The 72089-nt window shown below is 43.3% G+C and overlaps 1 protein-coding gene across 1 annotated transcript; it reads left to right on the forward strand.

Annotated features, from left to right (window-relative positions):
* The first annotated feature begins 6033 nt into the window (after positions 1 to 6033).
* On the forward strand, positions 6034 to 57815 carry LOC144791572 (uncharacterized). The gene is made up of 3 exons (XM_078666291.1): positions 6034 to 6352; positions 50387 to 50554; positions 57220 to 57815. The coding sequence occupies exons 1-3, from the start codon at positions 6235 to 6237 to the stop codon at positions 57237 to 57239; spliced, it is 306 nt and encodes a 101-aa protein (XP_078522417.1). The 5' UTR covers positions 6034 to 6234; the 3' UTR covers positions 57240 to 57815.
* Positions 57816 to 72089: the final 14274 nt, after the last annotated feature.

Below are 72089 nucleotides of genomic sequence, written 5' to 3' on the forward strand. Positions count from 1 at the left end.
GACTATGTTGAGCATCACAGAAATACATTAACTGTCTTTTTCTTGCACATTGTGTTGTCATGTGCCCATTATACAATGGAATAGCCCTTCTGACAATATCAAGCCTATTTTAGTCTTACATAATCCTGATTCAAGGGACCTAACCATGCAACAACAACTATTGTTGCATATGCTACCTGTTACACATACTTAGGTCTTCATTGTCACAAAACCTAAAAGTCACGACACTGGCTGCAATACGTGACCATGCATGGTATTGTACAAAGTTCATCAAGGCACATACTCACCCTCTCCTTGCTTCAGTCTGGCTCCCAACTGCCCATCGAAGTTGGGATAGGCCACTGCCAGGATGCAACGCATTAGGGGGGTCAGTGAGTGGCGCATGCCCTTCCAGCCTTGGGGTGCTAAGGCCAGCTGGACTTCAGCGATCTTCTTGTGCCAGCTTCTCAGGTCCTGCCACTGTTTCCGGCAATGATCACTGTGTCGACCTGTGACTCCTAGGGCACACACCTTCCGGGAGATGGCCCTCCGCAGGAAAGCCTTCTGAAGGGTGTCTACCTGTAAGGATGACATGGTATTGGACACTAAGTGCATATGGAAGATGCACATATCCAGGTACTTCGCCACATAGGTAAGGAATAGCTAGCTTAAAAAATAACCAAGTTAGCAGACTACAATTCTCAACACTTAACCTATTAAATGACACATTTTCATTTCCAGGTGACACCACACTCTAACCTGACCATGCCCCAAGTGACCATGCACTGTGAATGGGAGTACAGCACAGGTGGTATGAAATCTCATCACTGCTAACCTCAGCAATCCTATGTCTTCTGCGGAAGTGATAAGTAGCATTTTGGCCCTGGACATACTCAAAACTAGTATGGTAATTTACCAATGATTACACTGTGTCAATAACACATTGTTAAACCTGATCTACACATGGCCTGAATGGACATTATAACCATACACCTGCTCGCCTTCCTACATCTGACATGACCATTGTTCAGCACTATGATTTGCCATGTGAGGCCTTGTGACATGACTGACGTAAAACTGGTATTGCGTCATGTGTGTGAAGTTATTGTTGTGACTGTATACAGTAACGACCTAACAACATATTCAAATAAAATTTGACAATCACCACTAGAATTTGATTAGCTATGACTTCACAAGCAAATGTATTGTGAAATGTAACAGAAAACAAGGCATCATCATGTCAAACTGATGTGAACATGCCTAACTATTACACAATATGAAGTTTGTGGTTGATGATGAGATATTCACATGAGGACAGTGATATGAAGTCCAGAGCAGTACTGACACACATACAGCAGTGAACTTGTCCATCACATTTCCAAACACACTTTTAAACAATTGGCTACAGATTCAGATGTGGGTCTCATTGCAAGAATCTGCACTCTGTGCATAGTTAGCTGGCATTTAAAATATGTTTCCTGTCTCAATTGTTCTCAGCTGCTCCTTTGGTGTGCCATACATCTGCTTGTACAGGGGAAGGACAGTCTCTACCAGCTCCTGCAGCTCCTCCGGTGTGAAATCTGGGGCCCCTGCTCTCTGTGCTGCAAGACATTATAGTTCCCAAAGGATGTGAACAGCAGTAGAGAGATGGGGAGGTCAGTAGAAGTGCAGGTTCTGAAGGCAAGTGATATGTATAGTAAAATTCAAGACCTATTACTAGAAGGCATAGGCAGTCTTTTGTGCAGGTTGTCAAAGGGATAGGTCCACGTCGGTCACATTTTCCAAACTCGTCCAATGGATTAATTTGCTGACTGACACTTCGCCTACAGCGTGGTTCAAAATAGCAGGCGGTCCGTGACTTAGATTGGTACATTAGCAATGCAAGTTCGCAGCATCGGTTATCAATGTAGGTGGACAAAATCAGTGAGCCGCAACTGTCACCATAACAAGTTTCAGCCTACGGCTGTGTCTGCCTTGGTTCTGAACCGCCTACCCCGACTTTTGAATGAAGGTTCAATTGGTGACAGAAATCTTGAAAATTTTCTTGTTTTGTATTACACCATGCCTGGCTAAATTAAATTGTGTGTTGAAGTAGCATACAGATCAAATTCCCGCATCCACATGATGAACTCACCTTGAGAGGACCCTGAAACACTTATTGGCAGGCTAAACTAACATGAAAGTACACAGTATAGTTTCTGATGTACAATTTCCTCTCAAGCAGTAGGCGGCCACTGTTTATTAACGGGTGTAAAAACACCAAATAATAGTGTTGAAAGCTGCTGTCAAACACTGTGTGATCTGTGTGATGTCCAGGTGGAAAGGTGGTGTGTGTCTGATGTACAGTTTCCTACCTCCGCAGAGGGCCTATACACTCCAAACTCAAGCACCCTACTGAAGCATTGAAAGATAAAATGAGACTTTTTAAGTGGTCTTTGTGTACTATGCTTGAGTGCACAGCTGCATATTGAGAAATATGTATATTGTCAATGGGTTCTGTATTTCATTGTATGTGCAATGCAGACATGTTAGCATGACAGTGTCCATTGTGTAGAGATATCAATATAGGACTAGCTATGTTGTGTTAGAGGAGACTCAGAAGGTATATCTGTAGGCAAACCCTTAGGTTTGGACATGAAGCCCTCACACACCAACCTAGTTGGTGTCATGCTTCATCATCGGGCCCACCACAGTGACACCGAATGTGTCCCGGGTGTGCTGCGACTCCAGATTACTGAGGAGCAGGTATTCTTACTGAGTGTGCAGTGCTGGTGAGAATGGAGGTGAAAGGTTTAAAAGCTATCCAGGTGGTCCCAGTTCCCGAGGGTAAAGGTAAATTTAATACCTGGGCCCCTGTTAGCAAGATAAAAAGGCTGTGGACGTTGTGGAGTATATTAGGGGCTCCTACGTCCTTGTGGTCTACATGTTTCAGCCAGGCCTTTTGATTAAAACTGGCTTTCCTCAGGACCAAATGAGTATGTGTGAGTGAAAATAAACTATATTAAGTGAAAGTGTATGGTAAAAAAGTGTTGCACTCGCTAAGGTGCCGTACGTGTAAGAGGGGGATTCCCTCTGCTTTACTGTACATAAAACACAAAACAGTACAGACATACAAAGAGAGTCATTGAGAATGGTATTAACCAAAACACAACAATTGCCGACTTCTGGTGTGCGTGAGCGACCTAGAGCGGCAAAGAACTTAGCCATGAGTGTGCCATGGCTATAGTGAACTATGGCGGTAAATTATTAAACGCAGTGGCAGTGGTGGGCTACACAGCGAAAACAGGCATAGCGTGAGGTACAGGTAAGTGTAGTACATAATTCCTCACACTTGCTACTTGCTGTTAAAGCCTCATGGGTCACTTGGCAGGGAGGGAAAGGAGACCCTAAACATTTGTAGAGGATTACAGTTAGGATATCACCTGTGGAGAGAAATTGCTTACCCAGAGCGTTGTGCAGAGATCAAGCTTACTCACGGTATTTCCGATCAGCGGTTCCTGCGACCTATCGTCCTGCTCCAGTGTCCCGAGTGAGCTTTGCCAGAGTCAGGTAAGGGCTTAAATAGCCGGTTTGATTGTTATCACCTGGAGAGGGGAGAGGGCGCGGTCGCGTTTTCTGTTTAGGGCGCAGGCGCTGGGAGCTAGCGGTTTTCACCTAGCGCATGCGCAATGTGAGGTTTCCAGCGCATGCGCGGTAGAGGTGAATGCGAGCGCTATGCAGTCGCGCATGCGCCATGGTACTGGGTTGGCAATGGTAGTGGCAAGTGCGCGCGGGTCCGTGCGCAACTGAAGGAAAAAGAAAGGAATGAAGTAAAAGGCCCAAGTGGGTCCCTTATTATTTAAAAAGCAACAACAGGGATTACAAGATATATATAGGTCAAGGAGGCAATTACAGAATAGTGCTGCAAGACATTATAGTTCCCAAAGGATGTGAACAGCAGTAGAGAGATGGGGAGGTCAGTAGAAGTGCAGGTTCTGAAGGCAAGTGATATGTATAGTAAAATTCAAGACCTATTACTAGAAGGCATAGGCAGTCTTTTGTGCAGGTTGTCAAAGGGATAGGTCCACGTCGGTCACATTTTCCAAACTCGTCCAATGGATTAATTTGCTGACTGACACTTCGCCTACAGCGTGGTTCAAAATAGCAGGCGGTCCGTGACTTAGATTGGTACATTAGCAATGCAAGTTCGCAGCATCGGTTATCAATGTAGGTGGACAAAATCAGTGAGCCGCAACTGTCACCATAACAAGTTTCAGCCTACGGCTGTGTCTGCCTTGGTTCTGAACCGCCTACCCCGACTTTTGAATGAAGGTTCAATTGGTGACAGAAATCTTGAAAATTTTCTTGTTTTGTATTACACCATGCCTGGCTAAATTAAATTGTGTGTTGAAGTAGCATACAGATCAAATTCCCGCATCCACATGATGAACTCACCTTGAGAGGACCCTGAAACACTTATTGGCAGGCTAAACTAACATGAAAGTACACAGTATAGTTTCTGATGTACAATTTCCTCTCAAGCAGTAGGCGGCCACTGTTTATTAACGGGTGTAAAAACACCAAATAATAGTGTTGAAAGCTGCTGTCAAACACTGTGTGATCTGTGTGATGTCCAGGTGGAAAGGTGGTGTGTGTCTGATGTACAGTTTCCTACCTCCGCAGAGGGCCTATACACTCCAAACTCAAGCACCCTACTGAAGCATTGAAAGATAAAATGAGACTTTTTAAGTGGTCTTTGTGTACTATGCTTGAGTGCACAGCTGCATATTGAGAAATATGTATATTGTCAATGGGTTCTGTATTTCATTGTATGTGCAATGCAGACATGTTAGCATGACAGTGTCCATTGTGTAACATTTGTCTGCATGAAGTGCTGAGTGCAACTCAAGATGTATGTGGTGTACTTGATACGATACATAACATGATCCTACTGTGTTTACGACAAAACTCGCTCAGTCAGTAGAAATGCCTGAGTCATATGTTATTTGCTTGTGAGATTTGGTCAATGTCCTGCTTGATTTTGCATCAAAAAATCTCTCACTAGTGATGAGTCTAGTGTACTTCCTTCCTGTGTAACTATATGTTTGATATATAATCAGAAATGCCATGTCTGCTGTGGTATGTTTACAATCCTTTTTTGTTCTGTGAAATCTGGTTTGAACTGCCATGGACTGTCACGTGTGGTTACTTGGTCTTTGATATTTGTCTAAGTGCATGTTGCTGGGCACAGTGTTATCTAACACCTAATGTGTTAACACTCCACACACATGTATCACTGAGGAGCAGTAATGCAGCCTCCCATCTACAGGCCCTTTCCTGACCTCCAAGCCATGTAAGAGAGAGACGTGATCAGAAAATACTGTCTCAATAAGGTGACAATAAATGATTTGTGCCAGCAGTTGGCACCTTCATTGCGTGCACATAACTACTATCGTACATCACTGATGACCAAAGTTAAGGTGATGGCAGTACTGCATTTCTTGGCCACAGGATCATTCCAGTACACAGTCGCAACATCTGTCAGAATGTCCCAGGCTATGTTTAGCAATGTACTTTGGGATGTAATCGTAGGCATTGACCAAACACATGGACAGCTACATCAAGTGCACCAAACCAGGGGAATTGACCAATGTCAAAGCAAAAATGTTATAGGTTGGGCTGAACCCCACATGTCATTGGAGCAATCGATGGGACACATATTGCCTTTATACCACCATAGGCCAATGAGCAAGTGCATTGGAATCTGAAACACTTCCACTCAATCAGCATGCAGGTGGTCTGTTTGCCAGATATGTGTATTTCCCACGTTTGTGCCCAATTTCCCAGAAAACCCCATGAGTAGTACATTCTATGCAACAGCATCATACTCTGTTTGATGATTCAAATACTTCCAGAGCCGGCCTGGTTTGTTGGTAATGATGTTTGTTGTCTAATGATGTTTGTGTGTCTATTTAGTAAACTTTTGCTTAAACATTGTACTCATTTCTGTCTTCTGTTTAGGAGAAGCAGGATACCCCAAACAGCCATGGTTACAAACGCCATTGTGGAATCCAATCAGTCCAGGAGAAGTCCACTTCAATGAGGCCCATGAGAGGACCAGGCATATAATGGAGTGGACTTTTGGCCTACTGAAGGCAATATTCCGCTGTCTTGACGATCCTGGATGACCCCTAGATTATTCTTCTGTCCCGGATTACCATTGCCAGTGCATGCTCCACAACATGGCAATTAGGAAAAACATCCCTCTCATTGAAGATGAAGAAGACTAGCAGATGCGAACAACTGAGGATCCGGGACTGGACAATGAAGGAAGTGGTGAGGAGGACGGAGTTGACTTGCGACAAAGGCTTATCAACAACTTCTTTTCATGACTGTAAGAATGCACTGAGATGTATTTCTAATTCTAAGTGTATGTTGTTGTGAACTGTGTGGGCTATGTGTATGTACACATCAGAGTGTTAGATAAGTGCTTGTGCAGGGCAGGTTTTGGATCTGGTTATAGTTGCATGCACACTGTGGCATTCATGCCTAACTAGTGTTACCTTTCAGTTCACTTTGCAATGTCATCAATTGAGGAAAGTTTCTGAGTTGTGCCATCACCAGACATATAATGCTGTGTCTGAGTACAACTTGGAGATGGAATGATCCTGGGAATGTCTGGCACAGACTTTAATCAGTACAAAAGGGGGTGATGATGGACGGAGCATCTGAACCAATCAAACACTCACACCCAGTCAACAGATCTTGGTTTAATCCATCACCGTTCTTTAGCCCACTCTGCCACCCCAGTTCAGACATGGCCATATGCAAATCAGTCTGACCCTGTGCCTCATGGGAACAGTCCAGCCCGAACTACCAAGCCATGCCTTCCCTGGCTATGTCTGAACTGGGGTGGCGGAGTGAGCTAAAGAACGGTGATGGATTAAACCCAGATCAGTTGACTGGGGGTGAGTGTTTGTATTGTCAACGCTCCGTCCATCACCACCCTTGGTTTTTCTTTGTTCGCCCTAAGTTGGCAGGGTATACTCAGACGTGAGTCCCTTGCTCACTTTGCCACTGGAGTCAAGCAAGCCCGGCTGAAGACAGCTGTAATGCCAGAAACCGGTCCTGGGAAGCTTGATTCCGGTCCAGGGAAGACATGGCTTGGCAGTTAGGGCTGGACTGTTCCCATGAGGCACAGGGTCAGACTGATTTGCATATGGCCATGTCTGAACTGGGGTGGCGGAGTGAGCTAAAGAACGGTGATGGATTAAACCCAGATCAGTTGACTGGGGGTGAGTGTTTGTATTGTCAACGCTCCGTCCTTCACCACCTTTGGTTTTTCTTTGTTCGCCCTAAGTTGGAAGGGTATGCTCAGACGTGAGTCCCTTGCTCACTTTGCCACTGGAGTCAAGCAAGCCCGGCTGAAGACGGCTGTAATGCCAGAAACCGGTCCTGGGAAGCTTGATTCCGGTCCAGGGAAGACATGGCTTGGCAGTTCGGGCTGGATTGTTCCTATGAGGCACAGGGTCAGACTGATTTGCATGTGACCATGTCTGAACTGGGGTGGCGGAGTGAGCTAAAGAACGGTGAAGAATTAAACCCAGATCAGTAGACTGGGGGTGAGTGTTTGTATTGTCAACGCTCTGTCCATTACCACCTTTGGTTTTTCTACAGACTTTAATCAGACATATCTGTTGCAACACCTTCTTGCACTTTTAGGAGTGGAAGTTCCTACGATGCCAATGGACTTTCTTCCATCGTGTGTTCTTTAGTTTGCAATAAGTGTACCATCATGTGCTCAAAAACAATGTGGTTGTGGGGATAGACCATGGTAGATCCCATTCATATCACCTAGATGATTGATGAGTTAAAAACTTGATGTAGCTGTAGATGTGTATCCCTACAGTATGTCACAGTGCAAGTGCCACACCACTAGCTTGTAACCTACCTAAAGATGCAGCACAACTTGTTGTAATGGGACTTGTTTGAACTGGTCTGTAGTACAGTCCTGTTTACTTTTCTTTTGTCTATTGATTGTGTATGACAATTATGTTGTTTGTGATCTGCAGCCGGGTATTCACACAAATGTAAATTTGTGTTTCGCATTCAAGTTTGCATTGTCTGATGTAGCTCCTCCTAAAATGTTGTTTTGTTGATTGAACATGATGAAATATCTTTTTGGTCTAGATTGTTGAGTGGGATGTGAACTTGTGATGATTGTTCATACAATTGATGATCTGTGAATAGGTACTGTGGACTAAAATGTGTATAATACACTGAAACTGTTTAACTGTCTTGTGGTACGACATTTGATAGACTTTGTGGCACCTAAGTTTCGATTTACATGTACTTGTTGACCTGGCTTCCTTACTCTTTCATCAGAGTGATATAATTATACTTACAACAATTTGAGATAGATGTCACAGGAACAACATGATCTGGTATTGATACTCAAAGTGTTTTTATTTAACAAACATGGTGAATAGGTGATGACACACAATATGGATCAGTGAAAAGAAGAAAAAAAAGTAGAGAAGTTGACAGTATTGTTGGTTGAAATCCAAAAAGTCATAGACTCAGTTATCAGAATCTAAGGACCAACAGCATGCTTCCATCTGATGTGGAACATTTGCTATGGATAGTTAACAAAGTGAATGGCTAGATCACAAAGAAGGATGTCAGGTGCGCTATTTTTTACTGGCTGGGGGCATTGCCACCCGACTCTCCATTATCTTTCTTAGGATGACCCACGCCATGTTTAGGGGGGGGACAACAACTGCAGGCTCCTGTGGTATTGAGGATTCTCCACCAGGTGCAGTGTCCCTCCCTGTGGCATGTGTAGATATTGAGGGTACATAAATTGACATGGCACAGGGAGGGGTATTTGTGTGTGAAAATGCCTGGCAGAGTGGGATCTGCCTCAGAACCCTTATGACCTCATCCATTTGGTTGTTCAATCACTCAAGTCTTTGGTCTTGGGAAGCCTGAAGGCGTTCAATGTTCCAGTGGTGTTCAGAAACCAGGCCCAATGCTCCCTTGTACCCCTCATAGGCACCAGGTAGCCAGGAGAGGTTGGTCTGGGCATCGGTGACACCAGCTGTTTGCCGATGTGGATCCACACATCCCCTCCCACCACCCCTACCCCCACGGGTTGGCATGGTTGGTACCTGCATATTCAAAGCAGATCCTCCTTCCTCATTGACTGGGTTTGTGTCCGTCAATTCCAGAGTGGACTGTGTTGCAGTGTTGGTACCCATGTTTGATGCTATATCTGTTGTGGTAGGGGACAGCTTTGTGTTGGTAGCTGAGGTGGGAGATGTTGCAGGATCCTGCTGGACGTGCCAGTACTGTCTGCTGGGCCAAATCTGATGGGCCAGGTTTCTCGTCCAAGGGTACAGAAGAACCTTCTTCGACGGGGAGCTCATTCAGGGTTGGAGTCTGAGCCGGGCTGGTTTCTTCAGTCTGCATAGAGGTGTTCCCATGTTACCCTGTTGGTACAGGTATGACACAGTCAATTATGTGAATATACATTGTACCTCAACTGGTACACATTAAGTAAATGCCTGAATGCCAAAACTGTATTGAATGGATGATTTGACATCTATCCCCATGATGTTAGCCTTTTATTGGTATAAACAATGCAACATTATGATGATGTGGATTATGGTCTTGCTCCACATCTGTGCTGATATGCTCATGTTCTCAAATTGGATTTAAACACGTCTTCTGACATTGAGTTGTATCTGACACTCTGTAGATGACATTTAGGATTAGTGAGATCCACATCTAAATAATTGACAAGACATACATACTTATCTATTATTAATGTTATTTATTATTTGTGTGTGCTGTGTATGGTCTATTTATCACCAGACACATTGAAGTAGCAACCTGAGTCAAAACAGTTTGTGTATTTTCCCATATAATGGAGTCATCATGTGAGTGATGAACTCATCCTTTTCTACTCAAGAGACAGTGGTACCTCAGCCTGAGGTGCACAATATTGTGTATACACAGCTCAGTGAATTTACCTTTACACTCCATAGTGAGATGAGTTGGTTTTGGAGGTACATTACAGGTGACTGTCTCTGTGAGCTACACATCCCTGCTGGGATGTGTAGTTGGTGCAATGATTACTACAGTTAATACCAACAAGAGAGAGAGGGCATGAGTAGACACTCCTGTACCCCAGACAAGGTCACAAATAACAACAAAGGAGTGACTCAGTGAAAAAGAAATAGAAAAAAGGTGCTGCCTTAAACAAAGAAGTGAAGCTTGTTTGTTCACTCTGTACTGTGAATGCGGTCGTTATTCCCACAAACACACGTACATGGTGTTCAATCTCTGTCCCCCTGTGAATACCCAACGAGGTACCTTACCAGGACACAACCCATCGGGTGCAAAACTCACCCAAGAATAATGTAAGGGAGAGAAACTTCTTTTCTTTTTGAAGGACCCTCACTCACCACTAGTTGGTGACATGCTTCATTATTGGGTCCCCGCTGGGGTGACCGAATGTCCCCCCAGCGTGCTACGACGCCTGATTACAGCGGAGCGGGATGTGGTGAGTGTAACAGGGCCCAAATTAGGAGTGACTATAAGTGAGTGTGCCAGTGTGTTAAAAAATGCGAAGGTTGTAGCCTTTACAAAAATCTTTAATAATGGCCAACCTGCAATAGATTAAAAACAAAGTGAACGGACTACACAGGGTTCTAAGTTAGGGAACCGGAGTCCTAATAAGTGTACAAAATGGTCAACATGTTTCTGCTGTATTCAGTTGCAATTTGCTCAGCATTCGTCAGGTACCTAGCAAAAAGTCTTCCGGTGGTATGCGCGCGCTAAGGCGCACCCTCCCGTGAGGCTCTATATGTGAAAAATTCTTATTTATGTGTGAAGATTCACACGACAGTCTCCATCATTATCCACTGCAATTTGCAGGAATAACCTAGAAACCTGTTAGGAGAAAAAAGACAGACAGTAACACATAAACGGACCTCTAGGTTAAGTCCTTTGATTACAAGCAACAATTATCAGTGATGGTCTTTTACATTTCTAAAATGGAAGGAATGTATACCTAACGTATATTTTACGATGGTGGACCATCTAACTAATCAGGGGTGAGTGCCCTAGTTCTAGGGTATCATCCAAAACGTCAGTCCAACTAAACCGACCATTATAGAAAAAAATCAAGTGTCTGCACTGCTGCTTAGCGCGCGCATACCACCGGAGGACTTTTTGCTAGGTCCTGACGAATGCTGAGCAAATTGCAACTGAATACAGCAGAAACATGTTGACCATTTTGTACACTTAATAGGACTCCGGTTCCCTAACTCAGAACCCTGTGTAGTCCATTCACTTTGTTTTTAATCTAATGCAGGTTGGCCATTATTAAAGATTTTTGTAAAGGCTACAACCTTCGCATTTTTTAACACACTGGCACACTCACTTATAGTCACTCCTAATTTGGGCACTGTTACACTCACCACATCCCGCTCCGCTGTAATCAGGCGTTGTAGCACGCTGGGGGGACATTCGGTCACCCCAGCGGGGACCCAATGATGAAGCATGTCACCAACTAGTGGTGAGTGAGGGTCCTTCAAAAAGAAAAGAAGTTCCTCTCCCTTACATTATTCTTGGGTGAGTTTTGCACCCGATGGGTTGTGTCCTGGTAAGGTACCTCTTTGGGTATTCACAGGGGGACAGAGATTGGACACCATGTACGTGTGTTTGTGGGAATAACGACCACATTCACAGTACAGAGTGAGCAATGATTACTACTCCCACCCAGCCCAGCCAGCCCATCTTAGCCTATTGTTTCTTGCCAGTGAGAGGGAGTGTAGTAGCAAGATGGCTGACAAAGGTGCTTGTTGTTTGGAGTGGAAGGCCTGCTGGGATTTGTGGTGTTTTATGACAGCCCTCCCCTCCCTTCACTTGAACAATGTCATCCTGTCAGTGAGGATGAGTGTAGTAACACTATGGTTGACAGAGGGGGATTGAGTTTGGAGTGGAAGGCTTGCTGGTATGTGTGGTCAGTTCAGTTAGTACTCCTGCCACCCAGTTCAGCCGGCCCACCTGGGCCTATTGCTCCTACCAGTGAGGGGAAGTTGCATGGAGAGATGGCTTACACAGGAGGCTGTTGTTCTTAGGTGGAGTGTGTGTGGCTGATGGTAGGTGTGGATGTATGACGGTACGACGCGGGCTATTACCACGCGTACCGTTACAACGCGTGTTTTACAACGCAAGTCATTACCACGACTTGCGCTGTAGGGTGCGGACTTAGGAATAGTTTCATTTACTATTCCAACACCAGTTCCTGTGGATAGTAGGGAAGGTGTTGGAATAGTAAATTAACTATTCCTTGTCCTTGAGCGCCCTCCAGCGCAAGTCGTGGTTACGACTTGCGTTGTAAGAGACGCGTCGTAATGGTAGCGCGGGGTAACATCTGCGTCGTAAAGGATGTTCCCCGGTAGGTGTAGCCCTTTCCTTTTGGGAGTTTTAATTACTTGATGAAGTTGTTTGCATTACATACCTGGTAACTACTTACTCCAGTTAAGGGTGATTTATTTTTAATCTTGACAGATGTTGTTGTTACTTCCATGATGGGTTAAATTGATGTACACTGACAGCCTACATGTAGACATTTTTTAAAATCTGATTGTGTAATGTTGGATGTTCAGTGTGGGTATGCTTGTTGTCAGCATTAGTTACACATCTACAATACTTTGGTTACTGCTTCATTTCCAAAAAGTCATCATTATAAAACTTGGATCATAGCAGTTATATGTGGTACGGTGTCATGACTCAATTGTGGCTAATGTTTGGTGGTCACTTACCAGGCTCCATTATTTCTGGTATTCCAAAAAAGCTCTCCGGTGGCAGGATGGCATGTACCTTCTCCTCCCAGGCAGTAAAGGTTACGGGTGGCACAGGAGGGCCAACGCCTGTATGTTGTGCGACCCTGTGGTTTCTGTTGGCTATGACCTTGACCCTCCTCCTGACATCGGACCACCTCTTCCTTATATCCTCTATCTTATAAGGGGTGCTTGCTATCATGTTCACCTTGTTAACTATCTTGTTCCACATCTGGCTTTTCTGGGTGATGGAAGTTTATTGGACTTGGGTCCCAAATAACCGTGGCTCAACTCTGAGGATTTTAAAATCTGACTTCACCATAAGTATTGATTTTAAATTGTGATTCCAGAGACACCAAACTTGAGATGGCCATCTCTTCAATATTGGAAATTACACTTTCAAAATGTATTAAGGTAATCCCAATGTTATCCAATGGGCAAGAAAGCCTTGAAATAGTGAAAAATGAATTTGTTTTTCACTACCAGGACCTGTGAAGCATAAAGGTACATGTCCTACCTTTACAAAAGTAGGTGGCACATCTGTCCATCATTTGTTCCTGTTCCTTTTGCTCTTTTGTCGCCATAATTGAGATGGGTAGGCCCAGACATGGGTCCTGTGCTCACTTCGCCACTGGATTCAAGCAAGCCTGGCTGATGAGGAGTGAAGCCTCGAAACCGGTCCCAGGAGGCTTGTTTAGGGAGGACCTGACTTGGCAGTTCAGGCTGTACTGTTCCCTCGAGGAACAGGATCAAGACTGATTTGCATACGGCTAGGTCCAAACTGGGGTGGCGTGGTGAGCAAAAGAACAATGGATTAAACCCAAATCTTTGTGACTGGGGGTGAGTGTTTGCATTGTTCAGCATTCTGTCAATCATTTGTTCCTTTTGCTCTTTTGTTTCCCTGAGTAAGAAGGGTATACCGGATATGGATCTTGTGCTCATTGCGCCAATTAATTCAAGCTGGCCAGGCTGATATGGGGTGATGCCCTGAAATCTGTTCCAGGATGCTTGTTTCTGGTCTAGAGAGGACCTCGCTCGGCAGTTCGGACTGGACTATTCCTTTGATGAACAAGATCAAAACTGATTTGCATATTGCTGCGTCCAAACTGGGGTGGCGTGTTGAGCAAAAGAATGATGGATTAAACTCAGATCTTTGTGACTGGGGTGAATATATACATTGTTCAGCATTCTGTTCACCATTAGTTACTCTAGCTTTTTTGTTGCCCTAAGTGTGAAGGGTATGTCCAGACGTGGGTCCTGTGCTCACTGTGCCACTGGATTCAAGCTAGCCAGGCTGATGAGGGGTGATGCCTCAAAACTGGTCCCAAGATGCCTGTTTACAGTCCAGTGAGGACCTGGCTTGGCAGTTTGGGCTGGATTGTTCCCATGAGGAACAGATTCAAGTCTGATATGCATATGGCTGGGTCCAAACTGGGGAGGCGTGGTGAGTAAAGAAGGATGGATTAAACCCATATCTTTGTGACAGGGGGTGAAAGTTTTATTGTTCACCATTCTGTCCATCGTTTGTTCCTTTTACAGACCCACTAGTAGCATTTAATGTACAGGCCATAGGCATATGTAGTGCACTTTACTCGGGAATTATAAGTAAATTAAATATGACAACTGGGTATTAGCCAATGTTGCTATGTTTAGAGTAGAGAGCACAGGCACTTTATCATTGGTTAGCAGTGGTAAGGTGCTCAGAGTTCTAAGGCCAACAAAAACAAGGTCACAAAAAGTGGAGGAGGAAGGTAAAATGTTTGGCAGTGACCATGCAGAGAAGGCCATTTCCCAACAGGAGAGTTATGTCAATCAATCAATCATGGAATTGTAAGTGTGCTACTCACCTGTGAGGGTCTCAAGGCGCTGAGGGGGGTATGCAGATCCGTTCAGTCGAAGAACGAGATTTTGGGAGCCTTTCTGAAGCTGTCCAGGGAGGGAGCACGTCTGATGTTTGTCAGTAGTTTGTTCCAGGTCTTGGCTACTATGTGAGAGAACAATCTTCCACCAGCTCTGCGAATCAATGGGTTTCAGCTGGTGGGAGGTTGGCGGATCAGAGGTTTCTATTGGGTATGTGGAAGTTAATTCTGTTGTTGAAGTTTTTGGGGCCGTTGTTATGTAGGCATTTGTAGGTGTGAGTGAGGATCTTGAAAGTGACTCTATTTTCCACGGGGATCCAGTGGAGTCTCCCCAGTTGTTGGCTGATGTGTTTGTGCCGGGGAATGCCGGACGAGTCTGGCCGCGGTATTCTGTATTGTCTAGAGTTTACGGAGTAGGGACTTGTTGATTCCGGTGTAGAGAGCGTTTCCATAGTCCAGTCTGCTGGTGATGAGTGCATGGGTGACTGTCTTCCTTGACTCCGGGGGATCCACTTGAAGGTCTTTCGAAGGATGCAGGGGGTGTTGAAGCAGCTGGAGGTGACAGAGTTGACCAGTCGGTTCATGGCAAGTAATGAATCGAGTACAATGCTGAGGTTTTTGGCAGGGCCTGAGAGGGTGGGCGGGCTTCTGAGGTCAGTGGGCCACCAGGTGTTGTCCCAAGCTGAAGAGGTGGTTCCAATGACGAGGACTTCTCTCTTTTGGGCGTTGAGTTTTAGGCAGCTGTTGGTCATCCATACTGCGACATCCTGCATACCTCTCTGGAAGTTGAGTTTAGCGGTGGTGGAGTCTCGGTGAGGAAGAGGATGAGCTGGGTGTCATCAGCGTAGGATACGATGTTGAGGCCATGTTGTCTGAAGATGGCTGCGAGGGGGGCCATGTAGATGTTTAAGAGAGTTGGGCTCAGTGATGACCCCTGCGGGACTACGCAGGTGATTTCCATGGGGGCGGAGAGGAAGGGCGGTAGTCTGATCCTTTGGCTTCTTCCATTTGTTGAGGAAGCGTTAAAGGAAGCTGTGTATTATCAGCATAGAAATGTTAAGTGATGATAGATTGTTTCAGGAGATACAAGAGGTTTCAAATAGACACTAGACAAGGTGATAAAAACCTTGTTGTTTCCCAATTCTGAGTGATGCTTTGTGTTGTGTTCACTAGAGACTGTTTCCAGTTATGATGTTAACCAACTAAGGACTGCGTCATTTATTCTTATGTGTTCTTTTATGGTGTTAAGAAGAGTGCTGTAGTTCACTGTACCAAACAATGCTGGGAGTTACAGGACAATAAGAAGCAAACAATTGCCATTGTCCAGGTCGCAATGTTCAAATTAGAGTGGTAGCCATGTTACACATATCCATTGTGGTGGTCTGAGATGAGCCATATATCTTTTAGCTTAAGGGCAGAAAGTGCTGTATACTGTGTACACTATAAGTAAAGCACTGTGCAGTGCATCACACAAAGCACTGTGATGTTTGATAATGTGATATTAAGTGTATAACCTCTTTTTAAAGCACTGTGGGATATGAGAACAGATGACGATTTTGAGTGTAAAACCAGACTATAAACTGATGATATATATGAAGAAATAGAGTGATTTATAATCATATAATGTACAATCTTCCTATAAAGTGCTGTGAAGACTGTGGATAGAAGTGTGTGTAGAAATCTGATCGAAAGGTCTCTGTAAAGCACCATGAGGCCTACAAAGAAAGGGTCTTGTATTATGTAGAATCTGCCCTCAAAACACTGTCACATCTGGTAATCTTGAATCGTTTTATTTTTATTGAAGTGTAATGCTATATTGACATCTGTTTATATAATCTAACATCCTAAAGACAATATGGACTCTGCCTGTAAAACAGCGTGAAATCTCAGAACAAAAGTATACATTATAACTACAGGCAGTTCTATATCTTGTGCAACATGTCTGTAAGGAGCAGGATAATGTAAGGCAGAAAGATAAACCTCTATCAGGTCTGAGGATAAAAGATACTGTAAAACACGCCCCTGGTATTTAAAGCGCTATGGGTTCTGAGGATAGCAGGTACTACCCAATGTTAGCCCTGTCTGTTAAGCACTCTGCGGTCTGAGCCAAAAAGTTGCTGCAGAATGTTTAATATGTCTGCAAAGTGCTGGTTCCTCTTATTAAAGGAAGCACTATATAATTTGGAACCTCCATATAAAGTGCTGTAATGTCTAACGATGTAGAGTGCTGCATAAAATGTATGGTATGTGCAAAGCAGTGTGACACAAGGAGAACAGATTGTGACATATAATGTGCAACCTATCTGTCAATTAAAGAAATGCATGTGGGGGACATTGTGTCCATCACATGAATTCCATTCCTTTAACCTATTTGAAAAGCCATGTGAGATCCGAGGGTAGAAGCTGCTACATTATGTTACCTGCCCATAAAGTTTTGTGAGAACTGAAAGAAGGTGGGAAATAACGTTTAACATAGCTTTATATGTTTATATCACTCAATTGGCTAGCAGGAGATACTAGACATCAGTACCAACTAGTTAGTATTACGTACAAAGCTGTACACACAGCGGGGCAGATTTATGATACCTGGCGCATCCCCAGGGATGCGCCAGTTATTTTGCGCCGCTGCTCCGCCACCCATGGTGCGCCGCATTCACAATGCGGCGCACCATGGGGCAAAAACGGCACAGATGCGTGACGCATCTGTGCCTAAAGGTGGCGCATTGCTGGAGTTGCGTCGCAAGCGTGACGCAGCTCCAGCAAGGCTCGGGGGTGCCCCATCTTTACAATGCTGCATCAAGACCTACGCCTGCTTCAAGCAGGCGCAGGGTTTTGACGCAGCATTGGTCTGAAAGTGACTGAGTGAAATCTTATAGATTTCACTCTGCCACTTTTGCGAGGCGCACCTGCCCCGGAACGCCCACCCTGCGCCGGAACGCCCACAAGTGGCGCAGGGCTTTACAACGTGACGCATCTGCCTAGATGCGTCACGTTGTAAATGGGTCGTAGGGATGTGCCACGTTTACACCGCAGTTGCGTGACGCAAACGTGGCGCATTCCCAACATAAATCTGCCCCTAAGTACCCTGCCAAGAAACTGGACACCTTAGGTAGTCAAGTCTTCCTGAGTAATTCACACACTTTTGCTAGAAATCCTAGTTTTCAAGAAAGTAAAGTCTCAGAAAAAATCTTTTTCAGGAAATGGAGTCAGAATATAGAACCTCATTCCTGCTTCAAGCAGAACCCTGCCTTAATCCCATCTTACCAAGACAGCACTCAGAGAGATATTGGGCCATATTATCAAGAAAGGGCAATACATTATCGCCGCTTTTATCGGCAGGAAACTGCCGCTAAATCGGCTATAATGGGCTTAATAATATGCCCTTGTGAATTCCCATAGCAGCCCAGGTTAACACCAGAACCTGGGCTTCAATGGGAATTCACAGGGCCTATTATCAAGCCCATTATCGCTGCTTGTGCCGCAGTTTCCTGCCGTTAAAAGCAGCGATAATGTATCGCCCTTTCTTGATAATATGGCCCATTGTTCCTACACTATTTTTCACAGAATAACCCTCATTTGTCTTGCCGTGGGTCATCTCCTTCAGACAGACACAGGTCCCTGTGATCTGAGCTATATCCTACCCTCCCTCCCAATACACTCTTTCAATGTTATAGGAATTTTACCTTTAGATGGTCTCTTATGTATGTAATGTACTACATTTTTAACCATATACCATTGATTACTAACATTTTCTAAAGCCCTCTGTTACTTAATGTAGGTCTAGTTCATGCTATTTAAAACTATTAAGAAATCAAGAAATAATGTAAAAGGCAATGTGAACTGGGAGAAAAAACGTGTTCCATCGTGCCTAAACCAGGCTTCTCCAACAAGTAGCTTGTGACCTCCTGCTAGCTCTCCAGGTACCTCTAAGAAGCTCTCCTGTGATCCACCCAGCCTACTAAATAAGAAGCTTTTATTGGATTGAATTAATACATGTATACCAAAATTGAAAAGCCTTTATTTCTAGGCAAACATTGGTATATTTCCAGAACATATACGCTGATGTTTTGAGACAAATGGTTACATTTCAAATGAATTTTCAGTTGAATTGGGTAACATTGTTTCAGTACCAAGATTTCCTGAAGTATGAACTTGGGCTTTACAAATGCACATGTTATGTTATTTATTCAAGGCTTATATAATCAGGTGGTGGTGGGGAGACCTAATATTACTTTGGTACATTGCAGCTATGGTTCTTATCTATTACCCATATTCAGGCATTCCCAAATTTATAAAGTCCTTTTTACGATATTTCTGGCAACCCTTTCCAGATGTGCTGAGATGATCACTGCTGATGATCTTGGTGTGGTCACTAATGCAACTAATATTATTAGTAGCTTAGGATGACTATCATTTAACATACACAGCTGTAGTACAGGAAAGGTTATAGGGACCACTATAAACTATCTAGTAGGCACTGTGATTTTTAAGGGTAGAATGTGCTTCAGGGTGTATAATGTTCTATGATATCTCTTGATAGATGACAATGTATGATGTAGGATCTTCCTGCAAAGTAATGTCAGAGGGGAAATTGTGCTTTGTAATGGGCAAATAACATATCCGGCCCCATGAGTGAGACCTGTGTGTTACAGGCGCTGTATAATGAACAGCTTGTCTGTTAAGTGCTGCAGACTGCAACAGAAGGTTCTGTATAATGTGTAAACTACTCTTAAAGTGGCTTGCGGTCTGAAGGAAGATGCAGTACAGTGTGTCCATATCTATAAAGTGATGTGAAATCTATGGATAAAAAATGCTGTACACTAGGTACCTTGTCATTAAAGTTAATTGGTATTTGATGAAAGAAGGCATTGTCTAAGAAGCACTGTTAGGTTTCAGAATAGAAGGTGTTACATGATGTAATTTAGAATTTTAGAGTAATGCAGTCTGTGTACATGTAAAGTCTTTTATAATGAACAAGTTGGTTGTAACGTAATGTATTTGTCTTTTAAGCATAACAGGTTTAGGGATAGAAGGTGGCATATGATTATCTTATCTGTACAGAACTGTGAGGTCTTAGGACAGAGGGCACATCTTAAAGTGCTACCTACCTGGATGGCACTGTAAAGTCGTAGAATAGAAGGCATTATTTAATGGCCAGCCTACTTGTAAAGTGCTATGTGGCTTGAGACCTGAAAGTGATGTATAATGTGTAGTATGTGTGGAAAGCGCATTAAGGTTGGATGACAAAAGGTGTTCTACAATGTTAATCTCAAAATAATGTCATTGGTGCACAGAAGGTTTTCTACCTGTGATTCAGGCACATTTCTCACTTTTTCTGTGCAGGTCCCCTGCCAGGCATGGCGATCCAGGTAGGAAAAATCAAGAATGGAGGGACAGGAAACTAAACCAATTCCATGCCCACAGGGAGTAGCATTAGAGGGGAAGCATACAACGTTTTGCTGATTTCCCTGGCCATTAGAGAGGAAGCCTACAACTCTTTGCTCCTTTCCCTGGCCTCCTGAACCCCTCATTCACCACCTTTGACCTATTTCGCCACTCCCCCCTTCCAAAAATTAAGGCCTGGTGCACCTGCACACATTCAGAGCTTTAGGCCAAGGTTTTGACCAGGACAGACAGGGCTCCCACCTGCCCCAATACCTGCATGGTCCTCCTCCTAATTAGGGTAGAGACGCCCTATGACCACCAATGACCACCAACCACCTCGCCTTCACCCACCAGCTGAGATGCTGGGTGTGAATCTGCATCCAACATAATATGAAAGTGCGGGCCACTGGTAGAGCTGTAGTTGAGTGAACCTTACCTGTGGATACCACAATAAAGGGGAACAGACAACCATTCCCGCTAGACTCACCAGAACCGGTCCTGACTTCGGCAATTTGACCCTCAGAATCCCCTGACCCCCAGCTGCCAACACATTGACATTTTGTACCTGCTAAGTATAATGGGGAATCATGAAAAAAGACCTCAAATTTGTGGCAACATGTGGTTGTTCCCCCATTCCAGGGTAAATCTTGCCAGATTTTGATGCATGAATATCAACCAGAATCAGAGAAGCCCGCACCAAAATTCACCATACTCTATTGCGAGCCTGGAAGTAATTGTCCGGAGGGGACCATCGGTGTATACCAGGGTATAGATGTCATATTCATCCTTCCTTTGAACGATTAGATTACTTGTTTTAAATGATAAACACATTAAAAAATGTTTACTTTGAACAGTTAATGTCAAATGTTGGTCACCAACTCAGCAACAAGTCTGTATCTGATAAGCTCTCTTTAATTTCCTTCTTTTGTCTCTTGAAAATGACAGAACAGAACTTATTTTGTAGTTCCATATGGTACAGTTCTATTTACATTATTATTAATGTACAGTACATTTTAATGCAAGATACAGTAGACCAATATTTAGAGTAGAAAATAAATAGTTGCTCCTGTACTAGTACAAACTAAAATGTTTAAAGGACAATAGTGTAAATCTGGGAGTTTGCACTTCTGTCAACCGATTTCAACCATATATATATTCGCTTAACTCTACTCATCCCTGAACCCTGAAAACAATTATACACTTAAAATTTAAATCTTAGATTTAAACATGAAATTAATGTTTTTAGTTTAAAATGAATTAAGTCCTTCACCACAATACGTTCTTTGCCCTGTACATTCACAACATATTACGAATCCCAACACCATACCATTAAAACCTTCCTCCTTTTCACAATATCCTAACTTCAATATATTTTGAAACAAGCATTTTGGGAAATTTTCTTTTTAAGAAGTGTTTATTTTCAGAACTAGTAATTGGGAAGTGTTATCTTTAGAAAAGGTATTTTTAAAGTTTTGAAGCAATACCTATCTAGCATGTCCCAGAATAGAAAGCAATGCTTAATGTGTATCCTCACCTTAAAGTGTTGTGAATTCTGAGGCTAAAAGGCACTGCGTAATGGTCCGATTAATTACCGGTAAACTTTATTTCTACAAATCCCACTCCTTACTCTATGCAGGACTGGGACAAGGATAATGGACAGGAGGTAATGTGTAACTTGCCTGTAAGATTTCAGGGAAGATGGTGCTCTATAATTTGTACTATAGAGGTAAGGTGCTGTGATGACTGAGCACATAAGTTGCTGTATAATATATAACCCATCTGTAAATTACTGTACTGTCCTGTGCTAGAAACTGCTCTGTAATGTGTTGTGCATTCTGAAGATAGAATGTACCACATAATATGCAATCTGTCTGAATGGGGCTCTGAGGGCTGAAAGAAAGTGCAGAATAGTATATGATTACCTGTGTCCACATTAGTTCTGTGAATACAGGATGTTCTATAATGTGTTCCCTTTCCTTATAGTGCTGAAATTGTTAAAGTTCAGGAATCGCTATGTAGCATACATATTGTCAGTTAAGCACTGTGATATTTAAGCATAGAAGTACCTGCATAGAGTATATCACCTGTATAATCGCTGTGAAGTATGAACATAGGTGTTGTATAATTAAATATTCTGCATAATATGAAACCTACCTGTAAAGTGCCTTGAGGTCTGAAAGAAGGTGTAGTGTAATATGTGGGCAGAGTCAGCACAAGACGCGGAACCTGCTTCCTTCACTGCCTGGGACTATTTAGTCCGTTCCCTCTGAAGGAAAATACCAAGATCGCTTTCTAGGTTTACGGAGAATCCACCAATATAGACAGGTGGAAATAATTATGAACCACAGTGGGTAAGACTAAAACTTTAGAACCCGCTTCATACTACACAAATTGTGCAAGTATTTTTAACATTCTATGTTATATGTTTTGTCCTGACGAAGGCTCCATAGACCCTTTTGGGCCAAGTGAGCTGAAACATGTCGACGTATGTAACTAAAAAGTGATATGCTTGAGACTCAATAACTCGGTCCGTATAGCATACCCATCTTCTACATTTTTAAATTAGTTGTCCAACAACAAAATAAAGTACGGGTGTTGCTTGGAGACTATTTTTATTTAAGAAAAACCTGTTTGTGGGGTTACATTTGGAGATCTCTGGAGACTACCACGTTACACCAGAGACTGCCTCGGGTGAGGCTGGCATGGTGCACGTTGTCAAACCCTATGATAAATGCCACAACGCTAGTGTGGGGCGGAGAATCAAGATAAACCGCTTTTCAAATACACAGCGTTTATGAGGGTTTTTCAACAGATCTCCTGGCAACGTGGTTACAAGTGTCCTATCTACCTTTGATTAACTGTAGTGTAATATGTACCATATTGGAAAAGTACTGTAAAGTTTGAGTACAGTACGTGATGTATAAAGTAAAGTTGTCAGCAAAGCGCTGTTTTATGCTTAAAAAGTGTGCTTTATAACATGTTGCGTACCAAGAAAGCACTATGACGTCTCATAAAGAGTTGAAAACACTAAAGCACTATGGGTTTTCAAGATAGATGGTGGTGTAAAGTTCCATAATGCCTGATGATAGATGGTACTTACAATGTCTGATTGAACCTGTTCATTGTGTTAAACTGCGAACTTGTAGAAGAACTTTTTAAAGGAATTATTCATTGCATTGCCTATCTAACCTTAAACATTTTGAAAAGGAAAAGCGTTTGAACCCCTTGGCCCCAGACACCAACTTCTGTACTGGAGTCACTTCTTCATGCAACCTCACACCTGCCGCGCCTCACAGCTGCGCTGCACCCTAGGTTAACCAAGTACTAAATCTATGATATCACAGTTCTGAATGACCAATCTGAAACTGGGATTCTAAATTTAACATTTGGATGTACCAGATAACCCAATCAGAAGCTAGGCCAGGCCAGCTGCATACATGCTAAAAGAGAAGTGAAACCAGTTTCTGTGGTCAGAGCATTGTGAGCAATAAAGGAAAAAGAGACCGAGAAACAGCGAGAGGAAGCCCCGCCTGTCCCTGGAAACTGAAACGTATCACTCTGAGTACCCAAGTTACAGAGATCTCTGAGCTTCGTCAGGGGTTGGGCTAACGGGAAACACACCTGTGCCTTCATGAAAAAAAAGCCATTGCAAATTATCATTAGTATTTTTGTCCATTATTTTATATGAAATCTCAAAAAGAAAACAACGCAATACGTGCAATTCAAATTTAAAAAAAAGAGTTCTTTAAACTGTTTATGAAGTCTCACTGAAATGCACAATGTTTTCAATTTATGATAAAAAAAATGCCCATACAGTTCATACCTTTGCAATGTGGCACATCACTGTATCAAATGTCATCAACGTGTTACTCAATTTATACTGATTCCTCATAAACATATGTTTTATTAACATATATAATTTTCTGAATATTTATTCTGGGGTTCTGTGTATGTTGTGTACCCATAAATAGATAAAACGTTAAGTAAAATATCTACTTTAAACAAAGGTAATATTATATGTCCAAAATAAATATTATATCATGTTGCTTTAAATATGATGTATGTATATTGTTGTATATTTTGTCAACCATGGAAATTCAATATTTAATATGATAAATCCTAATTTGGAGTGGACAGAATGTCTTAAACGTGTTGACATTTACCTTAATTTAAGAAACCAAGAAGTACATAAATGATCATTTAGGATCAATTGACATAAACTGTATGTGAAAAACATTACTTTGGGTTGATATTATATACACTTTCTTATATCTCAAAAAGTGACATTTGAAATTAAAACATAGGATGGTTTAAAGGGCATGCTTTGAATTGGGATGTATGACGTTACAACGCATACTTTTACCACGCATACCTTTACAACGCGGTTTTTACCACGCATACCATTACAACGCATAGCGCTTAGAGGTGCTGGATAGTGGTAAGTATAATTTTCTATTCCAACTCCAGTCCCAGTGGACACTAGGGAAGGTGTTGGATAGAAAATTAAACTTATTACCTATCCTAGAGCGCCCCCCAGCGCAATGCGTTGTAATGGTATGCGTGGTAATGCCTGCGTTGTAATGGTAGTGCGTTGTAAAAATTTCGTTGTAAACGTTACATACCTTTGAATTGTCATAATATCTCTATCCTTCCTATTTTGTGTTGCTCTAAAATCCTTATTCCGAGGAGCTGAAGTCTATGATTACATTATTTTATGTTATTATGTTTGGGGAGTTTACTGTTTCACTCTGGATTCTAAAATGGTTAATTTACAAGATCAAGGGTTGTAAAATCTGTGTCTTCCTTTTAAAATAATTACATTTATATGTACATTACACTGACATACACAGCCCCAGTGTATATATGGTTAGGTCACAATTTCTATGGAAAAGGTATTTTTATTTTCTTAGTAACATTACTGCCATTTGATGAATCTGTTCAAAACTAAAAAGACACACAAAAAATGTTAATCTACTTTGGACTATTTCTGACACATTTTGTGCAGATCCGTCAATGGAGGCCAAGAAAACCGGTCATAGGGAAGTGTCATGTTCAATTTTAATCCGAATTATTCTTTTCTTTTTATGCAGAAAAAAAGTAGAAATGATTTACACAAAACTTGGCATGATATCAGAATATTACTCAGAAAGAATGCTTTGTAGTTTTGCTGTAAACCTATTGCATAATTTTTGTGAAATAAGCTTTAAAAAAAGTGTTTTTGAGCATGAAGACATTACATTTTAGAGATATCTGGGGCATATTTACAAGGGCATTATGCCACCGAAGCGTCACTTTTTACAACACAACAGTGGGCAATGCCCTGCTCTATAATTAAATGCATCGTAAATACTGTACCCTTTCACGCAGTTTTCTACATCAAAGGGGCATGCAATGGGTGCTGCTGAGGCAGTTCCACCGCAACACCCATTGCTTTTTCACGCTGTCCCAGATTTACAAGGATCTGTGAATCTGCAGCAGTGCCAAAAGCACTTTTCGTTTTTTGTTCTTTCTATGTGTTCTGCAGGAGCACCTTTACCGATTGTTTATGTGCAGGAAGGTGTCCCTTCTTGCACATAAACAATCATCCTTGCAAAGCAGGCAACCTTGCACCATGGAGCAAGGGGTCTGTGTTGGCGCTAGGCAGCATTATTAGCGCTGGTGCAGGGGAAAAGACAGGAGTGTGCCATATACTTGGGAATATGGAGTATCATTGCATTTTAGAAATGATGCAGCGTGGTGTTGCTAAATTGCTTGCAGCACTGTGCTGTGTCATTTCTTTATAAATATTCCCCCTAGTCTTTTAATTTATTTTCAGACCCTCCACAGATTTTTAAAGCTACATAGATTTTGTGAATCCCTTTTAAAAAAGCATCCTATCAGGCTGGGGAGGTTTTTCTCCAATTATCTATTTCAGATTCATGAAGCAGGCAGTGCATTCACAAATCCACAGGGTTCCGAATGGTTGCCCATCACAGAAACATTTGTGTTACAGCTGCCATTACCCAACACTATGCACTGGGCACCATGTTGGGAAACATAAAAAGAAAGTGGGGGCAAGGAGTACCTTCCATGATCCACAGCCCTATGTGGTGGGGTGAGCCCAAGGGACCTCCCCCAAGTAATAAAATACATATTTCACAACATTTATACTAATATTAAAAGCACCTAATAAATAAATGTAATTAACACATAATCAAATCAACTAATGATACAATCATAGTCTTTGTCAAAGTGGTAAGGGCAATGTCTTGTATAATCGCAACTTTAAGATGATTTCGAGCATTTGTAATTGCAACTGTTTCGTTAGGGGTGTGATAATAAACACTGAGGGGCAGATTTACAAGCCCCCTGCGCCACCAGTACATTAGTTTTTGTGACGTACTGGTGGAGCAGGGAGCTCCTCCATATTTACAAGGACAGGAAAATCCACCCTGCGTTACTTTTACTCTCCTTGTAAATACGGCCCCTTCACACGCAGCACTTTGTGTTGAAGGGGCGTTCCATGGGTGTTGCTGTGGCTGTTCTCACGCAACACCCATGGAACTAGACACATCTCCAGATGTACGGGAAATCGTAATTCGGGAGATACGTCTGATGGCTATGCCACCCTAGAGATGGCGTAGCGAGGTGCAACAGGGAGAAATGTTTTCATTTCTCCTCCTTTTTTCCTCTTTCAATGCGTGTTGCATTCTACAGCACGCATTAAAGAGGAAAATGCTTGTAGTGAGTGTTTTTGTGCAGGAAGGTTACCTCGGTACGGGCATCCTTGCACCATGGTGCAAGGGTGCCTGCGCCAGCACAGGGGGAAGCACAGAGATGCGACATATTCTTGTAAATATGTTGCATCTCTGTGCTTCGGAAGGGCCGCAGCTTGGCACAGCCAAAGGGCTTGCGGTGCCACGCTGCAGCACTTCTTTGTAGATCTGCCCCATAATTTGGTGTGCGATTTATGGGTTGCATGGCTGCCGTGCGAGTTACGAATTCTGCTCATAACTATAAAATGTAGATTTGAGTGGTTTTTCAGTTTTCATTCATACCCTTAATTGCACTTCAACTTTTTTAAGATGACTTCAGGGTTTTTTTTAAATATATTGATGTGTTGTAATCTAATATACCCCTAACTTTATTTTAATTTTTACAGTGAATAATATTAATGTCTAAATCCTGCAGGCTACCCTGAGTTTAAAATTGTTATTAATTAGCCTTTTGGGTGGTTTTTCTTTTCCTAATGTGTGTTTGTGCACTCCTTGTGTACGTCTCATTTTTCAAAATGCTTGTAGACTTGAGCTTAGATAAACCGAACGTTTCAGTGCTACACAAAAACATACAAATTTAATTTTCAAATGCTTAATTGTAAGCATAACAGAAAATCATCATTAATTCCAAATTTATGCAGCTTACTTCCTGCAAAGGCCCCAGTGTTTGTGCAAAAAAACAATGGTGACCTAAAAATGTGTTCTGTTCCTCCACTAGCGCCCTTGGAATGTGCTGAACAATGATGCAGATAGTAAGGATAATTCTAAAATGCCCCAAAAGACGTGTGCATAAAACAATGTATTATTGTCTAGCATTGCAAATATTTTTATTTATTAAGGCGCTGGAGCCTTACACCCAAAATTCTTCCAGCTGTACAAGTACTATTCTATCCCATCACATGGTAGAATTCTTTACTTCTCAAGAAAGCAAACATAATTTGAGCATTAGACCTCCATGAAGCTTGTAAAGAATTGATATGGAAAGACAGATGATGTCTATCTGTTCCAGCAATCATTAGATCTTTGTGTCTAGAGGTTGCAGGTTTAGTATTCAGGCTGTAAAAGCATGTTGACCAACCTGAAAGATATATCGAACACAAATTGTCAGCCTTACATTTTTCCAGGTGATATAAAATACAATAGAAAGAATGTAAAAAAAAATTGTGTAGTACACATTGTGCCATAGACCACACGGCCAACTTAGTAGCACCTTGAATACTCGAAAAGTTACTACTGCATAGCATATCCTAACATATGATAGTGTACAGTACTTTATAAAGTAAATAAATAGAAACCAAAATATACTATGTCAGATAACATCACATTGCATATGATGAAACTTTGTTGCATTTTACTTTTGATTCAGAAAAGGGGGTGGTGATGAACAGAGTGCCTGAATTAAGCAGACCACTCTTACCCAGTCCAAAGATCAGGGCTTGATCCATCACCGTTTTTTAGCTCACTGCACCATCCCATCTCAGAACTTGGCTATATGCAAATTAGTCTGTTCCTGTCCCAGTGCATGATGGGAACAGGGGAAAACCAAACTACCAAGCCAATTCTTATACTGGGAAGGAAACAAGCTTCCGGGGACCGGTTTCTGCCATTTCAGGCGCGTCGGCCCGGCTTGCTTGAATCCTGATGGTGCAATGAGCAAGGGACTCACATCTGAGTATACCCTTCCACGCTTATGGTGGACAAAATGATTCAGAAAAGGGGGTGGTGATGAACAGAGTGCCTGAATTAAGCAGACCACTCTTACCCAGTCCAAAGATCAGGGCTTGATCCATCACCGTTTTTTAGCTCACTGCACCATCCCAGCTCAGAACTTGGCTATATGCAAATTAGTCTGTTCCTGTCGCAGTGCATGATGGGAACAGGGCAAACCAAACTACCAAGCCAATTCTTATACTGGGAAGGAAACAAGCTTCCGGGGACCGGTTTCTGCCATTTCAGGCGTCGTCGGCCCGGCTTGCTTGAATCCTGATGGTGCAATGAGCAAGGGACTCACATCTGAGTATACCCTTCCACGCTTATGGTGGACAAAATGATTCAGAAAAGGGGGTGGTGATGAACAGAGTGCCTGAATTAAGCAGACCACTCTTACCCAGTCCAAAGATCAGGGCTTGATCCATCACCGTTTTTTAGCTCACTGCACCATCCCAGCTCAGAACTTGGCTATATGCAAATTAGTCTGTTACTGTCCCAGTGCATGATGGGAACAGGGCAAACCAAACTACCAAGCCAATTCTTATACTGGGAAGGAAACAAGCTTCCGGGGACCGGTTTCTGCCATTTCAGGCGTCGTCGGCCCGGCTTGCTTGAATCCTGATGGTGCAATGAGCAAGGGACTCACATCTGAGTATACCCTTCCATGCTTATGGTGGACAAAATGATTCAGAAAAGGGGGTGGTGATCAACAGAGTGCCTGAATTAAGCAGACCACTCTTACCCAGTCCAAAGATCAGGGCTTGATCCATCACCGTTTTTTAGCTCACTGCACCATCCCAGCTCAGAACTTGGCTATATGCAAATTAGTCTGTTCCTGTCCCAGTGCATGATGGGAACAGGGCAAACCAAACTACCAAGCCAATTCTTATACTGGGAAGGAAACAAGCTTCCGGGGACCGGTTTCTGCCATTTCAGGCGTCGTCGGCCCGGCTTGCTTGAATCCTGATGGTGCAATGAGCAAGGGACTCACATCTGAGTATACCCTTCCACGCTTATGGTGGACAAAATGATTCAGAAAAGGGGGTGGTGATGAACAGAGTGCCTGAATTAAGCAGACCACTCTTACCCAGTCCAAAGATCAGGGCTTGATCCATCACCGTTTTTTAGCTCACTGCACCATCCCAGCTCAGAACTTGGCTATATGCAAATTAGTCTGTTCCTGTCCCAGTGCATGATGGGAACAGGGCAAACCAAACTTCCAAGCCAATTCTTATACTGGGAAGGAAACAAGCTTCCGGGGACCGGTTTCTGCCATTTCAGGCGTCGTCTGCCCGGCTTGCTTGAATCCTGATGGTGCAATGAGCAAGGGACTCACATCTGAGTATACCCTTCCACGCTTATGGTGGACAAAATGATTCAGAAAAGGGGCTGGTGATGAACAGAGTGCCTGAATTAAGCAGACCACTCTTACCCAGTCCAAAGATCAGGGCTTGATCCATCACCGTTTTTTAGCTCACTGCCACTGATCTTTGGACTGGGTAAGAGTGGTCTGCTTAATTCAGACACTCTGTTCATCACCACCCCCTTTTCTGAATCGTTTTTGGCCACTATAGGTGTGGCAGGGTATACTCAGACATGAGTCCCTTGCTCACTGCTCCATCAGGATTCAAGCAAGCCGGGCCGACGAGGCTGAAATGCCAGAAACCGGTCCCCGGAAGCTTGTCTCCTTTCTGGTGAAGAATTGGCTTGGTAGTTTGGTCTGCCCTGTTCCCATGATGCACTGGGCCAGGGACAGACTAATTTGCATATAGCCAGGTTCTGAGCTGGGATGGGGCAGTGAGCTAAATAACGGTGATGGATCAAGCCCTGAGCTTTGGACTGGGTAAGAGTGGTCTGCTTAATTCAGACACTTTGTTCATCACCACCCCCTTTTCTGAAGCATTTTACTTTTGCACAATTGCAAAATCTCTGTAGTTTGCCTTGAATGTTGGCACATGAACGAATGAATGAATGAATGACTGGTATTTATAAAGCCCTCAGCTACTCCGAGCGGAGTGTCCCGGCACTACAGGTTCACACAATGCTGCCCTGGTGAGGGTTTAGCTCCTACAAAGACAAGTTTTCAACAGTTTTTTGTTTTTTTTAAATAGTCAGATCTGTGGAGATTCTAAGGGCCAACGGAAGTTTATTCCATATTTGTGCCCTCATGAGGCTAAAGGATTTCCCACCCGTCCACTTTTGGGACACATACATGTGCCGCAGAGGTTGATCTAAGTGCTCTTGTAGGTGCGTATCTGCAGATGCGTCTCCTAAGGTAGCTGGCCCCCTTGCCATTGAGAGCTTTAAAAAAATGTACCATGGCCTTACATTTTATCCGCTCCCTCACCTGGAGCCGGTTAAGGGCTTTAAGATGAGGGCCATATAGGATCTAGATTTTAAACGGAAAATTGTCCTAGCTGCTGAACTTTGCACCACCTGAAGCCACTGCAGGAGGAAGTCTGGCAGGCCCAGGTAGAGAACGTTCGCATAGTCCAGGCTGGATGTGATCAGTGCCTGGACCACTATCCTCCTAGAAAAACATCAGATGCCATTATGAATTTACAGTCTTTTACAGCACATAGGGCCATATGTATCAAGGAACCAATTTGCGATTCTGTAATATCGATTTTTTAGAAATCGCTATTTCAGAATCGCAAATTGGTATGTATCAAGAAAATCGCAATTTTTTTGCGAATTCTTGATATTCCTTAATTGCGAATTCGCAAATTGCGAATTCGCAATTCGCAATTAAGGAATACTTTCCCATTCATTTCTATGGGCCAGGAGGCCCATAGGAAGGAATGGGAATTTTTTCTCAATTTGCGATTCGCAATTTGCTAATTGCAAACTGAGAATAATTTCAAGGGTGCAGGGGTGTCCAAAGGACACCCTGTTGCACCCCTGAAATAAGCATAGGTGCAGATTAATTAACTAATTAATTGTGGGTTTCTAAAGCATTAGAATCGACTCCCGAAGGAGTATCTCTGCGCTGTAGACCGCTGGGGAACCCGTCCTGGCTTTCCCTGTGAGATGATCCCTACTGGGTATCTCCAAGGTGAAACCAGGCATCCCCGGCGTATGTGGGAGCCGATGTGGAGGTGAGGCAAGCTAATGCCCAGAGTTGCCGAGTGTGATCCCTGGTTAGAGTAGGCACCGAGGCGAGAATTATCGAGTCCGCTGACCCTGGTCCACGACCCTGTCGCGTCGGGAATTGAACCCTGGTCCGGGGCCGTCCTCTGCTTCCGGGTCTGCCGCCTCTAACCAGTGAGTCACACCACTCCATGTGGTGCCTAAGGGCATGTATGTGCGTCACATGGCACTTTGAAAAATGCAAAAATGTGCATTTTTCAAGGAATTCGCAACTTACCACCAACTAGAAGTTGGTGATAATTTTCAATTCCTTAAGGCCATTTAGCAAATTTTTTTGGCTTCTTACATTGCATTTAAGGAATCGCAAAATTTGCGATTCCTTATATGCAATCGCAAAATAAGGAATCGCAAATTTTGCGATTCCTTATTTTGCATGCAGATTTGTGTGATACATACCATTTTGCGAAAATGCGTTTGCAAATGCCGAAATTCTGCGAATTTCGGCGTTTGCGAATGCATTTGGGCATGATACATTTGGCCCTTAATTATGAATGTATGTGGTATTTCTATATATCAACCCTAGCCAAAAGGCAGTGTAGCAGTGTACGTTATGAAACAGAAAAGCATGACATTTCCAATAAAAAAGCATATTGAGCATCTATAGTATTCTGTGAATTTCTAAAGGGTTCACATCTGGTGAATTGAATGGTGAAGGCTGTGTGTTAGCATTAGCTTTGGAAGTAACCTGAGCATTATGGGTAAGAGATATGATATAGCAGCTATAGGCAGACCTCCAGACCAGACGACACAGGTTTGAAATACGGTTCTTGAAATCGGTGCTCCTAGGTAGAACTGTATGGATCAGATTCACAAACCCTTTAAGGGGTCACAAACCCTGCAATTCACTAAATGTGTGGGTTTGCGACAGCTGAAACATTTTTCTCTATATACTAAACCCATTTCAGGGTCAGTAAAGTTTTTGCAATTTGAGGTTACAAGTTTCAGGGGCAGTAGGCAGTGGTCTCGGGTGACGACCACCAACTGTTACTGAAACTATTCAAAAATCAAACTTTATTTAAACAGACATGTTTCCTTGAACTAAATTGGCTTCTTTACAAAAAATGTGTTGGACCTGACATCCTTCTTAGTTTTCCCCCAATATTTTGCCTTCAATGCACCTCTTTTTGCTGACTTTGATTTTGCTGGCCTTAGGACTGAGTGCACGTTACCAGTGCTAACCAGTGCTAAAGTGCTTGTGCTCTCTCTCTAAAACATGGTAACATTGGCTTACATCCAATTGGCACATGTATTTACTTGTACGTCCCTAGTAAAGTGGTACTACCCTAGGTGTATGTAGTTATATGCTACTTGTGGGCCTGCAGCACTGAATATGCCACTCATGCCACCCATTTAATTAGCTCTATTAAATATGTCTCAGGCCTGCCATTGCAGCCTGTGAGTGCAGTTTTAAAACTCTCATTTCAACCTGTCAAATAAACATTTTGCTAGGTCTAAGCCTTCTTTTTTAGCATATAAATCATCCCTGGGGTAGGCCCTAAACAGCCCATAGGGCAGGGTGCAGTGTGTAAAGAGTTGGACATCTACGTTTAACTTTTACATGTCCTGGTAGTGAAAAACTCTAGTCTTTTGTGCCCAGATATTCTGAGGCCAGGGCAGGGAGTCAGGACATTTTAAACACTTTTTGGGAGTGGAACCCTCTAGAAAGTTCTCCTACTTCAAAGCTGGCATCAAGGACAAATAATGGACCCTCAGACCCAACTCTTCAGAACACATCTGGACATGTGGTACACTCAAAAGAAGCGCTGCTGTGCTAATGTGCCGCAAGAAGGACTGCTACTCTGCTGCCCTGCTACTCTGCTGCCTGAGGGAGAAGGACTGGATGTGCATCTTGAACCCGAAATCACCAGAGTGACTCCAAGGGCTATTCGGCTGGCTTCCTCCTGATCAGAGCCTCAAGGATAGAAAAGGCTTCCACTACTGAACCCTGCACCCGGAGTGTGCCTGCATGAGTCTTTTCCCACAAGGGGTGCTCTGCACTCTTGGTGAGTGGGCCTGACGGTGCTCTACCAGTCCAGCTGCAGTCTTTTGAGCAGAACTGATGCTGTGTGACACATCTTCTTGCAGCTTCGCTTTGGAACCACCACCGCATTACGCATCCCTGACGCAGGACCCCACAGCTCTTTCGAACCTCTGCTACGTAACGCCTTCTCAATCCAAGTCCACACACTGCAGCCCTCAGCTCCTCGTAACCACCCCTTTGTGACAGATCCTTGATACAGGGTTATGCATTACAGCTCTGCAGCTCTCCGGAACTGCCGCTGTGCCACACATCCGCAATGCAAAATCTCGCATCGCAGCCCACAGCTCATCGAAACAACCACTGCACGATGCATCCTGAATGCTGGATCTCGCCATGCTCCATAACCAGGATAGGATATTTTGTTCAACTGCCCTAAATTGATACCTGTATTCGTCCCACGCTCCTTCGTGGTCAGCCTGTAGTTGTTACTATGGGGCTGAATAGGATGGCGCAGAAACCGGCACCAACAGGATGTCAGTGGCGGTCTCCCCTTTTCATGCTGGCAATCGGTAGGAGTAAGATGGACCCTGTACACAGCTATGCAGTTATCCTGTAAGGTTTCAACATCATTACTTAATTAAGTATATAGTGAAGAGAGGCACCTGAAAACCTGCATGTAATATGAGCCTACTTTTATCTTGGAGTGATATTTCACATTTATCAAGTAACCGATTGGAATCAATAAGCCAGCACCTGCATCAATATTGAATAAAGGAAGGTGTTACAGATGAGTTTCCAGGTAATTCAAGTCCCCGGATTCAATTGAAAGTTTCTTAGATGATGATCTGAAACACCATCCTTGTGGATAGAGAGATCTTTTATGCGGTTAATTATATGACAGTCCCCGTCATCCAAGGAAGAGGACCAGTCTCAATTAAAGTACAACAAATAAATTGGAAGGAGTAACCACTGGTATGAAAACCCTGAAGAAGGCTTTGCCGAAACGGGTTGGTAGTCTACAACAGTAACCAGTGTTTCTATAATTGGCATACATTTTTGTGTCTAGCCTAACAGAGATCAGGCAGCTCTTTGCAGATTTTCCCGGAGTATTTCACGTGAGTCTGAACTGCGATCCTACAGTCACACGTGAAACACTCCGGAAAAATCTGCCGGTAAATCATAAAAGATACGAGCGACAAATACCCGGGTGTACCAAGATTAGGACAAGGCAGGGGTCCCGCCCAAACAGAACAAGAGGGTGAAACCATAACGGTTGAAAGAAAACAAGGGACGATCAAGGTTGAATATAAGAAAAAGAACCTTGAGGAGTAGAACAATGTCATCTAAAAACGAATGTCAATAAACTGAAGGACATCGTGTTCTAGGCTCATCGTCGCCTTTTAATAGCAGCCCGAGAGATCGAGAACTATCCAAAACGACCCCGAGAAGAGTAAATTATTGATAAATCTTATTCACCAAGATGCATTCGCATAGGTGATATATTGATTGTGGAGAAAATCATTGATACTGTCCTGAAGTAGGAGGCTATAATCACCCAAGGCTTCCGAAACGCGTCGACGCATCACAGAATGGTTAAATTCGGAGTTGTCAGCCAATAGTTGGGTATAAGGAAGGGGAATCCTTCCCAGTGTTGTCAACAAAGTGCCCGAATTAACAAAATTAAGACAAAGTTTATTGTCTTTTTCTATACTTCTTCCATTCCACATTAGATGGTTTTATTGTGTATTGTTTAGGTTTTTAATGAAATTGTACATGGATTGATGTTTTATTCAAAATAAAAATGCATATATTTTTATACAAATAATGTTTTTTCCTTTGCTGTGTGTTTCCCGAATAATTGGCGGATAGCTTATAACTGAGTGAGAGACTTTGATTTAATGAGATGAGTGTTTGAACATTAGACTATTTGACCTCCCAACGGGAATAAATCTTGTTTTACCTTACAGCATAAATACTTTACACATTACCCCAAAGTTAGGCCTGACTGCTTTGTGCTGCCATGGGTTAAGCACACATTAACTTGGTGTTGTTTGTGTTTCACCCTGTTAAGAATTGTGGTCTCTGCTTGAGTAGGGTTTCATCCCCTAACCAGTAACCCAATTTCCTTCAATTTTGGGCTTATTTGCAAGCTCTTTGTGCCACCAGCACATCACTTTTCATGACACTCCGGCAGCATAGAGTGCAGAACCATATCAACAAGGCCACGCAAAGCCGCATTTGGAGTGAGAAAAGTGGAGCTAGATTAGAAAAGTGATAGCAGAGAATTATAGGCATAGGTAGGAGGATGTGGATAAGTGAAGACTATGAAAAAAACAAGAAGATATGCCGAGGGCTAGAAGCTAGTAGGACAATCCCATTTAGGTAGTACTTACCTCTGACATGGAAAATAACTCTGTTGAAGAAGGAATGAGGTAGGGTAAGAATTTCAAGGCTGACGAGTTTTTCTCCAGCTACAGTATTTTCTGAAGAGAGGCCTGCAAGTGAATGGGGATTTAAGCTAAGGTCTAGGGTAATTATGAGAGGGGATCAAATGAGTGATAGGATGGAGGCATTCCAGAATTGGATAGAGAGAGTCAGGGGAAGGGAGAAAAGATAGAATTGGTGAAGGGAAGCCATAGAAATTAAGGTTCTGAGGGAAAAGGGTAGAAAATGAGGGAGAGGAAGGTAAAAAGAATATGAGGGTGAAGGTAAAATGAGATGAGGATTGATCAGCTAATAGAGGAGTCTCTGCCAGCTCTAGCATTGGAAACACAGTTGTGGTGGGCCAGCTTCCACCACACAACCATCTTGACAGCGTCAGAAGGTTCACTGTCCTTAGGGCAATGATTTAATCATGTTTTTTCTTCGTGGGATCTACATACAAGCCCCAGAAGATGGGGGTCATGAAAAACGAGGAGAAATAAAGATATTTCTTCTCGTGGTGTCTCCCTTATGCCTCCCATGCGGTGGCGTAGGTTTTTGGCACCGCCTCAGATTTATGATTTCTCATAAATCTGGTGCAGTGTCAAAATGCTGAGGATGTGGCTTTGAAGGCCCCCAGCAACACCCATTGCATGCCCCTATAACACAGAAAACTGTGTAAACGAGTAAAATATTTACAAGGAAGCATTAAGCCAAAAAAAGTGGCTTAGTGCTGCCTCGTAAATATAGAGCAGTTTCCTGCACCACGGAACATCACAAAAAGTGCACAAGGGGACTCTAAATGAGGCCTAGAGTGCTGCAGGGTGATGGGAGACATCCTGGAAGGAAAGAGCTAAAAAATCATTTAAAACAGAGGGCGGGAGTCACATAGAGTGATTGAATACCAGGGTCTCCACCAGTCCCAGGAGAAATAGTGCACATAGGAAAATAAAAGAAACTTGAAGTAAGAAACAGTAGGGTGGTAGAGTTGCATGGTGGCCCCCAGACTTAGTGAGGCATCAAGACTAATGCTTGAGCCTGAAGAAGAAGCCAGTACAAGTGAGGATTTATGACAGTTTGAACAGAAATTAGAACATTGGAATGTTGGGAGCTCCAATGAAGACAATGGAGTGCTCCATGCTTTTATGGGCTGGTAAAGGCCAGCAAAGCAACATTCCAATGTTGTTTTCAAAGGCCTCTTGGAGCCCGAGGGAATTTAAACCCCTTGAACTCCGAGAGGTCTTTGTTTTATTTTCTGCCCTCTAGTGGCAGAATGTTCTAATAGTCTTATAGCCCTTCGTAGCTGGGCTTTACTGGCTATTACAGTCCTGCTCCCTTGTTAAAGTCCCTCGCATTCGGCTTGGGCCTTTAATGCTGGATCGAGCCTTTAATAGCTATATAACCCGCTACGGCGGGCTATAAGGCTATATTAGAAAGCGCACGTTAGCTAGTAGACTAACTCAGTGTAGAAAATGGGGTAGATGAGAATCTAGATGTAGATGGAATGGGACGTGGATAGGCGGCAATGGACAGCCCAAGAGTAAATGTAAGCAATGGGATGAAGCACAGTGAAGCATTTGAAGATGGTAAATCATTATAGAGAACATACAGGCCAGCGTGAAATCATCAAGGTGCAGATATAGCACATTCAGAGGGATGGACAGAGTGGATGTGCTGGTCCTGAGGTCTGTACAGGTCAAACAGACAATGCCCATAGGTGTGTGCCTTGAAGTGAACACAGCAGTAGCTGAAGCTTTGTGACCCACATTCAGATTAGATGACAATCATCATTACATCAAATGATTTGGAATCTGAGATGGTAGGCCTTTGCTATCCTTCTCAATGATCAGATTGGACAGCCGAAATAGACCCTTTAGTCTATGTTTTATTAGGGAATGAAGCATATGATGCAAAATACTCATTATATTTCACATTTTGGATCATCTCCCTCTATTGGCACTTAAAAGTGGTATGTCAATCAGAGGACAGCCCAACGTAGTTGTGTTTATATTTTCCTAAAGAACTCTACCCCTTATGCTACTTCTCATATTACTACTACTATTAATAATAACAATTCCACTAATACACCTACTACTATTGCTACTACTACTAACGATAATAAAATCTAAAATTGCCACTAATACTCCTACTACTATTAGTATTGCTACTACTACTAGATACTGTTCCTACTCTTTCTACTCTTACCATTACTATTGCTGCTGCTGCAAATACAGTTACTACCACTCCCACTGCTACTATTCATAGTACTACTAAGGCTACTTTACTAATGCTGCTGCTACTTCTACTTCTAAAACTACTGCCACTAATAGTAGTAACAACAAAGAATGATTTTATTTTTATTATTATTATTATTAGTAGTAGTAGTAGTAGTAGTAGTAGTAGTAGTAGTAGTAGTAGTAGTAGTAGTAGTAATAGTAGTAGTAATAATAATAATAATAAAATATGTATCACTAGTATTACAATTATTATTATTATTGGCATCATTACTGCTGTTATTGTTTTTAATTTGTGGTTAATGGTGTTTTGCTGTTTATGTTGCTGCTGATATTACATTTTTTTATTGTTGTCATTATTATTTAATATCATAAAAATGCACAGTGCACACAGCATCAGCGGTGATGCTTTTGGTAGACGTCTTTGTCAATTCTGTCATGTTCTGCCCATATATTAATGAATATAATTAATGAATTCTGTCATGCTTGGTATTTTTTGGTGATCTTATCTTGAGGTACAGGCCAGGAACCCACAGGTCTTAATAAACCTGCAGGTTCTTTTGACATATTTGGTTAAGCAGGATGTCTCGCTGGCAGGAAGCCTGTGCCCGGCCGGATGGGCAGAAGAGAGCTTGGCAAAGCTGGCATTGGCACCTCTTTGGCAGACAGGGTGGCAGAACATGAGAAAGGAGATGCCTCACAAATATTGCTCCTAAATTACTCCTTTAAAAAACATCCTTTAAAGTTTACAAACATGCAAGAAGTGATTGGGTATTGAAACCTGAAGATTTGGCTGTTTGTTACCCTTTAGAAATACCCAAAATGAAACGAAATTAAAGTGAAGACAACTCTGTTACAATCCAGGGAAATGACATTGGGAAACAGCATCAGGGCACCATTATTAATTACATTAAGCCCATTTTAGGCAGCCTACAAATGCCCACTAGAGGGTGCATGTCTGCAACAAAGGGGCTTGAAAGTGGCCTCGTTTGTGTGGGTGTGGGTGGAGGAGTACACAAACAACAAAATACCGCTTTGTCTGGCGCTCTGAAAATCCTTGCACAGAAAATCATAGTAAGATAACCAGCAAGAGGATTGTAAGCTTGAATGACTATATGGCAGGCGGAGTATAGTTTGTCAGGGTGGCAGAGGACAGTACCCCCACCACTCTGATGGACTACCAGCAACTACATTTGGAGAAGACCGCCATCCCAGTGGTCATCTCTGTACATTGAAAGGAATCACCATGGTTCTGTTTCAGTATAATTAAAGTTTGGTGGAAGGCCGCCGTCAGTTTTCACAGCAGTTCAGCAAACCTTTGGCTTTTTTTTGTCCAAAAACAAACTCCCAAAGCAACCGTTTCTTTTTGCAAAATCAAAAAGCTAAAAACCCTCACACTCTGAGAGTTTTATTTACCAGGGAATGGGGTCATTATAGTTATCTTCCTGTCCCTCCCTGACGGTGATGGAAAGGAAAACAAATATTTACACCATCCACACTAAATAGGACCGGCAGTGTAATGCTCTTCCTCCTACGGCCTCTATTCCATTGGGCTGTGGGAGGAAGTAATCCATCAATGGAGCCAACAGGGGCTGCATCAATGAAATACTTAAGGAACTCACTTCTCTAAACGACCATGGGGTTGGTGGTCATAGTACACCATTGCTTTTGCGACGGAGGGCCCTGTCTTCCAAACTCTAACAGCCTGATTCATGTAGCTAAAAGCGCTAGCAAAAGGGCCAGATTCTGAGAATCTGGCCCTTTGCGAGTGCGATTTTTGCATTTGGTATTCATCATCCCAAATGCAAAAATCGCTATTTAAGAATTCGCATATTTGCGAGGAATGGCATTTAAGGAATCTCTAATAGAGATTCCTCAAATGCTATTCATGACACAATAAAAAATTGCGATTTAGCACTTTTGGGCCGCTATTTACCGAGAGGTCAGACCTCTCGGTAAATAGCAAAAACTCAGAAAAATGCTTTTAAAAGCATTTTTCTAAGTTGCATGTTGCACACACACATGTCCTTTGGACATGTGTGTGCGCAACACCTGTTCAAATGTGCATTTTAGGGGTGCTACAGGGTGTCCTTTGGGCACCCCTGGCACCCTTAAAATCGCTATCTGATTTGCGAGTAGCAAATTGCTACTCGCAAATGAGGGATACTCCCCATTCATTCCTATGGGCCTTTTGGCCCATAGGAATGAATGGGGAGTTATTCCTTTTTTTGCGAGTAGCAAATTGCTACTCGCAAATAGAGAACATGTAGGAATCGCTATTGATTTAGCAATTCCTACATGAATGCCGTTTTGCGTGTCCTCAATAGCGAGTCGCTATGATTCGCTATTAGGGCCACGCAAAACGGCCCGTACATGAATCAGGCTGTAAATCAGACCCTTCATGAGTAAAGTCCAGTGTTTGGCATATTTGTAACCTGAAAGGTCATTAGTTCCAAATTTGGCCTGTCCAAAATAGCATTTCATCCTTCTAAGGTCTATAAACTGAGTAAGGTGTCCAACATTGTAAAACCTGACAGATTGCAAATAAAACATGACATTCTATCACCTTGTCCAGCTACAAGAAGTCCCAGGTTAGTGCTTCTGGGAGCTAAGAAAAATGATGCAGTCGAGCAATAACAATTAGGTTTTGCTCTGCCACTCAGATTAGAGCGTGGAAACACACCCCTGCTTCCCCTTGTCCCTGCCATGCATGGTGGGGCATCTGGATGCAGGAATAGCCATAAGCCGATCTCTGGTAAAATCTAAAACTTTATACTTTTTCAAAGACTTCAAGTGCATATTTAAAAACATTATCCACCTCAACAACTGAGTGTCATTATATAGAGTAATACCCAGTATGTGTTTATCTAAAACTTAACATAACAGTTAACTCCTTCGCTGCTAGGCCTTCCCACCACCGTGCTAAGCCTTTTTGTGGCTATTTGGGGTAGTTCGCACTTAGGCCCCTGTAACCTTTTGTCCACATAAGGTATCCACGCCAAATTTGCGTCCGTTTCTTCCAACATCTAGAGGATTCCTAAGATACCCAGGCTTCCTGGATTCCCCTGGAGAGGTCCCAGAAATTAGCCAAATACAGCAATTGTTTTTTTGTTGTTTTTTAAATGGGAAAAAAGTGCTGCAGAAGAAAGCATCTGTTTTTTTCCCCTGCAAATGGTATAGTCAAAGGGTTTATGGTGCTGAAATCATCATCTTCTCAGCTTTCAGGGACAGGCAGACGTTTGTTAGAAAATCTGCATTTTTTACACAGCTTGGGAATTTACTGGGACATAGCCTATTTTTATAATTTTTCGTGCTTTCAACCTCCTTCCAGTTAGTGGTAGAAATGGGTGTGAAAACAATAATGGATCCCAGATAGCTTTACATTTATGAAAACTAGACAAAATTCTGAATTTTTCAAGGGGTCATTTGTGTAGATCCCTTGAGGTTTTATTTATTGAAACAAACAGTTGAAGAAAACAAAAATTGAAATTATGATAAAAATAAGAGCCATTTGTGCCAACGTTTTCACCTGTAACTTCTTCTATGTATGATAGGTTTTTAAAGAAATATACGGTTACATCTGCTGGTCCCTTTTTGTTGCGGGGATATATAAGACTTGTAGGTTTACCAAGAACCCAGAGCCAATAACTGAGCTTCATCTAGCAGAGGTTTTTCATTGTGTACCAGGTATGTAGCAATACATTTGGTAAAATATAAAAAGTGAAAAATAGGTACCAAGGAAACCTATTTATTTCCGAGATGGGAATAAAATATAGAGTTTAGAAGCAGTGGTTATTTGCACATCTCAAAAATTGTGGGTATCCATACAAGCATTTGAATTAGAGGTCATGTTTCAAAAGAACTTATTTTTTACAAATTGTCTTACATATGGAAGGCAGAAATGCAAAGAAAGTCAATTGGTAATAACACTTATTCTACTATTCGGTCTTCCACATAGTTTCCCAAAAAAAATATTATCTCATTTGTGTGGGTAGGCGTAGTCCCTGTGACAGGAAATGGCCCAACACGCAACGTGGACACATCACATTTTTCCAGTGAAAACTGACCCTTTTTTTGCAATGTGCCTAGCTGTGGATTTTGGACCCTAGCTCTTCCGGGACTTAATCAAACCTACCAGACCTATACATTTTTGAAAGCTAGACATCCATGGGAACTAGGATAGAGTGACTTGTGAGGTTCTCACCAGGTTCTGTTACCCAGAATCCTTTGCAAACCTCAAACTTTGTAAACAAAAAATATATGTTCCACTCATATCTGTGATGAAAAGTTCTGTAATCTGTGTGAATCCACAAACTTCCACCCACCCAGCATTTCCCAAAGTCTCCCGATACAAAATGGCACCTCACTTGTGAGGGTAGGCCTAGTTCCTGAGACAGGAATTGGCCCAAAATGTACTGTGGAGACTTCAAAATTATTGATTACAAAAAGACTTTGTTTTGTGAGGGAGTGACCTGCGTTTTTGATCCCATGGCTCGGAGGCCACCTAGGGAAACAACCTAACAATCCCAAACATTTCCAAAAACTAGACACCCAGAGGAGTCCAGGGAGGTGACCTGGGTGAGTCCCCCAACATTTTCCTACCCAGAATCCCCGCGCACATACATTTAGCTGAAAAAAATCTATTTTTTCTCACATTTCTGTGTGGGAAAGTTGTAGGATCACCAGTCTGACACACATTTCCTAACACCCAGCATTCCCCCTGGTCTCCTGATGAAAATGATACCTCACTTGTGTGGGTGGGCCAAGTACCCGTTGCTGGGAAGAACCTAAAACCTATTGTGGTGACATTAAAATTATCTATCACAAAACAACTTGATTTTGCAAGGGAGGCACCTGCGTTTTTGGTTCCGGACTCGGCGGTCTTCTAGGGAAACCTACCAAACCCATACATTTCTGACAACTAAATACCCGGGGGAGTCCTGGGATGTATGGCTTGTGTGGATTCCCCAATGTTTTTCTACTCAGAATCTCTTGCCAACCTTGTGGAATCTCTGAACATAAAAAATAGTCCTATCTTTTTATGTGGGGAGAATCCGCACTTGTAAAGATACTACTCGTAAATCGCTGTGTGAATAATAAACAATCGTAAATATGCAAAGAAGTGTATGTTTACCTTGGTGAATCAGGCCCTCAGTATTGTGGCCATATGAAATTCAGTTTAGAGGTTATTTGGGAAGTTGGTGTCTTGGACATATTTACTCAAAATTTGGGCTGTATGGGCCGCTAACATTTTGGCACAAACAAATTGCTGACTAGATCTTCATCTGATCATCACCTTGTTTCTTCAGAAGTGGGAGAACTATTTCCTATTTTAAAGCTTGAGGTACAATGCTTTGTTGTAGAGAGGTATTTAATATGCTTATAAGCAGTCTGAAAATTACGGGTAGAAGCTGCTTCATCAAAAGCATGAAAATTATCTGTTGGGGATTCAGAACTAATGCATGGAGACATCTTAGAAAAAGAGTCCATATTTATTAGGCTAATTACAGGCACGATTATTTCATTTGGCAAACCATTTATAGTTACCAATGGGAAGGAACCATTTGTGAATCATTTTCTTACAGTGATAATCTTGTCTAGAAAGAAGGAAGCCAATTGTTGTTACATGTGTCAGCCTTAGTGTGGTCTTTATCCCAAATGTTTTGCTTGTTCCCTTTATCTTTTTGCTGAAATTCATTGTTGTTTGTTTTAGGATTACGTTCACCTTACCACTGCTAACTGGTGTAGAAGTGTTTGTGCTTACTCCCTTAAACTTGGTTACATTGGTTTACATCTGATTTACATATTTAATTTACTTATCAGTCTCTTGAAGAGGGCTATACAATATACTCAGAGCCTGTAAATTAAATGCTTCTAGTGGGTCTGCAGGACTTGTTGTGCCACACACTTAAGTAGTACCTTAAAATATGGTCCAGGACTGCCATTGGAGCAGGAATGCAGCTTTAAATTGCCAATTTGGCAAAATAACCCTCTTGGAAAGCCTTAAACTCCCCTTTTATTACATATAAGTCACCCCCAAGGTAGGCCCTAGGTAGCCCATAGGGCAGGTTACATTGAAATTAAACGTTGGACTTGTACTTTTACATTTTACATGTGGTGGTCACAAAAAAAACTCCTAAATTAACTTTTCACTACTGCCAGGGCATTTAATAATTGCTAACGTTTAATTTGGGATAGATAAGCATGTCATGTTTGGAATCTTTGAAATTGTAATAAAAATACTCTTTAATGGTAAAGTCGGATTTTGAATTACAATTTTCAAAATGCCCCTTTTAGAAAGTTTGCATTTTCCTGTCCTCAGCCTTTTGGCGCCCGCAGCCTAGCTTAGGTCACCTGACTGGGTGTAATTGGCAGTTAGACTTTGTGAATTCCTCCCAGGCAGTCACACAATATACGGATTAGGTATGCCAGAATGTGTCATCTGCTGGCTGGATGGTCAGGCAAAGCTGCCCACAGCCCCACTTGCAACTGAACAGGCTGTGCTATGAAGTCACACAAAGGTCTTGTCACCTCTACATTGTCCCTACAGCCAGCTTGGAGCTAGGGCAGGGGAGTCAGTAAAGTCCAAATACTTCAAAGAGAAACCCCTAGAAACTTCCACCACATCAAAGAAGGCACCAGGTATAAAAATAGAGCCCTCAGACCCACTCTTCAATTCACTTTCTGGACCTGTGGAAAGACTCTCAGATGACTGCCTGCTGCTGTGGCCTGTTGTGTACACAAGACTGCTTTGCTGCACTTAGATGGACTGTTTTCCTGCCCGGAGCTTACCTTGAACCCTCAGAGGCCAGCCCTGATGTTAGAGTCCAGGACTCCCAGAGACACTCCAAGAGCTAGTTTACTTGCCTCCTGTTCAGAGTCAGAGAGAGAGAGGGATATAACAGGCTCCCACCATCCTAAAACACACAAAAGGTGATGAGAGGCTGCTTGCAATAGGTCTAAGCACTGGCAATAACATGGGGTATCGTTCCAACCATGCCATCTCAGTTTGGACCCAGCCATATCCAAATCAGGTAGACCTGCTAGCTTAGGGTAGTCTTCCCCCAAATGTATTGCTTCAGCCCTCCTACTTTTGCTGATCTTGTTTTTGAAGGCCTTAGGACTCTGCTTATTTTGCATCTGCTAACTGGTTCTAAAATGCTTGTGCTCACTCCCTAAAACATGCAAAAACAACAGTTGATGAATAGAATGATGAACAATGTCATGCATTCACCCCAGTACCGAGATATAGTAGTGTGTTTATCTAGGGACCTGAATCGATATTACTATTTTATGCCCTTGTCCGGTTATAATCAATAATATCCATACAACGGCATAAAAGCCCTATTCATAATTCAGTCGTAGCACATGCTGTCACATTAAGCAAGACTACTCCTCCAGCCCCCTAGAAAGCACACCGAGTTCTCTAAACAAAACCAAGCCTCCAGCAACCTGGGAAATCCCCCTCGCCTTTGTTTTGATTTCGTCCTAGAACTCCTGTAAAGCACTGTAAGAACGGCCAGTTCTTAGAGACATCTTTATTGACGTCTTATGTCCAACCTTACGTCAAACCCAGGCACCTTTCAGGTATAAATATACCAACGCTGCCTTAATCAAACACACGGTGGTGATTTTGGAGCAGCTATCTACTTGCCCGAGAGCCCAGGTGATGCGAGAGCCCACGGACGCTGCCCCTCCCTTTTGACGCGCTGAGAAAGACGCTGTCTTTTATCCTGCCGAGAAAATCCAGCTCCGGCGTTTCCAGCCTACCCTTGCGGGTGACTGGGATATTGAGTCCTGAGAGAGAGATACCAGACCTCCTGCTTTCTATTACCCAGGTACAGAACTGACTAAACCCTTAAAGAGAATTCTTGAGTCAGATTCTTGGCAAAACACACTTAACTTAAACTGCTACTTACTTACTCCTTCCCACGTATTAGGCTTAGGTCAGGTACACCGGGGTAGGCGTATTTAGAAGCACCAGTTGAGTACGATTAGTCAATGTATATATGTATGTATATATTTTATCTATTTTAAAGTATCATATGGCTCAGAAACCATATCAATGCTTTTACAGTATTATTTTATAATCCTACTTTTACTGTACGCACTTTACTTTACCATGAGTATTACCATCGTGGCAATTCATTTCTCTTGCATGAGGAAGAAGACTGCTCAATAAATAATACCTTTTATTGAAAACGCCCGTCTCTCTTTTCTCTGCATTCTGGTGAAACTAAGTACGCACATTTGACTGAGTGGAATTCAGGGAGAGCAAAGTTGTCATGTTTTATGGTTGTCGGAAGCTAATACCTTCTTGTCTATCCAGGGAGGTTAAACTCCTCCTCCTTTATTCGAGAAAGTTTCTAGTGACCTCTGAGCTAGCTGGCAAACCTTAAGTCTAATATAGTCAGTAAAGACCTAGTCGACCTCAGTCCTACATCTGCACTGCTGAATATATTATTCCAATGCGCAGAGCCTATTGGGAATATAGGAACTACGCTACAATATGGGCCTAAATCCATTGTTTTTTTGCTCACCATGCCATTCCAGTTTGAACCCAGTCATATGAAAATCAGTCTTGACCCTCAATCAATCAATCAATCAGAGTACTTGTAAAGCGCGCTACTTACCCGTGAGGGTCTCAAGGCCCTGAGGGGGAGGGGGGAGGGCGAGTGGTGCCGCTACTGCTCGAAGAGCCAGGTCTTGAGGAGGCTTCTGAAGGCGAGTAGGTCTTAGGTCTGCCGTATGTGGGTAGGGAGGGTGTTCCAGGTCTTGGCGGCGAGGTAGATGAAGGATCTGCCGCCGGTTGTTGTGTGTTGGATGCGGGGGACAGCGGCGAGGGCGAGGCTGGTGGAGCGGAGCTGGCGGGTGGGGGTGTAGAAGCTAAGTCTGCTGTTTGGGTAGGCTTGTCCGGCGTTGTGTGCGTGGGTGAGGAGCTTGAAGGTGGTCCTCTTGTCGAAAGGGAGCCAGTGTAGGTCTCTCAGGTGGGGGTGATGTGGCTGCGGCGGGGGACGTAGACGATCAGTCGGGCGGAGGCGTTTTGGATGCGTTGTAGTCATCGTAGGTGTTTGGGTGGGATTCCTGTGTAGAGTGCGTTGCCGTAGTCCAGTCTGCTGCTGACAAGGGCCTGTGTCACCGGTCTTCTTGTTTCGGTAGGGATCCACTTGTAGATCCTGCGGAGCATGCGGAGGGTGTTGTAGCAGGAGGAGGAGACGGAGTTGACCTGCTTAGACATGCAGAGGGTGGAGTCGAGGATGAAGCCTAGGTTACGTGCATGGTCGGTGGGTGTCGGTGATGTTCCCAGTGTGGTCGGCCACCAGGAGTCGTCCCAGGCTGACGGGTGGGTCCGAGGATGAGGACCTCTGTCTTGTCCGAGTTCAGCTTCAGACGGCTGCTCCTCATCCAGTCGGCGACGGCCTTCATTCCCTCGTGGAGGTTGATTTTGGTGGTGTGTGGGTCCTTGGTGAGGGAGAGGATGAGCTGGGTGTTGTCGCCGTAGGAGATGATGTTGAGGCCGTGATGGCGGGCCACATGTGCGAGGTGGGCCATGTAGATGTTGAACAGCGTCGGGCTGAGGGATGAGCCCTGGGGGACACCGCAGATGATGTCGGTGGCTTCGGATCGGAAGGGTGGGAGGCGGACGCTCTGGGTTCTGCCAGAGAGAAAGGACGTGGTCCAGTCAAGGGCCTTATCTTGGATTCCGGCTTCCAGAAGGCGTGTCTTTAGAGTGTGCATTTCTAATGCAGGCCCTTGCATTGCAAGCCTCTCGTCTATAGCAGCCTTGACAACAATGCAGGACTCTGCATCGCAAGCCCCACAGACTTTATGGAACCAGCCGGTGCGCAATGCATCCCCAACACAGGACTTCTCATCATAAGCCCCTCGCTGATGGCCTCCTTCACGATGATGCAGGACCTTGAATCACAACCTCACAGCTCCTCAGAACTAGCGCTGCATGACACATCTCCGACCAGATCTGCATATCACCACTGCTGCGTTTTGCATCCTCGACGCAGAACTTCACAAATCTTTGCAACCAAGATTTATGCTACTCTTATTCAGAGGGCTAACTGGGTCCCTGTAGCTGACCAGGGCTCCCTAGCACTGTGCATTAAATTGTGAATTTGATGTAAGTTAGACTAACTGTTGATGCCTTGTTAACTGAAAAATAATGTGTTAACACTGAAAGGCCTCTTTTCCACATTGAATAGTTGTTTACGCACAATGTTATTCTCTGATCACCTTCTGTTAACTAGTGAATAGTCATTTGTTTTGCTTTACACAACTGATAGTGAGTTCTCACCCTGAGGAGAGGTGGCAACAGGAAGAATGAGTCATGAGAAGAAAAGTATGGATCACAAACTAGCAACAATGTAACCTATCAAGGTCTAGTGTCCAAGACTATTGTAGCAGTCTGTGAAATTGGGGAGTCTGACATTTCCTGGGGGTTTGCTCAGGAGATTTAAGAAAATAATGTTGCAACATAGACTACTGTGTATTTATATTAGTTCATGTTCCAAGAACAGTGCACAGGTACCTTTCTCGACTCACCTGTGGGTTTCTGATGCCTTTCTTCATGAGAAGCTGCCTTACTTAGATTTTGTTCATTGTCTGCTGATGTTTGGGCTGAGAATACTTTCCAAAGTCTTATGCAAAGACTATATGCTTGCGCATTGATTCTCTCATAAGAACTCTTTATGGGTATCTAAACTGACACCTTTTTCTCACGTTATTTCAATTTAATCTAGAATAGGACATTTTCTTTTATGGAATACACTTGCTGTATTATTACAATATTAACTATTATTTTAACTACGCTGGAATTCTATTTTATAATCAAATATTGAATGATGGATTATTATAACTTTTAATGTTGAAACCTGAATAATAATACTTAGGGCCCGATGTAGGTGGCCAATACCGGTCGGTAACGGCCGAATTTGGCCGTTAGCGACCGGTATATGGGTCATTGAGATGTAGGGGACCTTTTTTACAGAATCGGTAAATTTACCGAATCGGTAAATTTACCGATTCTGTAAAATACCGAATCGGTAATTTTACTGATTCGGTAAATCTCACATGTAGGTGGCACTGCAAACAGTGCCACAGGCCTTTAGGAGTCGACATTTTACCACCCAATCCAATTGGGTGGTAAAATACCGAATCCAGGTGTGCATGCACATCTGTGCATGCACACCTGTGCCATGTGACACACAGACATGCCCTTTGGGCATGTATTTGTGCCACATGGCACACATGCCTGTAATTGGGGTGCCAGAGGGTGTCAAAGTGACACCCCCTGCACCCTTGCAAAATTCGGTATTTACCGATGTGGTAAATACCGATTCGGTAATGCCCATTGATTCCTATGTGCTTTAATGCCCATATGAATCAATGGGCATTACCAATTCGGTATTTACCGAATCGGTAAATACCGATTCCTTCCGATTCGGTAATTATAAAAATACAATTACCTACATCTGCCCTGCTCTTTTTTACCACTTCTTAAATACCAATTTGGTATGAATCGGTATTTAAGAAATGGTAAAAAAGATTTACCTACATCGGGCCCTAAATGCATAAACAATGAAAACTAAAAGAATTGAAAATAAAACCTTTAACTTACACGTATTCTCTTTATTGACTGAACTAAAAGTCTAATAATTGATGCTACACAGTTATGTAGAGGATCTATTTTTATTTATATAGTGTTCTGTATTCCATGGGAATGTTTCCAATGGAATGCTGAATACTCTTCAGTGCAGTCTGCAGTCTTGAATTCTTACAATGGCGACGAGTTAAAGAAGCAAATATCCAGTCAATTTATCGACACAGGAACAGATTGTTTCCGGGACCCATTCTCAGATACTACATTTGGTTTTGGATCAGATAGTTTTTTTTTCTTCTATAAGCTGTTGAAGTCGGTTTGCCTACAATTCAGCCAGAAATGGAATAACTTATGGGAAATTTCTATTCTACTTGAAAATGGATTGTTTTTTACTCATTTGTCTTATGCAAGTTCACATTGGATTTGGGAAACCATCAGTGTTTAACCCATTCCGTGCTCTCTCCCCAGTGCTGCAGTCGGCCAACGGATCACGCAGTCCCGTCCACCCTTCAGAACGCCCGCACCGCGGTGGAAAAACTGCAGCAGTTAAGGCGTTAAAAGAAAACCCGGACTCCCTAGAACTCAAGCGCCTCCCAGAGCTCACCGTCATCGACCATAGAACTTTGAGCTGGAACAGTGAGTATCGGCAATCTAATTGTTTTCCTTTTCGTTGACTTCTGTTCTCTCAGGACACCACACGCACTATGATACTTGACTGCTTTAAGCTATGCGTTCAAGTGTGTGATTACGTCATCGTTTCCATTTTGGATTGGTCAGTTTGACCGGGAGCTGCACACAATCGAAAAGTAGGACAAGACAGTGTTATTTTCCACCCAAGGGAAATGAGCAACTAACGAAGTATCTGTTCTGGCACTTTGTTGTAAGTAATAATTTTGTATTATGTGTATTGCTATTTAGTAATTGACTCATGGTATTTCACGACTAAATGAAGAGTGCTTACTGGAGTGAGTACCATAGACTAGACTCATTGGTATTTAGCGCAGTTGAATTGTGGTATTTTTCGTCTTCTTGGAAAATTGAGTTCCATATTTTCCATCAGTATCCCACTTCTTGCAAGAGTACAGTTACCATGCTGATCCTCCAGCGAAAATTCTGCAAAACAAGGGAGAACCTCCTCCAATGCCATGGACAAGGTGGAAGTAAGAGTTTGCTACTTAAATGTAGGCTTTAGATGGAGAACGAATGGGTGCAGAATGCAAGAAAAGCATATTTTTACATTTTCTTGGATCTGATGGATAAGTAGTTTTTAAGACTTTACCTCAACCTGCGTCTCCCAGTGGTCAAGGAGATATGGATGCATATAAATAAGCTATGTGAAAATGGCCCTGAGGTTTAAACCTACCACAAGCTTTGTGCTCAACAAATTTAAATTCCATACTAAGGCACAAAAAGAAGATGAGTAATTTGATGATTTCTTAACAGAGCTAAGGAGGTTGTCTATGCATTTTAATTTTGGCCCTATGTCTGAAAAAATGATCCGGGACCAAATAATTGTTCATGTAAAAAACAAAAAACTGAAGAACAGTTGTGGGTCATGGGGAATCCTAAATTGCAGGAGGGGACAAAGCTGTGTCTGTGTGCAGGAATGCAAGTGGCAGTGGAAAAGGAATTGTTTTGTCTAAAAAGCACGGTGGAACTGATACTACAACGTCCATAGAGCAAATAGCCAAAGCTCGGCCTAAGTGCATTGTGAATGTGTCAGAAATAGAATTAAACCTCATGGCAGATTCTGGGCTCCCTTGGACCATTAGTACTTGCGAGTATTTCGTGGAAATCCACAAGAAATTGGAACCATCTGACATTGTGGCTGAAAGTGTCAACGGTTCTACCATCAACGTGGATGGATTTGTGAGTGCACCTTTGGAATTTAAAGGCAGGTGTGCGCAAATCAATTTGAATGTGGCTATAAAAGGGGTGAATGTGTTAGGTTGGAGAGACCAGTGGAAGTTGGGTATAATCTTGAATCCAAGTGCTGATGATCCTGTGTTATTGTGTGTGGAAAAGAGTTTTGTCCAGGTGTTGTGGGTTAATCAGTGTGAAAATGGTAATAGTGTTAAAGAGCGGTTTAAAAAAGTGTTTACTCATAGTTTGGGAAAATGGCGTGATTTTGTACAAAAGATCAAAGTCAAGGACAATGCCATACCAATGAAACAAAAGCTATGAGTTGTTCCCATAAATGTGAGAGGGTAATTGAGAGAAATGGTAAATGATTTGGTGAGTGAAGGTATTATTGAAGTGATTGAGTCTGCAGAATGGATTTTTCCCATCGTTCTGGCACTCAAGACTGACCAAAATTTGAGATTATGTGTAGACTTGAGAGCATTCAATGCAAATCTCATTATTGACTGCCATCCGTTACCTAATATCAACAAAGTTGTATCAATGTTAGAAGAGGCAAGGATCTTTTCAACTTTGGCCCTTTGATCTGCGTATCATCAGGGTGAGTTGTCAAGGGAATCTAGACAATACACAGAATTCATTACTCCCCAAGTTCTATATCAGTTTACAAGAATGGTTTGGCCCCAGCTGCTTCAGTATTTCAAAGAGCGATTTTCCATATTTTTAGCGATATTGAGCACTACATCAAGTGTTTTAAAGATGACATTTTGATATTCTCAAAAAATGAAGAGGCACATATGTGTCATCTTATTGAGGTTTGCAACAGGTTGGAACATCATGGTTTGACACTCAAGGGACAGAAGTGGAAGTTATTTAAGAAGTCGGTGGAGTATTTGGGTCACACTCTATTGGGCGATGGTATGATATGATATGAATAGTTTATTGTGTCAATTAATAAAAATTGTTACAAAAAAATTCAGATAAAATCTCCCCAGGACTTACTTACTTCGTTACAACTGGAACATACCTAGCGAGTTTTTGATATAAGGTATATCCTAAAACAAACTAAAGTGATTTTTACAAACGGCACTTAAAATCAGATAAAATCAATGAAGAACTGGTATCAAACCAATAAATCAATTCAATACTGAAGATTCCTGCACCTTCTGTGCAAACTTTGCGAGTCTTACAAAGTGGGTTGGAGTCTCTGAGTTATAAAGTGCATTCATAACAATCTTTAAAATGTTCAAACCCTACTTTAAGAAAAAGATTCAATATTATTGTAAAGTGCATGAGTCCGACAATGGCATCTATAAACCGAGTACTAAGTTTACTTAGGCGACTCCATTTCAATAAAGTGCAAAATGTACAATCCTAACTAAGCCTGGGTTCTTCGTACCAAGAAATTTCATTTCAAAATGGTACGATTTATGCATCTTTGCTTAAGAGTTCTTTAGCCTTATGTGCAAACTTTGCAAACATTGCCAATTCTATTGGAGTCTCTAGATTAAAAAGAAGTTTCATAGCTTCAGTACAGGTCCGCACCCCATGTTTTAAGAACACAGGTTTCAGTAAAGTAACAAACAATGACATGTACAAACCAGAAGGACCAGGGATTCCTCGTATTGGTTGCAAAGTATACTAGTTGTTACTACCGCTAAGGCTTTCCAGCACCTGTTGATATCTTTAATCGGCAAAACCATAAGTATCACCATATAAATTTGCTTTAAAATTGACTTATTTAAGGCAGTGTCAAGATATGGCTGCCATAGGCAGTCTTCATAGGAACTTGCAAGTATCCCAATATTGCTACTGGAAGAATTCAGTTCCTTTATGTCCTCTTCCTTTGAAAATAATCTAACTTGCGCACCATTCCGGCTTTAAGCCAGGAGCATCTACAACGGACAATGTTTTAGCTCTCGCCTACTTAATAGAAGAGTCTATGCGAAAACCTCACCTCCTCTCTTCACATGATCGTGGATTACTCTGCGGCCTATGATGGAGTCAATCGGAGTCTGTTGTGGCGGAAATAGCAAGACTGGAGGATACCGGCAAACCTGTAGAAAGCCATAATCAGTCTCTACATAGGAACTTGGGTACGGGTAAAAAAACGCAACAAACTCAGCCACTAAAAAGATACCAACAGACAGAGGGTCAAAGCAAGGTTGCGTACTGGCTCCTCTGCTTTTTAATCTATATACGGCAGACCTCGGAAAAATTATATCTCACACTAACCTTTTACCCCCTAAAATCCGCCCAAATAGATTATGTCTAATGCAGTACGCAGACAATATGGTGTTACTGGACCATACAAAAGTAGGCATGCAAGGATTACTGGATGCATTAAACATTTACAACAACAACAACAAATTACGAGTGAATGCAGGAAAAACAAAGGTAGTGATATTTGGAAAATATACCAACAAACTCAGACAATAATGGAGACTGGGCAATTTTAAAATAGTAACAGCGACCAAATACAACTACCTGGGGGTATGGCTGATGAGCAACGGGAAGCCCACAGCACATATCGCTTCCGTTGAAACAAAAGCCAAAGCAGTGATGTTTGCTCTGTGCAAACTCTACTCCAAGTTAAACAGCCCGTCGACCAAACCAAACAGAAAGGGTATAAATGCCAAACTGCTTCCGTCAATCACATACGGTCGGATAGCATTCCCAACGGCTTTCATTAATATTATGGAACATGTCAACTGTTGTGCATTTAAGCGAATCTCTCAGATTCCCTCTCACACCCGAAATGCTCTGGTGCGATTGAAATTTGGGCTGAATAAACAGAGCTAGAGTATTGGGCCTCAATGGTGCGGCACCATCGAGGGGTTTGCGCAGCCCCCCCCCCCCCCGCACTCATTGAAGTAAAGTTTGAAGATAATATTGGGTGATGGTGTGGTGCCAAAGAAGTCCAATGTTGAGGCTATTGTAAATGCATCTGCACCCACCAACAAAGAGCAGTTGTTATCATTTGCTGGTATGCATGAGTAGTATTGCAAATTTATTGATAACTTTGCTACCAAGATGGAGCTGTTGAGAGCATTGTCGAGGCGCAATGTGCTCCTTGAATGGTCAGATATCCAACAGATGCCTTTTTACAACATAAAACTAGACGTTGTAAGGGTGCCCACTTTGAAACCATTCTGAATGGGAAAGAAATGTGTGATTACAGTAGATGCCAGCTTATGTGGCCTTATGATCTCAAAAATCTGGTAAGGAGAAGTGGAATGTTTCCTTTACTTCCCGCACCTTGAACCAAACGAAGTGCAGGTATGCTGTCATTGAGAGGGAGTTGCTTGCATGTGTCTGGGTGGCTGAACAGTTTAGGAACTATGGGCCATATGTAGGTAAATACTATTTACCGATTCTAAAATACCGAATTTTACCGATTCGGTATTTCAGAATCGGTAAATGGTATGTAGGTATTGATTCAGTAATTTTTACCGAATCGGTAAATTTCGGTAAATACCGATTCGGTATTTACCAATTCTGTTTTCCCCATTCATTCCTATTGGCCTTGAGGCCCATAGGAATGAAAGAGAATTACCAATTCGGTAAATACCGAATTGGTAATAGGGGGAAGAGTTACAAGGGTGGAAGGGTGTTCCATTGACACCCTGTTGCACCCCTGAATAGTGCATAGGTGCACATGTGGCACACATACATGCCCTAAGGGCATGTATGTCTGCCACATGGCACTTTTGGAAAAGCACAAATTTGCTTTTTCACAGGTTTTCAATATTTACCACCAACTTGTAGTTGGTGGTAAATAACGAATCCTTAAATGAAAAATGCATTCACTTGAGTGCTCCCTACATTAAGGATTCGGTAATTTACCGAATCTGTATTTAAGAATTCGGAAATTTACCGATTCCTTAAATTACCGATTCGGTAAATTACTGAATCCTTAAATTTGGCCCCTCCATCTCAAATGCCTAATACCGTTCGGTAACAGCCAAAATTCGGTAATTTTGGCTGTTACTGACTGGTATTGGGCTACCTACATATGGCCCTTTGTTTGGGGCAGCAGATTCACTCTAAGAACCGACCATAAGCTATTGGTGAATATTTTGGCTCCTGAAGGTGATTGGAATTCCCTGGCACGTATTGCCTGGTTGACTTAAAGTTCCAAGAATATACTTTCAGTACTGAGTTGTGCCCAGGAAAGGGAATGTGACACCGACTTCTTCTCAAGCTTTCCATGTCAACTCAGTGAGGCTAAGGGAGGAGGAGAGTGTGACATAGTGGCAAGAATTAAAGATTTGTAGGTAGTGAGTTTAGTGAGATTTCAGAATTATTTTGAGAGGAGTGTGAGAGAACGGATGAATTGTGGTAGGAAACGAAGAGGTATGTCGTGGAAGCGTACAGTGTAGCTGAGAGGTAGGAAATGGAGGGTAATTCATTATTTAAATCTGGAAAATGCATTCCTCCTGGAGGGATCCATGATGTGATTCTGAAGTTGGCACAAAGGAACTTCCTGGTATGTCTGCTATGATGAGTTTGGTAAGGATTCACTTTTGGTGGCCAGGAATGGAAAGAATGTGTTAGGACCTTTTAATTTCCTACCGGTGGATGTACGCCTTCCCTTAGTGTTAGTGGACTACCACTCAAAGTGGCCTGAGGTCAAGTTTGCTCTGCATACTACTACCGGTGCTGGGATTGAGTTCCTAAAAGAAATGTTTGCCAGGGAAGGTTGTCCTTCAACTCTAATAACTGATAATGGTGTTCAGTTAATATCCAAAGAGATGGAGGCTTTCCTCAAACACTGTAACATAAAGCATGTGACTATATCCTTATATTAACCACATGAAAATGGTTACGTGGAAAGGCTTAATTTTGTGCTTAAATGGTATGTAGTAGAAGCACATGCATGTGGTGGAAATTGGAAAAGCATTTTGAGGGAGAAACTATTAATGTACAGGATAACTCTGCATGCCACCACGGAAGTTAGTTCTTTCATGCTGTTGAAGGGTAGAAATCCGGCATCCCGGTTGTGCCCATGGTTGTTCATGGAGAAATGGAGTGGTACTGGAGAAGAGTGTGATGTGAGAGAGGTGGTGGAAAGAGTAAGGTGGAAGCAGGATTGCATGTTTTGTGAAAATTAACCAATCATAGAGTAAGATGCACACATTATTTTTATTATTATACACGGGAAAACTAACTTTGCTACATGTTGAAATAAAACTAGCTAATATGTATTGTTATTGTGTAGTGAATTAATGCACAGCTTAAATATAAAGCAAAAATACAATTTAAATGTCCTTATTGTCTTTGTTTGTGTGGCAGAGAGGTCAAAAATGTAAGTATAAAATGCATTTATGTGGCTTATTTGCTAGGTAACAACTAATTGGGAAACATTAGTAAGGTGGGTGGTAAACAGAATGGGTTTAAATTCAATAATTAACATGAATCTGTGTTTGTTTCTGTGATAGTTCCAAAGAGTGGCTTCTGAGGCCTAAAATAATATGGACGTTTGGCTAAACAGTGAGCAAGAATCAAACAGCGCAGGCGCGCCAAAACCTGCAAGTCAGAGTAAACTGCCTGTGCTGGAGGAGGTTCAAGGCTGCCTTAGCCCGGAACCTAGGATGGGTGCCAAACATGGACGTTTTGACGCTGTGATCATGGGAAAGGTTGTCGATGTATCTAATACAAGAAATAGTTACGCTATGGACTGTCCTAAAACAAAGACCCTTTATTTTTCTGCTGAACCATCGAGAAAATGATGTCGTAAGGGTGAGATGATGCTCATCCACCCCGAAATTGTCCAATGAAATTCCGAGTTAGAGAAGATAGCTACTTTTTAGATAGATTAAGTTAGAGACTTAGGGTATAAAAACCCCTGGATTTGACTGGAAGGGGTCGCTTTTCCGATTTCTACTGGAGATGCTTCCGATTGCTGACCGATTACTTGTTTGCTTTGCAGGATTGAAGGATAAGATGAGGGTGTTAGTTAGGGATGTTAGGAGAGAATGAACTTGGAACTATCTGTTCTTTGCTAAAACTTTAACTGTTTTCTAAAATAAAGTGATTTTCTTGAGCTCTAAATAAAATGATAGTTTTGAAATAAAGTTTAAGATTTTACTGAATAAAGATTTACTAATGCATAAATGTCAGACATGATAAAGTTTTGCCTTGAATAAAAATTAAATAAATGAAGAAGTAAAAGCTGGTCTTTGATTCTTCCTACGCCTAATTTTCGTTCTAGCAGATCCATTGCCACTATGTTTGAATAAAACCATGGTAAAGTGTAATAATCTGTAGGTGTAAATAATAATTAGTTTAAATAGGTTTAGACGCTCAACCAAATGTTACAGCATTTCTCCTTTGCAATTCACCAAAGCCTTGAAGCCAAGTGTAAGTGAACAGGGTAAATGCGCAGTGTTATGGGCCCCACTGATGCATGATTTGTGTGTTTTAGGTTTCAGGGAAATGATGAGTATTGATTAGAAATGATTTCTGGAGCCGCGCTGTAGCAGGTATATCTTGGTAGCAGAGTAGTGGTTGCTAAGGAAATGAGCTAGGGTTATGTATAAAGTACTATATAGAGTTTGATGTACAGAATTATGACTAACATCTGTTGAGTTTGTATTGCGTTACATGTAGTCCTGGAAAGGCTTCCAAGTGTTGGGTGAAGCCAGTGCCTCTCTCTGCAGACGGAGGAAGTGTGGCAAGGTAAAGTCGCACAGTGAATTAGTCTGTTTCAAAAAAGGAGTATTGCCGAATACTGCGGTGGTATCGTCGTATATCACTGTTTAGGGACCTTAGGTGTGAAAGGATAAATGTATAGTGAGGACAGTCTATGAAATTTCAGCCTTCAAGTATAGGGATCATTTCGTGCATCCTGATTAAAACTTACTGCTGGGAGAGTAATAGGTCTAAACCCGAGCTTGATTGAAGGGTAAAGGGAATGGCGTCTCTCTTTTGCTAACAATACAGGAATTCTGTGGTGGGTTAGATGGACGCGCTGCCTACTGATAACACAGAGTTGATGTATATACGAATAGGGTTTTCAGTACGAACGTGTGTAAATGATATTGCAATACGCGTTCAACTGAAACTCTGGGACTGTCTCTAAGGAGGTGAAAAAGATCTCTGTATGTGCTTTCCTAGAGAAACGAGATCGTTATTGCCTGATAGAAGGGTAAAGCCAGTAGTGTTGCTTTATCGACTAAAAATTCTGAGGAGATAAGCGTTGTCTACTCCGGTTACAGAATACTTGTGCGATTGATAATTCTATCACTTTATTAGCGAAACAGATTAGTGGATTTGTTTTGTGTAAGTTACTAACGGATTTTGTAAAATATCTTGTAAATACGGCTTCTTGAAAAAACCCTGTAAAGGAGGGGTCAGTCGGCGCTGCAGAAGCCGAACCAAGACAGAGTAGGAGCTGATTGGTTCATCACAGAAAGCAGCAAAGGCTATTGGTTAAGCACTTATTTATTTATTTATTTATTTATTTATTTATTTATTATGCATCTTGTATCGCGCAAACTAAAACCCAAGGGTGTCAAGGCGCCTAACAAAAAAGATCAGAAGTGCGGGGCACATCTACTCATAAGCTTGCACAAAGAGGCGAGTTTTAAGGGCAGATCTAAAAGTCTGAAGGGAGGGGAGGGACCTAAGTTCTAACGGAAGATCATTCCACCATTTAGGGGCCAGATGGGAAAAAGCCCTACCACCCCATCTGGTTTTCCTAATACGCGGGACGCGAAGAAGAAGATGGTTAGAGGAGCGGAGGTTTCTGCCAGGATTATAATAGGACAGGATGGATCCAATGCCTGTAGGGCTACTTTTCGCCAAGGCCTTGTAGACCATACACATGGATTTAAAGACTATCCGCTCCTTGACCGGAAGCCAGTGAAGCTGCTTCCTTGCCAGCGTGGCCGAGGAGCGGCGGGGAAGATCAAGGACAAATCTGGCTGCCGCATTCTGGACTACCTGCAAGCGCTGCAGCTGACTCTTATTCAGTCCAGCATACAGCGCATTGCAGTAGTCCAGACGGGAACCCACAAAGGCGACAGCCAGTTGCCTTCTTGCCTGCACGGAGAGGTAGTTCCTAATTTTCCTCAGTATGTGGATTATGCCCCAACAGGTGGAAACCGTCCTATTAACCTGTTGGCACATACCAAGGATGGGATCAATCATAACCCCGAGATTTTTGGCCACGGAAGTAGGTTTGGGGCAGGCACCCAATGAATCCGGCCACCACTCCAAGGACCAGATCTCCTCCTTTCCGCCGTACACCATCACCTCGGTCTTCTCCCCATTCAATTTCAGTGAGTTGTAGATCATCCACTGGCTGACAGCCTCCATGCAAGATCTAAACTTGGAGGCTGTCAGTTCGGTTGACTGGGAGAGAGACACGAGGATCTGGGTGTCATCCGCATAGGAAACTACCTCCATCCCGAAAGATCTAATAAGTCTGGCAAGGGGGGTCACGTAGATGTTAAAAAGGGTGGGACTAAGCGCCGACCCCTGAGGGACCCCACATTGCACAGACAGGGATGGAGATAGAAATTTTCCCAGCATTACCCTCTGCTCTCTATGGTCGAGGAAGGAGGAGAGCAATCCCAGGGCTGCCCCCCGGAGCCCAATCTCACCCAGTCGAGATGTTAGGACACGGGGAGAAAGGGTATCGAAGGCAGCCGTGAGGTCCAGAAGGATCAGGAGGGATGTCCGACCCACATCCACGCTCATACGGATGGAATCGAGCACCAGGGTGAGGGCAGACTCGGTGCTGTGTTCCCTCCTGAACCCATGCTGGGAAGGATCCAGACAGCCCGAGTTCTCCACAAAGACAGCAAGATGCCCGTTTAAATGGGCCTCTAACATCTTCGCGGGAGCTGGGAGCAGTGAGATGGGGCGAAAGTTCTTTAATACCCCTGGATCTAGGGAGGGTTTCTTGAGCAGTGGTTTTACCACCGCATTTTTCCACTGCGGTGGAAAGACACCCTCCCTCATTACCCCATTCATGATGTCAAGCAGAGGGGGTAAGAGAGATCCTCTACACTGCTTCAGGATCCTAAGAGGGCAGGCATCCAGCGGAGACCCTGACTTAGTCTTGTCAAGCAGCGTCTCGAGATCTTGTAGAGAGAGCGGGGGAAAGGACTCCAGACAGCCGGCCGAAGGAAGCTCTGCCAAAGAGGTGTCCAAGACCACGGTAACCGGTGACTCAGCCATTTGTAGCCTCTGTGCCTCCAAAGAAGAGGGCTATGTCATTGCAGAGCTCCTGAGATGAAATAACAGGATCGGGGACCTGAAGAGATGTAAGAGAGTCCACGATCCTGAAGAGCTCTTTGGGAGATGAAAGGGAAGCAGTGAAGGCCGTGAAGTAGTCTTGTTTTGTCCGAATAACTTCCAGCTTGTATCTTTTAAGCAGGGTTTTATGAGCTTCCCTGTCTTTTAGATCCCAACTAGCATGCCATAGACGCTCCTGCCTCCTTACATCCTGTCTAAGGAGTCTTAGCTGTTCAGAGAACCAAGGGGCTGAAGGTCTTTTCCTGGCTGAGTAACAGGACCGAGCCGGTGCTAGTTCGTCTAAGGCCTCCGTAAGAATTTTATCATAATGCGGCACCGCCAGGGGAAGATCCATCTCCCGGATAGCAGCCAGACTAGGGATCCACGGGTCGAAGGAGTGTTCCCCGATGTTCTTGAGATTCCTACGTGCTTCAAAAGTGCATGGAGCTTTCCTAGAGATCTCCTGGCTAGGGAAGGCCACGTTGAAAGGAACGGCCAGGTGATCAGACCAGGAAAGAAAGAAAGGATCCGTTACTGACAGTCTCTGGTCATTAGAAAAGATCCCATCGAGCGTATGCCCCGCACGGTGGGTAGGTCCTTTCACCAGTTGGGTGAGACCGCATGCTGTCAGTGCTTCCAGCAAGGCGGAAGTGTCATGCGTCTCCAACAACTCTAAGTGAAAGTTAAAATCACCCAGAATCGTTAGGTTCTCACGACCAAAATAAGGTTCCAGGAACTGAAGCAGTTTTATGCTAAAGTCTGTTCTAGGACCGGGCGGACGGTAGACCAGAATCCCGTTAAAAGGGGAAATAGAAGAATCCTGTAATGAAAAATACAGCGCCTGGATAGCGTCCTTGGGGTCAGATAGAGGCATAATATGACATTGGAAGCTGTCTCTATGCAGGATAGCTAATCCACCGCCAACCCGGCCTATTCTGTCCTGCCGAGTCAAGCAATATCCATCTGGAACTGCTTCAATAAGATCTGGGCCCGATGAGTCTTTAGCCCACGTTTCTGTAACAAAGACCCAAGTCGGGTTCTTCTCCAGTACAAGCTCCTTAAAAACCATATTGTTTTTAATGAGTGAGCGCGCATTGAGAAGCAGGCAGTTTACGCTCAGTTCACTAGGTACCACTGGCGAGCAAAGCTCTCGAGGGGGGGCAGGGGGGACAGAATTCCAGCCCCCCGGGGCTATCTGAAAGCACCTACATCCCATGGGCAAGAGAAGGTCTTCAGGAGTACTTCTATGGAAACACGGTGCCATAGGAGGTTGGAGATGTAAAACATCCTGTAGAGAATATTTCAATGCACCGTGTCCCACTTTTTCGGGCCCGCAAGTCCAGCCGTCCAGCCCGTCCTCAGCGCGGACGGGCGCAGACGGGCTGGACTCTGGCGTGACTCCGGCGTGGCTGCGGCGAACACGCTGTGCGCACACGCTGCGCGCCATAGGTACTGGTAGATATAGGGCTCTTAGCCAGTCCACCTGACTGCTAGAGCGCAGGTCGCTTCAAACTGACCTAATCCCTACCCAAAATGGCGCCCACCGGTTACTCGGCGCGAGGGTCCGGCCCGCTAAACAGCGGTGAGGGGAACAATTTAGGTGCAGCAATGCGGCGGTGAGAATTAAAAACAGGGGGAAACTGCATAAAAATAAAGATACCAAAATACAAAAACGGGACGTTTTAAAAACAAATAGCGCGAGTACAAGCGCTGAGGAAGCGCGACCAGCAAGAGGGAGAGCTCCTAACCAAGTCCTTTAAATACTGTGAGCCCCCGACCTGTCTCTAGCCAGTCCACCTGACTGCTAGAGCGCAGGTCGCTTCAAACTGACCTAATCCCTACCCAAAATGGCGCCCACCGGTGACTCGGCGCGAGGGTCCGGCCCTCTAAACAGCGGTGAGGGGAACAATTTAGGTGCAGCAATGCGGCTGTGAGAATTAAAAACAGAGGGAAACTGCATAAAAATAAAGATACCAAAATACAAAAACGGGACGTTTTAAAAACAAATAGCGCGAGTACAAGCGCTGAGGAAGCGCGACCAGCAAGAGTGACATATCGTGTTCTAACTGGTACATTAGTGTAAACCGCGCTGTGATAGGTTGGTGTTACGGAATCAGCAACAGAATAGTACGCAATCTTTTGAAAGCAGGGAAAAGTTACCGAAAATGTCATACTACTATTATGATGATGACAGGAAGAAATCTTCATGGTTCAAAAAGCTGAAAAACATGTTTGTAAAAGACAAAGAGGTAGTTACGAGAGAGGGAAAAGTACTTCCTTCACCGAAAACACCTGCTTCCTATATGTTGACGAAATATAATTACCATACGTGTGTTTGGTTGGAAAATTGGGTACAGTATACGAAGAATGATGGTATGATGGTGTGTTAGCTTTTCCAGAAGGAGGATCGTTTGATGTAGCAATTTGGAGAAATTTGAGAGACAAAATGATGAAACTTGAACCGAGACCTAGACCGACTCAGTTTGAAGCATTGGTGGAATGGGAAGATGAGATGCATGAAATGGAAAGTGAGAGGATGAGCAAGTATCTTAGACCAAAAGGTAGAGGTAGAGATTTGTGGAGAGAAACACATGAGACTAGAATGCAAAGATGGAGAAATAGTAGTATGTGCGATGGCATGTATCCAGTCAGATTGATAGAAGAATATGAGGGACGAAAGAGTACAGAGAAGAAAAAGAATACTGAATTAGGAAATCAAAGGTATGGTGAAAGCGAATCAGAGGATGCTGTTTGGGAGAAATATTAAATAGGAGACCGCCCCCATATCAGCCAAGTTCTTTATGGACTACCCCAAATGCCCCAATAACGGAAGAAAGAGTAGATGAAACGCCAAGACAATCATCAAATTTTAGAGATTTTCCTGAAAGAGTAGAAACAAGATATATCCCGAGTAAACCCATAGGAGAAGCTAGAATTACAGGTACTCCTGTACAAAGTAATGATACACATAGAATTGTGTTAAGTCCGGAAAGACGAGGTAATGAACAGCCAAGTATGTCTGATTATGAGCGTTCTGCACATGAATTGATTCAAAACCTTACTAAAAATATGGAAGCTGTAACTGTACCAGTAACGATAGGACCTGTGACACCAGTATTTGATGATCAGAAAATAAAAGAGCCAAGATTAACCATTCCGTTGCAACAAAGTCTACAGAGAGCGAGAGAAAGTACTTATCCTGATTTGTCAGAAATAAGACAGAATACGAGTGTAAATCCACCAGAGTTAACTTTTAATAAAAATATGACATGTGGATTCCCGACAGGAGTTGAATCTGACTCTGCAACTCCAGAAAGGAGTGCAGACAAAATAGATTTAACACAAACGTCAATGGGTCCATCAGATAGAGAATTGAGGGAATGGATAAAAATGTTGAAATTAAAAGAGCAGGAATCAAAAGTGTTGGATGTGGCCAAATTGAAAATAGATATGGAGGAATTAATAATTGGAACAATTGGGACAGATCGATTGAAAACTTACCAGGATGATGAGCTCATGTTTATATGTATGGACAGAATGTAAAATATCTGTGGATTGGCCAAGAGAGGAATATCCCAGAGATGAGAAAACAGGAGCTCCATCACCAGATGTGATGAGAAAATACGCAAAAGTGATAGTGTGGTTGAAAAACAAAATACCTCCAAAAGAAACTGATTGGGTAAAGATAGACAGGACTACCCAGGAACCAAAAGAAACTGTGCATTCATTTTATGAAAGGTTGTTGTTAGTTTTCAAACAGTATAGTGGCTATGAGGAATTAAATGAGAAAGGCATGAGTCACTTTGTGTATAGATTTGTGTATGGACTGAGACCAGAAATTTCAGACATGATTAGACATAGTATGATCGATTGGCAGTCGAGTTCAGTAGATAAGGTACTGAGACAAGCAAAGTATTGTAGTGAAGAGATTGATACAAAACAAAAGAAGCTAAAAGAGAAAGCCATGTGGGCACAAGTAAAAGTCGCAGAACAACAAGTAGCACAGATGGAGAATAAGAATGCAGGGGATCAAGGTGGGTTTAAAGGCAAACCTAAATTGGTAGGGAATATTGACGAATTGAAAAAGAAAACGCCATGTTTCAACTGCGGCAAGATAGGGCATTGGAAACAAGAGTGTAAATGTCCACCTAGAGTTAATGGGGAACATACATCATTGAATCCGCAGGTGCAGTTTGAGGTAAATCAGCAGCAACCGCAGCAACAGCAGATAGCAAATCAGCAAAGTCAGGTGCCGCAACCGCCACTGTCATACAGTGGAAATCAGAAGAGATACAGTGCAGAGACAGGATTCAGCGGAGGTGAGCAGGTAAAAAGACCACAAAGAGTAAATGCGTGTCCTCAATATTGGTTGCAAGAAGAGAATGGCAGTGAGCCGGATGAAAGTTTCTGATGGTGCCTGAGGGAGGAAGAAGAGTGTGTGCCTGGAGCCACTCTTGAGGTAGATCAGTCGGGTCCATTTGTGAGCGGAAAGGTGAATGATGTGGAAATAACTTTCCTAGTAGGTGTAGCTAACAGTCAAATAAATACTCCTTTGACAAAACCAGTTGAAATAGAGATTGGGACGTACAAAGATATGCATCGGTTTGTGGTGTGTGACAGCAGTCCTGTTAATTTGCTAGGCAAGGATATATCGTGTAAAATTAACTGTGCCATATACTGTTCACCAGATGGCATAGAATTGCAGACTCCAGACGAAGATAGTTTGTATAAATTGACAATGCTCATGATTGAGGCAGAACAAGACAAACTGTTTCCTGTTTTTGATAAAGAGAAAATTCCTGTTGAATTGAAAGAGGCAGTGAAAGAAAGTGTGTGGGATTTCACTGGAAAAGATATAGGTTTGATGAAAGGAGTTGATACTGTGAAAGTGTCCATAAAAGAAGGTGAAAGTTTTCTGAATATACCACAGTATAAAATGACTGCAGAAGTAATTGAAGGAATTACTCCAGTGATTGACAACATGATTGAGCAGGGAATTCTAAGAGAAATTGAGGGTAGTCCTTGTAATTCACCAATTATGGGATTGAAAAAGCCAAATGGAACATTTAGAATTGTGCAGGACCTGAGAAAGGTTAATAAAATCGTAGTCCCATGTTGTCCAATTGTTCTGAATCCAGCAGTGATTTTGTACCAAATACCTCATGATGCAGAATGGTACACAGTGATTGATTTATGCAATGCGTTCTTTACTGTTCCATTGCATCCAGAGAGCCAACCAATTTTTGCATTTCGTTCCAAAATCGTATACTAGCATGGTGTAGAATTCCACAAGGGTACACTGAGAGTCCATCGATTTTTAATCAGCTGCTAAAGAAATCATTAGAAAATTTGAGCATGCCTGGAGAATCTGTGTTAGTACAATATATTGATGATCTTTTGGTTGCATCAAAAACAAAGGATGCCTGTATAATTGATACAGTAGCATTGTTGAATCATTTGGCTGAGGAGGGACATAAAGTGTCTCCATCAAAATTGCAGTTTTGCTAGAAAGAAGTACAGTATTTAGGTCACAAGATTGCTAAAGGAATCAGACAGGTCACAATTGAGAGAATTAAAATGATACAAGGAATGCAGCCCCCTAAAACTCAAAGACAGGTAAGAATGTTCCTAGGAATGGTGGGTTATTGCAGACAGTGGATAAGTGGATTTTCATTGATTGCAAAACCATTGCAGAGACTGACAAAGGCAGACATCAGAGAGCCTATTGTTTTGACCAAAACAGAGATGGGAGCATTTGAACAGCTAAAAACCAAATTGTGTGAAGCACCAGCTTTGGGAATGCCTGATTATGAAAAAGAATTTGAGCTGTACTGCAGTGAGAGAAGGATGTGCTTTGTCAGTATTAATTCAGAGGCATGGAAGAATGAGAAAACCAATAGCGTATTTCTCAGCTGTTTTGGACCCTGTTGCAAAGGCTTTGCCAGGTTGTCTGAAAGCAGTAGCAGCAACAAGTGTAAGTTTGGAGCAAAGTGAAGGAATTGTGATGGGATTTCCTGTGAGAGTCTATGTACCTCATTCAGTGGAGATTCTCCTCACAAGTGCAAAGACTAATAGCAGAATGACACGTTATGAGAAAATAATTTTAGGAGCTGAGAATGTGACAATTGCAAGATGTGTAAATGTCAACCCATCAACACTGTTACCTGATACAGTTGAAGCAGAAGTGAAAGGTGAGCTTGATCACAAGTGTTTGGACGTTCTGGAATATTGCACAAAGCCTCGACCAGACATTAAAGATGAACCTTTGCTCGAATCAGATTTTGTAATGTTCGTGGATGGATCATGCTTGAGAACAGAGAGTGGTGTTCTAAGTGCTGCATATGCTGTTTGTACAGTGGCAGAAGTGTTGGAAGCATCTTGTCTGAAAGGAAGTCATTCTGCTCAAATAGCAGAGTTGATTGCTTTGATACGAGCATGTGAGTTGGGAAAAGAGGTGAAAGTAACCATAGTGACTGATAGTCAATATGGTTATGGAGTTGTTCATGATTATGGACAGCTCTGGTCCCAAAGAGCTTATTTGACCTCTGCAGGAACACCCATTCGTAATGCAGAGTTTGTAAAAACACTGATTAATGTGATACAGTTGCCTGAAAAATTGGCTGTGGTAAAATGTTCCTCTCACAAGAAAGATTAAGATTATATCACAAGAGGAAACAGTTACGCTGATGCAATTGCAAAGCATTGCGCAAAGAATCAAATTTCAATCAATCGAGAAAAAACTGAAGAACATGTTCCAAGTCCTTTAATGCTAACCACGGTAGTTGAGACTTGGCAGGAAGTGAAGCAGATGCAGGAATAGGCAGGAACAGAGGAAAAAGATATTTGGTTAAAATCAGGTTGCAGACAAAAGGAGGAAGATGAAATATGGGTTTACAAAGATGAAAGACCAGTAATGCCCGATAGCATGATTTCAGATATGGCCTGAATGTACCATGGTCAAGCACACATTGGCAGAGACGCTATGATTCGTCTCTTTAGACAGACTTGGTATAATCCTAAATTCAGAATGATTGCTGAAAGTTTGTGTCAAAGATGCTTAGTCTGTCAGCAATTTAATCCAAACAGAAAAACTGTTGTAAGTATGGGAACCATAGGACGGGAGGGGGGCCCATTCACAAGAGTTCAGATGGATTTTGTTGAATTACCTCCATGCAACAGACTCGGATGTGTTCTTGTGATAATCTGTTTGTTCTCTCGATGGGTAGAAGCTTTCCCCATGAGAAGGAATGATGGATTAACTGTTGCTAAACTGTTGCTGCGTGAGATAATACCACGTTTCGGGTTTCCGGGCACGATTTAATCGGACAGAGGCCCGTATTTCCAAAATGAGTTAAAGCAGATGATTTGTGAAGCTCTGGACATTTGCCAGAAGCTACATTGTGCATATAGACCTGAGGCTTAAGGAGTAGTTGAACAGGTGAATGGAATAATTAAAAACAGAATTGCAAAAATGTTTTTGGCAACAGGAATGAATTGGCCAGATGCTTTGCCACTTGTGTTAATGACATTAAGAAGCATACGTGACAGAAAAACTGGATTAAGTCAACACGAAATCTTGATGGGAAGGGTGATGAGACAGGCCTATGTCCCAGTTAATAAGTTGTTGACAATAAATGATGACATCATACTGGATTACTGCAAGAATCTATCTGATCTAGTAACTTCTGTGCTCCACCAGGTGGGAACTGAATCAAATACCAAAGAGAAAATTCCAGATCATGATCTAGTCCCTGGGGACTGGGTACGAGTGAAAGTCTATCGTAGAAGGAATTGTTTGGTACCAAGGTGGCAAAGACCACGTCAAGTGATCTTGGTCAGTACTACTGCAGTTAAGTGTATTGGATTAAAAAGGTGGGTTCATGCTAGTCACACCATCCGTGTGCCTGAACCTGACTACCTATACGACGGTAAAAGTACAACTGACTCTGATTCTGAAGGTGAACCAGAGAAGGATCCAGATATTGAAGATCAACAGGAACGTCGACATCTGGAAGTATCAGAAGCCAGTTCTGTGTCTGAAGGTGAAGGTGAAAGGGAGATTGTTGAAATACCAGATTCAGAAGATCAACTTGAAGGTCGAGAATCTGTAAAGACAAGTGCCAGTAAAGACGCAAAAGAAAGTGAAGAAAAAGTTGTTGAAAACTGTAAAGCAATCTGAAGACTCTGAAAGCAGGAACGGAAATCCTGAAACTGGAGAAAAAGAAGTATCTCACGACAAGAATGAGATTCCAAGTACCAGTTATGAAGGTGTTCCTAACGGGGGGCGTGGCCAACAGCCGAACATGGTGGACGTGAGCTAGGATCGCTCCGTCCTAATTTCCCCTAAAATCCTGAAAATTATCCTGTAGCAGAGGGGTTTGGCCCCTACTCCCTCGCCTGCAAATTACCGCAATATGCTCCGCACTACCGATGCCTGATTGGTGGCACCGGGAACCCTGACACGCATCGCCAGACGGAGACGCCACACACAGGAAGGAAGGACTACGACCAACGAGGCGACCGCGGCCCACAGTAAGCTGGCGGGCGGCCCGGAAGTGACCCGCGCCTGGATATGTGTAGGCCGTTGCGCACGGCGGAGCGGCCCTGAGTGATCTGGAGCCACCGGAGCAGCGCCGCTGGCCCCCCTACTGAGACTGCACCCGTGGGGCGAGAAACGGACGTCGAAGCTCACTGAAGAACCGCCGGAGCTCCGGGATATCTGGCGCCCGGGACCAGGAACACGGCGAGGTGTAGGACGCCCGGGGCGCGGCGTTGCGCACTACCCTGGGGCACATCCTGGAGGTCGGCGGCCTGACCGAGGTGGGAGCCGGACTTGCTGATGAGTCCTGACGAAAAACTGTGGCCAGAACCCGACATTTGGAGGTGAGCCTCGGGGTCCCCTGGGACTGGGCGGAAGGCGGAGGCTCTGCACAGAACGGGCTCGTGCTGTCTGTAATATAAGCTTTGGGGCATTAACCGAGGTGCCAGGTTTTCAAACAAAGAATTGAGGAGGAGGCGCCGAGCGGACTGAAACAGCGGCGCCCCCCCCCGAGGGACGCTGAGCGCTACTGCGGTTCCACGGAGACATAGGAAGAGGTGCGCCACGACCCGTAGTTGGAGGGGACCGACCACCGGACCGCTGCTGGCCCGGCCCCGTCCTTGAGAGGTCCTGCCTCGGATCTATAGCGGCCTGCATGCCCCAGTGCAGGGGTCTCGCCGCCTTGCGCACTATACCACTCACCCATCACACCGGATGACCATTGCAGGCCCACCCACTGTATTGGGTTAACGAGATCGTGACAACGCTGCTGACCTGCCCGGGGGAAGGGACGGGAAGCCAGTCCTGACTGCGGCTGTGTCTAGAACCCCTAACCGGGCAGACTACCGAAGCATCAGTCCACTCACAGGGTGCGCAGTTGCACGACACCACTCATACCTGGCCCGCTCTGGTGGTGAGAGACCGGAGGCGACGGAGGAAGGTGAACAGGACAACCGCATATTACTCACGGGGAGCGCTGTGGAGGTGCAAGATGGGCAGGACCAGACCCCCCCGTGGATGCGCGCATGCCTCTGGCTCGGACGATCCCCTGGCTTCTTCCACCGAGGACGTGATCCCACCCACGGGAACCACCGCTCAAGATGATAAACTGGACCTCATACTATCGGAGATAAGGGCGTCCAGAGAGGCACTTGAAATTCGGATGGATACAATGTCCACGGGCCTATCACTACTCAAGGATGACCATAAGAAACTGGCGGAAAAAGTGTTGGAGCAGAAACTTGCGCTCGCCGATTTGATACCCCAACAAGCGGAACACTCCACGAGACTAGAACACCTGGAGAAGCAAATGCAACACCTGAGAGAAAGGGTCGACGACGCGGAAGGGCGCTCGAGACGCAACAATGTACGCATCTTGGGTGTGCCGGAACGCAGCGAGGGGTCTAATCCGACCCGTTTTGTGGAGGAATGGCTGAAGACTGTGGCAGACCCGGCAGACCTAACTCAGATGTACAGTGTGGAGAGAGCACACAGGGTCCCTCCTAGGCCACCGAAGCCGGGAGCTCCACCTCGCCCCTTGATAGCACGTCTACTCCACTTCAAGGACAGAGACGCCATCCTGAAGGCCGCAAGGGAGAAAGGCCCCATGAAATATGAGAACCACTCGGTATCCATTTACCCGGACTTTACGCAAGCGGTGCAGAGGGCAAGGGCGTCCTTCTGGGGTGTGAAAAGAGAGCTCAGGGAGCGCAACGTGAAATATGCCTTGTTTTATCCAGCGCGCCTTAGGGTCATTCACGATCACAAAACTTACTTCTTTGACAACCCGGAGGAAGCTTCGGAATGGCTGGAAGTCACACTCACCCCGCTGCAGTCCGCACACGAAGTACAGGAGGTACCGGAGACGCAGAGGTCGGGCGGCCGGACGGAATCTCAGGGCCACCCTGGACACCAGGACACGGCAGGGTCTCGCACTGACCGACAAGACCGGGAGGAAGATGACGCCTCGGCAGAAATAGCGCGACTAACCACCAACGCACTGGCGGAACATGATGCGAACGTTGGGTCGACACCAGCGAGCCAGACAAGTTCCCATACAGCGGCCTCTGACACGGAAGGCACCATACAGTTATTTCCCCAAATTACAGCACAGATGGCGGCGGACATGTGATCTTAATCACTGTGGCGACAGTCTGGTAATGTAGCGGATGTTCTGATCTGTTTTGAGGGAGGGGGTCAGGAACTTGGAACACTTGACCATAGGGGACAATGGTTACGAGACTCTTAGAAGTGAACTGTTGAGAAAGTTTGACTGGGCTCACACCCCCAAGCCTAGACACGGTTATAGCATTCTCATACCCATCTTGGGTGTTATGGTTTGGTCCTCCATGGTTATAGAGGGGGACCTACAAGTTGGGGCAATGTTTGCATATGTAGCACTGAAATTTTCCATTTTGTGGTCGATATTGATGAGGTCGAAGGTTTTGGACTATATCAAGGGTATCCGGGGTAATGACGTCCTCTAATGATTATGTGGTCTGCACTTGGAATGTACGGGGATTGGGC

This window comes from Lissotriton helveticus, chromosome 11, assembly GCF_964261635.1.
Source record: "Lissotriton helveticus chromosome 11, aLisHel1.1, whole genome shotgun sequence".
NCBI classification, from domain to species: domain Eukaryota; kingdom Metazoa; phylum Chordata; class Amphibia; order Caudata; family Salamandridae; genus Lissotriton; species Lissotriton helveticus.

Bases quoted from the DNA above. Each gene is read 5' to 3' on its own strand.
- LOC144791572 (XM_078666291.1), top strand. From the start codon at position 6,235: ATGAAGAAGACTAGCAGATGCGAACAACTGAGGATCCGGGACTGGACA. The intron at 6,353-50,386 runs GTAAGAATGCAC...CTCTCTCCCCAG, and splicing joins AACAACTTCTTTTCATGACT to TGCTGCAGTCGGCCAACGGA. The intron at 50,555-57,219 runs GTGAGTATCGGC...TTTCTGTGATAG, and splicing joins TAGAACTTTGAGCTGGAACA to TTCCAAAGAGTGGCTTCTGA.